Below are 72089 nucleotides of genomic sequence, written 5' to 3' on the forward strand. Positions count from 1 at the left end.
CCCTTGGATATACCTACGTGTGTATGTATGCATACTGCGTGTTTTGTGTATATGGATTATTGTGCATATGTATGTATTTGAAATATAATTTTTAATATTGTTCCTTTTTCATAGCAAAGCATAACCTACCGCAGAACTGAACTCTACACCAGCCTTGATTGACTGGTACATAATGCTTTTGGGATTATATTAGTATTGTGTATGAATTTGAATAAATAAATAAAACAAATACAAATATTATTAAAGTGTAACTATTGACTCAATAAAAGTACAAGTAAAATAATGAATATTTTTATTTACATCTCGAATTATTTACAATTTCCTCTCTGTCTATATACAACACATAATTTGTACACATTACATAACAATACATCGAGCGGCACACGTATTGAACGCTTAAACAAACAATAACGGATACCAAATCGTAACCGTGTCGTTTGTTTCACTGATGTTTTATTATATCGTATTTATTTATAGATATTGATATTATAGGCCTAAGATAAAACGAGCGATCCGTAAGAATCCGACCAATTTAAGTATGCTTAAGATAAGGTAGCGTTCCGTGAGAAGCGTAGCGATAAGCGGAGCGGCAGAACGCGGTACACGTTCGTCGGACATGACGCTCGACGCGACCACGATGCGACGGCCACTCGGATTGTCGATTCTCACGTCTTCCGCCGCAGAAACACTACTTACTTCGGGCGGAACGCATTTTGCTACTTTTTCCTGCAGAACGAATAGTTTATTTTAATAAAAACTATAATTAACATTTTACAAAGGTACTAATTATAAATTATTCATGGACTCGTCTGAATCATGTTCTGGTTTGAATAGTTTATAAAAGACCCAAAATTATTTATTGAATGTGCTAATTGCAGTATCAAGTATTTTTAGCTGTGTGAAATAAAAAAAACACTATTAAAATATTCTTGATGCTTACTTTAATTAAAGGTTGCGTAAAGTTGATTTTTTCTTGACAACGCTTTGCGTGATGCGCCAAACAAGCTGCATATGCTATGGCATGAGGTATGTAGCTTTGTTCTACAACTCCAGCAAATAAAATTGTAGCCATCGGACCTGTGGTGAATGTTTCAATCGTTTTACTTATACGAAATACATCGTTTACAAAATTTGATGCTGTATATATACCTAATGCGTATATTGGTACGTCCTCGCCACCATGCGTAGCCCATTGTCTTGGAACAGCTGCAGCGTGGACCGCATCAGCTTGATTTGTTGAGCTACTTGAATTGAACGGCAACGCTCTAGGCTCAGAATGACCAGGTCCAGTTCCGTACAACAAAGTCGTGTAGCGTAGTCCATCTATGTCCGATACCACTGTGTCAGCACCTTTAGGATTTCATCAAATTACATTTTCGATAAAACCACATCTATTATATCGGACAATACAAGCGGAAATATTTCTTGGGCAATATTATGTACCTTTGATACCCGGAAAACGATTTATTACATTTTGATGTTCATATTTTCGTGAAAGTTGATCTTACCCAAGACAGGATGTCCTCTTGGCGTTGCTTGACCGCCAAAGGTCATTACGTGACCGTGATCGGCGGTTACTACGATCAAAGTTTCCGCCGGATTTACCCTCTCTAGTGCAGCCAATAATGCGGTTTCTAACTCTAACGTTTCATCGAGAGCTCTGTACGGATTATTGTAGTGATGAGCGTGGTCTATACGTCCGCCTAAAACGAATAAGTTTTCATTAAACAGTACTACAATGTTTTCTCTTTTATAAAAAAAAACCTTTGACACATATTACTTGTATTCTTCTAAGTGAAACTGAACGGACCTTCAATAAGCAAGAAAAATCCTTTGTCATTTTTCAGTAATATTGAAAGGGCGGCTCGAGTCATGTCGGCTAGAGAAGGGTCGTCGGCTTTCACAGTTGTGCTCGTTCCGCTTCCCTCTTCTGCGTCAACAAGCGCCCCGCGCTCTGCGTTGAATTCCATATGAGAATATTCAAAGAGACCTGAAACGAACGCGTTGAACTATGTGCAACGTTCAAATTAAAAAAAAGACGTGCGGTATCGTGGGACACCGGATAGCAACGAAGTTCCTTATTATAAAAATATTAATTTTAAGTTCTATTCGAGGTATAAAGAAAATAATTATTCGGGTATACATTTTTTATTATGATTTTTTTATTGATAAAAGTAAATAATAAACTACTTTACTAAGTTATCAACTTTATTTTATTCAGAATGATTTATAAAAAATATATAATAATAATATACAAAGAAACTGCTATTTATATGAATAATAGTAATAATAACCGTCATCGCGTAGACGATACATTAGACACTGTATAGCCATCATACTAAGACTATACATAAATAATAAAAATCTTACGTTACGGACGTTTTTTCCCGGTTAGGGTACCCCTCCGCATCGTCCCATAAGGAACTTCGTTCCAATAAATAGCATTGGATTCGCTTGACTTTCTGACGTAATTTTACGCAATTATACACGGATAACTGTGTAATCCGAAATTTGAAATGCAAATACTTCTTTGCGTTGGACGGGGTCAGATTAAAAGGCTTTACGCAGATTACGAAGCTACGATGTGCTGTTCATAACGGTGAACGAGCAAAAGTCTCACTGAATTCATAAGCACTGCAGGTACGGTCAAGCGCTTAGCTTTCAATTACGAAACAATTTAACTTTAGTCGACGGATTTGCATTCTCTTATCGCACAATGAATATTTTATATGCGTCTATAATATTAAGATTGATTATTCAGTACAATTATACTGGTACTATTCTTAGAGATTCTAGAGCTGTGATTAATAATTAATTCTCACTGATGCTAGGACCTCTTGTGAGTCCGCACGGGTAGGTACCGCCACCCCGCGTATTTCTGCCGTAAAGCAGTAATGCGTTTCGGTTTGAAGGGTGGGGCAGCCGTTGTAACTATACTTGAGGCCTTAGAACTTATATTTCAAGTTGTGTGGCGCATTTACGTTGTAGATGTCTATGGGCTCCAGTAACCACTTAACACCAAGTGGACTGTGAGATCGTCTACACATCTAAACTAAAAAAATAATCTCATAGATTATATAAAAAAAGACACTAAACTTGTAGGTAATTTCCATAAAACTGACCAACTTATAATGTTGGTAGCATAGGACTAAAGGTCGCAACTTATCGCCTGTCTTGATCTTTATAGTCCCTTGAGGTTCGAGTAAAACGCAACCGGCCCAAAATGCCGACTTGATATTGCCATAAAATAGGTTATGGACGACTTACAATCTGCCAAGGGTCAAGTTAAGCTATCAGAACTCGTCGGTATCTGAAGTATTGAAGTATGAACGTAAGGAGATTCTGAGTTATGAATCGTTTTATTTAAACTCCGGTATTTTCGAACAAATAATAATATTTTTAAAAGAAAAATTCTCTTATTGAAGTAATTTTGGGAGAGGGGTTGTGATTGGTTCTTTATTGTATTATATTAGGCTAATAATTCAGTAAGAAAGTTTTCCACTCGACCTGATCTGAACAGAGATTTTAACGGGGTTTTGTATCTCTAGCCTAAAGAACGGAGTACTAATAACATTTAAAATTTGTAGTAAGGCGGGTATTAAATAAGAATAATGTTTATAATGTAAATGACTGCGAAAGTCTAAAACAATTAAGAAAACACTTCGAATTCCAAACAGTTTTTTTTTATGAATAAGTCATTACAAAATTGTCGTTAGTAAACAAAAAGTTAAGTCTTTTTTTTCTATTAAACAAAATATGCACCCACGGTATCAATGCACTTTACCGACCCAAGGTAATTTATCAATGAACTTCTTGAAGACGTCAAATGTACGGAAGCTAACAGGCTCTTCAAAGGCATTTTATATTGCCTCTTGGATATGGAATTTTTTCCCGCCAATAAGTGGTCCAAATAATGACCGTAACTTATTTAGGGGTAAGTTTTCGTTTGGTAATTGCCTAGATGATAAACCAAGATCTGTCTAACATAAAGACGACTTGCGATTATCAAAAGGTATCCATTTTTCATCGCAAGTAACAATATGGTTCAAAACCGCTTCGTCTCTGCACCCACTGAGTTTCTCATCGGGTCTTTTCAGCGGGTCACAATCCCAATCTGGTGGTTGATTTAGCGAAGCACTGCTCTTCCAAGAGTCAGTGTTAGTATCTCTCTCAGGTTGAGCTCGTGAGCTCATTTACCGATTCACGCGTAGTTGGAATAGCCCTAATAGAACAATTAGTTATAGAACACCTTAACGGGTTAGCATTTGGGCGAAAACGGGACTCATTTGTTAGATCAAAATTTCCATGTCGGAAGCGGTCAAAGTAATAACGAGTCCTGCATTGTTTGTGTGTTCTCTCCGCCCACGTCATTGCTACATTGCTACCGCGATGGAACTCGTGTTCCATATTTATTGTGTCCAAGTTGATGAAAAATATACAAATGAAAACAAAACACTAATCAATAAGCAAATGACAAAATTTGTATTTTACTTACTAGATCTTTTCATGAAACACAATATTACTATTCATAACATAATTTAAGTGGTAATAAATATCAAAAGCTTTTAGTGTCGCGGGATATAAGCATCGTATTCCTTTTACACGGTAATACAGAAAATATTTTTCTTTACGTTCGCGTTTATAATACTCAAATATCTATATATTAATACGTGAAGCAAAAACTTTGTATCCCTTTTTACGAAAATTGAGCGGAAGGAGGAGTATGAAATTTTCCACACTTATAGAGAATATAGAGAAGAAGTGCACAATGCTAATATTTTTTTAAATAATGCATAAAAGATATATTAAATCAATAAAGAAAACATTACAAACACTACATACCATGTATTTGACGCACACACGCATGCATACTATTTATTGTCAAACTTTTGTTCTTGACGTCTGTTGTCAAATTGAGAATAGATTAAATATTGTTTGTCTTTGTTAATATTTTTTATAGTGTAGTCTTGGCGAAATTTGTGATTATAGAAGTATAAAATACAATCATAATAGTGTACAAACTTACAATTCCAATTAATTATTATAGTCGAATTTCGACTACTGCGGGACCTAGTCTAGTATTTATTCTTTTACAAATAAAAGATGTATTCTTCTAAGCCACAACAATACTGATGATACGTATATGTAAAGTATTGACTAAAGCAGGACTATTTGTAGTGCAGAATCTCAACATACAGTAAATCGTACTTCAGATAATAACTTGGGATTAGGTGTTAGGGTGGAGTTAAGAAACAATTTAGCTGCGGGTAATGCTCAAAGAAGCTGTAAGTCTAGGAATTGGAATTCCCATACCCGTATTTTGCTTAATGGACACCGAAGATTGACTTATACTAGCATCAATGTCGAGAATTCGAATCACGGTAATCCTTTAAAAACGTTTTTTTATTCTTTTTTCCTGATAGTCACAATCTGATATTCACAAAGGTGATATCTGATATAATGTATAATATTATATTGAAATCTTTGAATTCTTTATATGGCTTGGGTGATATTTGTCAATACCTAATCCGCGTACTGATATTCCAGAGTCAATAAAAAATGAGATTCCTTTTAATATATTCCCATTGATGTACGTTATACCAAATTTGCTCTAATCGTCAATTTAAGAAGAGCAAAAATTTTCATGAAAATTATTCATTTTCATTTATCCTTCCACAAGCACATATGCAATGGAACATTAGGGCAGATGAATTAAGACAAAAAGAAAGCAAATCGTTGATTCAAGTGTAAGTGGTTTGAGAGAAGCATATGTCCAACAGTGGACGAATGTGGGCTGATCATGATGAAATATAAACACTTCTACAATAGATATTATAAACACGTTCTGCAACATTTGTTTTTTATCTGTTGGGATATTTATTTTTTATGCAGTGCGTTATAATTTTAATACAATTTCCTTATTAGTGGTATTTAATGTTGTTTACGTTTTGTTTAAGCTCACCTTTGTTTTTATATTTTTCTTTTTTGTAAGAAACTAATACATTTTTTATACTATAAATATGTCTATGTATACAATGAAACATAAATATTGATAGATAACATTAAAATTAATTTTAAGCTTTATTCTCGATCGTGGAGATGAAAGCGCAAGTAATAATAAACTCCTAGGATTCAAGAAACGTTAGATTTTTCTGTGTCAAAAAGAAACTATGAGCGCAAAAAATTTTTTTGTACAAAATTAGACAATAGTTAAAACAATATTTAAATGTTAACGTATAATGCTTTACGACCGTGCCGAAGAAAACTGTAAAGTATTCGAATTGAGGGAAATTATGAAATGAAAATAAAATGAGTTTTAATTATATCGTGCGACTCGCGAACACCTAAGGAAATAAAGTATACCAATAAGTTTTAAATAAAACGAGAAGACATGGGTGTTATGACGGATCTCAACTAAATATACCAACTACGGATCTTTGGAAATTCTACTTTTTCGCCAGTAATACGTCGCAATTTTTTTTTTATTGCTTAGATGGTCGGACGAGCTCACAGCCCCCCTGGTGTTATGTAGTTACCGGAGCCCATAGACATCTACAATGTAAATGCTCTACCCACCTTGAGATATAAGTTCTAAGGTCTCAATATAGTTACATCGAATATAAATATAATAAATATCGAAAGCTACGGCGTGAATGGCTAGTACATTACTTTCAATTTATTCAATCTGTTAAAATAAATAACGTTTTGTTTAATAATAATAAAAAAACAGTAAAAGTTTACTAGGTTGGTTTTTTTTCGGATTCGTGTAGGAAAAATTCGATGTATTTCAGATTGCTTCGAATTTAAACAAGGGTCAACAGGGTAGTAGGTATGAAAATTGCAGGGTAAGCTTAACCCTTAAACAAACCCAACGAAATCGCACAAAAGGGCTCCTTTAATATCCACAGCGGTCGACGGAACAATTTAAAAATTTGTACGGAAACCGTGCCTTATTAAGCGGATGGCATTACGCTTTATTATATGATTATTAAAACGGCTTTAGAACGCATTTTGAACATAAAAGATTATGGTTGTGTATATTTATGAAAGACGGTCTTGGTCCAAACATTCCTTGATGTCTTCATTATTTTGAAAGTATATACTGAGTACAGTGTATTAGAGGAAGTATTTTTTGTTTTATTTTTTTATTGCTTAGATGTGTGGACGAGCTCACAGTTCACCTGGTGTTAAGTGTTTACTGGAGCCCATAGACATCTACAACGTAAATGCGCCACACACCTTGAGATATAAGTTCTAAGGTCTCAGTATATGTAGTTACAACGGCTGCCCCACCCTTCAAACCGAAACGCATTACTGCTTCACGGCAGAAATAGGTGGAGTGGTGGTACCCACCCGTGCGGACTCACAAGTGGTCCTACCACCAGTAAATTATTATAATTACATGAACTATATATATTTATTACAAATAACAACGGTACCTATACACATTGAAGAAGTAAAATAAAAATCACGTTATTGTTGTATTGATTAACAACAATGTAGTAATAAAATAGTGTAAAACTAGTATATGAAATGCGAGAACTCATTTCAGGATTACAATCCGAAAAAAAAAACCATAGCTGATATACCTATATTCGTATATGACAGCTGCGATTTTAGCGCAAAATATAAAACAATTTTCATTCACTCTTCTATTACCATTGTAGTTCAGGAAAATGCGCCTTCTATTCCATTTTGCAGTATTGAAGCGTATTTGTTCGTTTAGTTAGAATATCGTCAAGCAGTAATAGCTCTGCAAGCAAAAGCACCAAGGAAACCTCTGGACAAATCCATTTTTTATTTATCGCGCAAACATTTCTCCCCTAACCATTAGCATTCGTTTCTTTCATTCTGATTTCAAAGTAAACAAACAAACATATTCCCATTATCTGGAACTACTAAATGGCAGCTGTTCCCACTCTCCGCTTTCTATGAACGATGTTTTCATTATTGATTCGAATGATTTATAGTGCTTTCATTTTTCGTAAACGCGAACACAGATTGAAGCACGACCTAAACAAATATTGAGGGTTGCAACATCGGTTTGATCGTAAGACCCAGAAGAGACAATATTTGAATTTGTTAAATTTTTTTCTGTTCCAATTTAACGTTCTGAACGGAAATTATATTGTGCAACTAAACGATCTTATCTAAGGGGCTGGGCAAATGATTGTCAGATACTTTGACCTTTAGGATAAATTACGTCAAAAAAAGGACGTAGGTACAAAACAAAGATTAACCCAATTGCTTGACTATCATTCAGAAATGAATAGAACAAAAATAAAAGGAAATGTTTTATTTAATCAAGTTGAATTACGAATCTGGTTTGAAACTTTTTTCTTTGTCATGAAATTATTGCTGGTGGTCACAGCATAGGCCTTTCAGATGACCTGCCGTTGGCATAGAGGTTTGCTAACAACTGCCCGAGCGCCTCCGAAAGAATAATAAATAGCGCAAAGGCATCTCCGCCACGAAAATACATAAATCTAGTATATCACTGGGAAAATATTATTCTTCCTATATATTTGGGGTTGGTTTTAATTTTCCGACTTCCACTCTCATTTACGTTTTCTACTGCGCACGGTTTTATAGTACAATTATATCAATCAAGCTTCTTTTAAGTCTAAATGCACTATAATCATTACATGTATTGTTATTTATTCACTAGGTGGCCCATATAAATTATTTCTAGGAAAGATAAATAACCTTGATACCGACTGCAACGCAATTTGCCCGGCTGATTTGTAAATCTAAGCCATTCTCGAATCGACCTGAAGGTACACAGAAAATTTCCTTAAAATCGGTCCAGCCATTTGAGTTTAGTGATAAACACGCACAGAAGAAATATATACTAGTATATTAAGATAAACATAATATATAGATACATATTATATAAGCATGCTATTTAGTATAACTTAAATATATTGATACTTCAAATTTACTACGTCTTACTCTAGTGCTGTTGAAATGTGATAACAGTCATTATTCATGTCAATTAGAGTAATATGCAGATTCAATAACTGATAATAATATTATAGAAGCATTAAAATTTATGCGCTTAAGTGAAAGATTAATTGATATTGCACTTGATCTTCAACTGTAAGTAAGACACAGGAAGAACGAAAGAGAGAGAAAGAGAGGGAAAGAATATTTTATTGAAATTAAAAAAAATGTATAAAACGTCAATTTTTGTTATGGGATTTTAAGGCATATTTTATGTAACTTGTCTTAGATTGTATTGTGAATCTTCAACGATAGTTATAGGCTAAGAACAAAATATACTACACCATTCCATAGAATTCAATAAAAACAGGTTGAATTCCGAAAAAAAAAAAAAAAACTTAGTGCTTCATTATATCTTGTCTATCACTAGATTGTGTATCTATAACTAAAACATAAAGCTTTTTTGTAATTTCTCTTACCGTTTCAACAGAAATTCTCAATCTTTCAGGGGGCAATGAAGAGTCCACTTCTATCGTTAGGAGGCAGAGCGCCCGTGGACCGTTTGCACAGTACTTAAATTTGAACGTTTAGTGCAAATGCTTTTAGTGTAGAATATTTTTGTCATGCAAATACCTTGTTTGGATCTGCCGTGAATGGATTTTTTTTTAACAGAATATTTTATTTTAATAGAACACTGTTATTCTTCATATAATGACGCGGATAAATTAAACAAAATTGCCTTTATTACTGAGAAAAAACTATATGCTAGAATATAATATATGTTAATTTTATTTAATGTTTTCTTACTTATCTTGTATTTTGTTTATTTTTTTACTTAAATATTTTACTAACGTCATTTTATATAGGTATAATTAGTGATGCTGTTTTGTATTTTAATGACATCACAAATATATTACGTAGGTAAGGAAATTTATTATTCTATCAAGCTTAAAAGATTATACTATTTTAAACGTAAAACAATTCTGGGACCCTTACAAAAATAAATCGCCTCGGCTTTCACTTCCTTAATCGTAGATTGGGCCAAATACCTTTAAGGACAGAGGATCTTACAAAAACCCAGATGATAAGAGATCGTTCCGACTATTTATGATGGTAAATTTGTTTTTAAGCAATTATTTTTATTAATATTAGTACGATGGGCAATCGTGGTTATAAAGAGAACCCGGAGAAGTAGATCATAAATTAAATAGAATTATGAAATTAATTAATTTAATTACTTTCGTATGCATGCGAAGCACATACGCCTAGAAATAATTCATATTTTTTTTATGGTTGAGGGATTACTGGTGGCCCGGAGGTCTTTTCAGTTTCACAAGGACAGGTGGGCGAGCAAGGGCTCAGCCAGGAGGTGTGGGATTTGCGAACAGCTTCCAAGGGAGACCTAATAACTCAAGAGTAGCTGCTTCGCGAATGAATCTACTATCGGATCTTAATCACGACCCGCTGAGAAGATCCAGCGAGAAACTCAACGGGCTGATGTTTAGGTTGCACGTCGAACCCTTTGCCGAGTTCGACGAGTACGGTTACCGGGGTGCCTAAGCCTGCTCCTAGTGTTATTTATTTATTTTATTAGGCTCACAATACACATCACAAGCTAAAGATACATAAAAACACAAATAAAGAGAAACAAAATCTGGCTTGCAACATAAGTTATGTGCGCACGACAAAACAAGACATATAGTGCTGAATTTATATAACAATGTTCCTTACAATTATGACAAAACAACACAATAACAAAAACTAATCTAACGAACAATGTAAGGAAAAAAATGTATTCACAATATAATACATTAAACAATTACATTAACCTACCTATTAATAAAGTGGAGGATGCCCTTGAACATTTTTCTAAACGTAACTAACCTACAAGTAAAAATATCTAACTCAGGTGACGACCTTGCCAGTTCGTTATAGGTGTTAGAGCTAAAGGCGTCAAAATTCATATAGCTTTGTTATTTCGATGATCAAAATAAAAAAATAGATTTTTCCAGAGATACAAATATGAAATACGTTGTAGTGTAGCAAATACGCCTCCAGACGTAATATTGAATAAGAAAAAATATAACTGGATATATTAAAATTCTGATATGTACTTTGAATAGATATTCAATTTCATTTCAATTATATTTCGATATGAGACGTTCTGTACGTTGACATTAGATTATTGTCAATATGTTTAATGTTTGTTCAGCTTTTTTTATTGCTTAGTTAGGTAGACGAGCTCATGGCCTACCTGATCGCCACCCACCTTGAGACATGAGTTCTAAAGTCTCACTTTTAACTACGGCTGCCTCGCTCTTCAAACTGAAACGCATTACTTCTACACGGCAGAAATAGGCAGGGACTCGCAAGGCGTCCTACCACCAGTAGCAAAGAAATGTACGGCTTGAATTAGAAGGAAACAAAATCGAATCCGAGATCATTGATATTTGTCCCAGCCTCCACCCTGCTACTTAATATCAACATCTATTTTCCTACTAATTCCCAAACCCCTTCTTATCAGCCCACAGACGTTCACTGCTGGACATAGGTAAATAAAATAAATATTTAAATCCCCAAACCCCATATAAAAATAATCATATCTTTAATGTGGATGGTAGGATATGTTCCCTAAACGAGTACCACCGTCTTGGGCAATTATGCCACGACTCAATAATGCACACCGGTTAAAAGAGTAGATTGCCTTAGTAAGGTAATTGCGATTCCATTTAATTTGCTCAAGATTCCCATTATTGTCCCGCTTTTGGGTTAGTCGTTGGCAATTTCAATATAATTGCTAGCATGCAGTCAACCATGAGTAGTTATACAGGCAGACTTACTCGCCTTTAGAGAGACAGAAACTTAAGAAAATTCGTAAACAGTAAATATGCCATCTTGCATCTGCTCGTTCTGGTAGGAAAAAGCGTTGACAAAAGCACAATGAATTACTAGCAAATATTAACCATGCTCAGAATTCCGAAAAATAACTTAATTATTCGATATCTTATTCTCCATAATATATCGATAACTGGTTTTACAAAGCCAATAAAAAATTGGCTCCAAACGGATATATTATTATAAAACTGGTAAAACTGAGAATGTTGATTGTTTCTATTCGGCTTAAAATTCAGTCTACCAATACAATACACGTTAATTAAAAATAATATCATATTATATCCATTGCCATTACAAATCACAGAAGCATTGCCAAAGTGAACTTTATGATCGTGGACAGAAAACACATTTTCGTTAAAAAATCATTGGAAAAAATATCAAAGGGACGTCGGAACAGATTAATTCGAATAAAGGGACTGATTTGTTTAGCCGTGTCACGTTAATCATACATAAATAAAAATTAAAGTGATAACGTTTTGTTTACACAATCATTCAAACGATTTGCTTATTTTTACATTTATTCCAAGTTTGTTTAAGGTAATTGGATTGAAATAAAATATTGAAGCTATATTTTTGCCCCACAAATTGAAAGCCTGTCTCTGCCAAGTGTCATGTTTGTGATGCGTTGTGACAATGTGTCGTGGTGGGCGATACTCGATTTCCGTGAGAGATTTTCCACCCTAATCCTGGCTCCTTAAATGTCTTTTTTTTTTAGGGTAAGGAGACGAACCATGTGCGTGCGTGCTCGGGTTATGTGGGTCTTTGCGATTGCATGTGTTGGGAGCAAAACAAAAAAAGTATTGGAAGAAGGCCGAAAAGCAGGCCAAAAGGTTAGAGGCTCCTTCCGTGTGCCAATTTAGAGACCAGCGAAGGATTTACAAGAATTCTTTAAGCTGCTCTACAAACGTCTTATGAAAGAGCAACCGGGTCGCGGATAACTGCACTCTCCAACCCACGCTTTTTTTTTCTTATTGCTTAGATGGGTGGACAAGCTCACAGCCCACCTGGTGTTAAGTGGTTACTGGAGCCCATAGACATCTACGACGTAAATGCGCCACCCACCTTGAGATATAAGTTCGAAGGTCTCAAGTATAGTTACAACGGCTGCTCTACTCTTCAAACCGAAACGCATTACTGCTTCACAGCAGAAATAGGGAGGGCGGTGGTACCTACCTGCGCGGACTCACCAGAGGTTCTACCACCAGTATTTCCTACGCCCAGCAGAGTATTTCAGGTATAACAAATACATTCATGAAAGCTTAAAATGTATTATAACGTGCTCGGAAAATATTTTTCGATTGAACAATTTATTGATATTGTCAGTCAAACATCGAGTAAAATTGTTTTAATAAACGCGAACGGGTCCTTTGTACTATTTACATAAAATAAAGATTCATAGTATTATATTATGCGTGTGTTCTAGACGAAGCAGCAATTGGCAAAGATTTTCGTGTTGGTTTATATGCGAGCTCAGATATTTATGATTCAATACATATCTTTCTTAATATTGTTCGTAGAGTATTCAGCAAATACATTTTTTTAAAGGGTGAATTGTTTATGAAATCATATTATTTTTAAAGGCGTTTTGAAACTTCACTCCTAACAATTTTGGGCATTTTGAACAAATGATTATCATCATTTTTTGATTAATTTGGCGGGACGTATCCTAAAATTTATTGATCACTTTATTTTAATTATTCATTGGAGGCCGTCATAACACAATGTAGATGTCGTCTTTCAGCTTAAGATGAGTGCCTGGATTTTCAATCTTGTTATAAGAAGGGCTATCCTAGTTTTGAGTTCGAACAAAATGAAATAAAGGCGTTGTGAAGAAAGCTATTCGAAAAGATATTAAAAATAAATATGGAACCTACAACCAGAATTCATTAGCTCTGGATTATTCGCAATCTCATCACATGATACAAGCATGTACTAGGTCATGTCCATTGCATTGTGAATTGTTGATTTTGCACTTATTTACTTTGAATTTATTCAAAGATCTGAAATGGTTTAAAAAACTTACCTAAAAGATAATCCACCGTGCGTGGATCCAGTTTTGCCAATTGCTCCTTTGAATGTATGTACTGAGCTCTCAACCGTCGTCTTTTCTTTTCTCTAGCCCAGTCTTCGGCGAGATTCCTGCCATCCAGTCTTCGACCTTCACGGTTCGGATGTTCAGGATCCGTTGTGATTGTTGGTAGAAAGTGTCTTCTACCACCACCCATAATTACCTAAATATTTAAAATATCATTGGTTAAATATTTAGACTAGTTCATAAATTAAAATTTGGTGGAATTAACTTTCAAAAATTAAGAAATTATTTAAGAAACTTAAAATTACAATATTTTAGTGTTGAGGAAATTTAAAATATATTTTTTTAAATAATGTTGCCGTCAATTTAATAAAATCGATGTTCTTAAAGCCTAAACTATAATGTTAATAATAGTAAAAATAGTTACAGTTGGTGCAACGAATCACGGGGAGTTTATGAGTTTTTTTTGGTGTTGTGCTTCAAATTGTGCACATTTGTTAAGATTTATTAAAGAAGATACCATTAAATAAAAATTATATAAACATTAATTTTATAGTAAATAGTAATATAATATAACATAATATATTAATATAGTAAGTTATTTCGGCAAACTATTTTTCTTGTATGTAGTCTCAAATTTAGGGTTGTCAACACGATTCGGTTTAATTGGTAGATGAGCGCGTTTTACCGCTAAAACGCGCTCGGGTAGTGTCTAAACTATTAATTAACCTCGCTGAGTAATTAATTATACTCGGTGTAATAGTTTCTCACCATATAACTTTGCTTACTAAACGACAATATTGTAATAGTCAGATAAACCGCGAACCGACTGCTTGCTATACACACTATGAACAATGATAGGGATAGAAACACAATCAGGTAGTCAGACACACGGCAAAGCAAACGGTCACGCAATAAATAAACATAAACACCATGAGACAGCTATACACATCAATTCAAGCAGTTCTAGGCAGAGATCAATTATTATTGATACCCAGGTACATAGAAACAGAAGATAAGGCAGAGATCAATTGATTGAGATGGAAACAAAACGAAGGCAACAGACTCACCATATGGGATATAAACACACACACACACACACAGCGAGAAAGAAACAAATAAGAGTCAACTGGGTAACTCACTTTTACGTTATTTAGAATTAAATTAAATTAGTATTATTCTACTAATCTACTAATAAATAAAAATCTCACGTTACGGACGTTTTTTCCCGGTTAGGGTACCCCTCCGCATCATCCCATAAAGAACTTCGGTACAAAAAATGCTCTAGTACTCACATTTATATTACGTCCTGGTTCATTTTCGACCAATTGCAGAGCAATATCCTTGCAGTCCTTCCTAACTGTCGGAGGGACTCGACTGTCATCCTCCCAGTAACGTGAGGGGGCATGAGCATATAACGCCGCCGGTGTCGCATGTGTTACTCTCGCTGTCGTCACTATCCCACTTGATTTTCCTAGACAGAAGACGGTATTATGATTATTTATAGATAGTGACAAAAAAACCCTTAAGTACATTTGTTTTAATTGCTCTAGATGGCACGAGGTCACGGTGTACTTGGTATGAAGTGGTTATTTTAGCTCATAAGCGTCACAGCCTGAACGCCACTATCAATAACGAAACACAACATTGACTGTATAATGACAACATAAAATACATAAATAATTACAAAATAGACCGAGAAACAGAAATAAAAATAAATTTATTCCACATTTTACCAAAGTTTTTGTCAACGTTAGTTTATTGTTAGAAAAAAAATAGCAGTTACGGTGTAAATTAAGTAAATGGAATTCATTCGAACCCTAATAATCAAAGGAGATCAAATATTATTACTAAACGTTTTTCATTCGAACTAAACTGCGCCGTACTTTTAGTCCCGGTTTATAAGCCGATTACAATCTTGAGCTTCCATGACTTTGCTGGCCATAGCGATCACTGGAACTTTGTCTTTAATTTCAAGAGCTTAAAACTGATATTCAATTACACTTTATAGTCTGCGCCCCACATAAAAAATGTTTTACTCTGGAAAAGCAGTATTTATGTTTCTTTAACACAATATCTAGCAATCTCTCTACCGAACATAATAAGACAATAAACGATCTAATAAACCCTTTAGTTTATTTCTGCATTAACTTTCACTAGGATTACCTAATCCATCTCAACGGGGTCAGTCAGTACCTACAGTTCGTACTAAAATTTATTGCTCATCTCACTCTAACGAATCTCATAAACAGAGAGTGTGAGCAAGAAGAGCTTTGAAACGTCTGCAAATCTCACGCTGAAAGGGGTCGGTGCCAAAACCATAAAATAAAGGCATCGATATGAAACCGTATGCCTTTTCATCCACAGAGCTATAAACAGAAAGCCAACATGATGCAGTAGTAAAAGGGAATGTTCTGGCAAAGCCATACTTTTGAGTTCCTATTATCATATTTTATTACTAAAGTTTATTTGTAACTTACAGTTTAAGTTCCATGTGTGGTGTCGACCCAGAAAGTTACCACACCGTCTCCTCCGATGAGTGTTGTAAAATGGGACTAAGTGCGTCACCGGAGCAATAGAGAGTATCATTCTATTTGTAGGTATACTAACAAACTACGGTCACCAATCGGCATTTACTAGTGGTAATATACACAATATAATGAGCCCGCACGTATAGATACCACAGCACCAGTGTTCTGATTTTAAGAATAGATTACTGGTTGTTGTATGTCTATGGTAGCTGTGTATTATAGTCTGATCTTTACTTATATCTCAAACTTAACGTTCACTTTGTGATGTCTGTTGGCTTCTGTTATTACTTTTGCCAAGGATTTCTGTGAATTCATCGGCCAATACCAATACCAAAACAAAAAAACACGTGTGGCACCCGGGGACTGCTGCAGTAAAGCTATTGCATAGCATTTTTTATCAACTTGTGCAATTATAATTCGACAATAATAATTTAATATTAAAACAATAATAAAATAAGACCATGCTATATTTCTAGGGTCAGCAGACTAAAGCACATAAGTCAAAAAACTCGACTTTACAGGAATTAAAAAAAACTATTTAGAATCTTATACATTAACAAACTTAATAATGTTTATTTGAATTATATAAGTCTATAACACTAACTTATTATTAAAATTTAATATTTTAATGTAAATGTGATTATTTAATAATTAGATGACTTAAGTTATAAGGAACACAATAATATTATGAGTTAAGTGAAAAAGATCAACAATTAAGATATATATTATAATAATATAAGTCATAAATATAAATAACAACTCAATGTTTAATTAAAATTCTTCTTCTTCATCGAGTTCTAAAATATCTGGATCAGTATTTCGTAAAGTTTCCAACGTGGGAAGACTTATGTAAAATTCATGGAAAATATCTAGTATTAAAGGGAGCAGCGAAATTAAATCATTTTTTTTCTCGATGGATATGGGTAATGGCTGTATAGATATTATATCATCAGTTTGAGAACCTCCTATGGATGATCTCCTTTTCATAGCAACTGTCTTTATAAAATTGACACTTTCATCTAACGGTTTCATTAAACGTCCTCGGCAGACAGGTTCACGTTTACCATGCACAGTAAAAAAGTATTTTTATGTCTTCATTCTAAGCTTTTGCTTTTCAGGTTCAATAGCTCGTATTCTTTGCTTAGATTTATCTTGAATTTCCATTAAAGACGCCAAGTATGCAGATTTTTTTACATATGACCCCATTTGCCAATATTCTGTAAATATGGCATGCCTATCAGTTAATGGTATACGTTCTTTACATTTCATTCTGCAAACAGGTAACTCTTTCAAATTCAAAATCATTTATTTCAACTTAGATGTCAGTATAACACACTTGTTGAATGTCAAAATATAAATAACAGTGTTAACTCTACCACCGGTTCCAAAAAAAACCACAGTCTTGAGAAGAACCGGCGAAACAAACTCAGCAGCCTTTTTTTTTGTTTTTTTTCTCAATTTTTTTTTTTTTCATAGTGCGATCTGATATACATTTTCCTTTTAAAGTTTTGTATGCCTGTCCTAAGTTACGTTTTATTTTTTCTCTTTTTATAGTACGCATACTCTTTTTTGGAGACACATTACGATTCATTGAAATTTCATCACAAGTAGGTACTTGAACTTGATGTGATTGGAAGTCTCGGTAATTCATAACATGGATCTCGTACAAAATCATCACTAGAGAAGTCAAGTACAGAATAGTATGTTAAACTACTGACTTGACTGGATGATGTTGACGGTATAGGATCGTCTACTACTAGGTTCTCTGTGTTCAAAATCGACTGTTGACTTACATTTTCTAAAAAAGGACAAGACAATTATCTATTTATAATGATATAATATTGATATAATTACGTAATTTGCAAATCATAATTTAGAAGATATGTGAAAATATACCTTCATTGCTTTCCAGATGAGTGGATAACGCCATTTCAACTAATTTCTTGCCTCTTTGAATATTCATCTTAAATAATTAAAATACTTAAGCACTCACACACAACTAACCAACAAACTGTGCACAATCGACAACATTAGTAAATTAAAACCACTTACCGAAGTATTGTTTACGTTATAAATATTTTTAAGTAACCACTTTCTCTAAAGAAATGTTACATTTTGATGTTCTTTATAACATAAGTCAAACTTCTTACGTTAATAACTTTGTACTTATGGTGTTCCTTAGAACATAAGTCCAGTTATGTTTTTTAGTTCGTTTGATTATATTAGGATTTGATAAGGTTGATACAGAACGCCGCTTGAATACGCCATGAAATACTTGAGTTTGATTTATGTGCTTTAGTCAGATTGTGTGTTGAGCAAAATGTAAACCGATGATGTAATAAAAAATAAATTGAAAATTTTGACTTATGTGCTTTAGTCTGCCGACCCTAGATTTATAAACATTAAAAAAGGCAAAACATTAACTGTCCCCTTCACACTCATAAGCTAGACCGCGCGAGAGAGAGATGGGCAGACTTTTCATGATGCGCATGCAATGCGACGTCACGCCGCGCGCTTATGCACAAACACTACACAAGCGTAACGTGTGAATGTGTTGAAAGCGAGCTATATGGTAGACGAAGTGGGGGGTGTTAGGTTTTATTTTCTTTACGGAATATCTTGATTCGGTCGCCGCGCCCAAAGCCCGCGATAAAAGCTATGCAATAGCTTAAAACTTTTGTTTTCTATTTAAATAAAATAATAATAATGCCATAGATAAATAGCATTAATTCGTAGAAAATCTAGCCCACAATAACCGGTAAAAAACATAGACATTTTGGCTGAATGTGCAAAGTGCCCGGGAAGTTAGCGAGCGTGTAAGTGATTACTTAAACCATAGAACCGTGAAGAGTGATGAGGCTTGAACGCGGCCCACATTCATTGCTTAAAAAACAAACTATTTTAGGAACAACGCCAAAGATAAACGCCTACTTTGACCTTATTTTTCGATACAGAAAATTGGCTTTCTGAGTGATTGTTGTTCTTAAGTGAAATACTTATTTTATACGTAACGTGCTTTCTTTGCTCTTTGTTTTGTCATCACTATCAACGCTTCATTCATGTCCGTCAAACTCATTCATAATTTTCAAGGAGATAATATGTATGTATTTAGATTTAAATGTTTAAATGAGAGAAATCGATACTGTAGAACAATAATACCGTCACTAACATTACGATAAAAAACAGAAATCTGAGCAAATATTTCCGAGTACAAAATATACTAAAAGATCCTCATGTCTTTGCAATCTTACCCTTATTCCATCTCCCCAGCGAAAACCGTCAGGAAACTTATTTATGTAACACAATAACCCTTACTCACGAACAAAAAGTATACGTATTTCATGAAACTACTCGAAAACAATAATATTTACCTCGATTTTGTTACAGCATGAATTTTATAAACAACGCACTCACAAATGTCAGTCACGATTTAGTGTGAGAGCGAACAGCAAAGAATTTGCATTCAACCGAAACAGCCGATATGGTTTTATGAACGTTTCGTCAGATGCAACATCGGTTTGAGACTATAAGCTGTGGGCTCATACAGTATCCGTATTTTTTAGTTCGTTTTTACGCAACTCAGACGTGTACGTTTTAATTTTTATTTATTTGTAAAGGAATTGGACTTATTTTTATTTATTTTTTATTGCTATAATGGGTGGTCGTGCTCACGACCTCATCATCATCATCATCACGGCCTGTCTGCTGTCCACTGCTGAACATAGGCCTCTCCAACTGATGTCCAGACGACCTACTTGCCGTTATATCAGCGGTCGGGGAACTTTTTTAATTATTACCCCAAAATATTTTTGTGTATGTTGATATTACCCCATGTCGAAGAACAAAAAAAAAACGAAATTGCTTCTTTTTAGCGTCTTTCATATTATAGACCCCATGATAATTTTGAAAAAAATATTGTTTTTTCGTTTCGTTTCATTTCGTTTCATCGAGTTTGAAATCACAACGATTCTAAAGAAGTTTCACTTCAATATATACTTTTTACTCTCAAAAGTTTCATTTTGGGTAATTTAACCCAGTTCCCCGACCGCTGCGTTATATGGTCAACGGAGCCCATAGACATTGACAACGTAAATGCCGTCACCAACCTTGAGACATGAGTTATAAGTCTCAGTAGTTCAGTTCAGTTCAACGGCCTTTCAAACCGAAACGTATTATTTATTAGCTTTATGGCCGCAATAGGCAAGATGATGGTACCGCCTTTGCGGGCGAAAATTATAATTTTGGCGGGTGTGATTTTTATTACACGGCGTTATTACTTCATCATGAAAGCTCATTTTTTTTTAGGTTTTGTCTTTCATGTGAAAAATTGGAACGTGCCTGCAGCATTCGAACACTAACACGCATCGTTAGATACGAATGCACCGGGCGTCTTATCTCGCAGGCCACGATGAGTTCCAATGTTGCCGCGCTTGCGGTGTTTGAAAAGTAGTTTGGATTAGTGTAGATTATTGTATGAAGTACAATTTAATTTCTATATACTCGTACTTTAGACTAATTTACTATAAAATAAAAACTTTACATGTCATTTATTTGTTTTTACAGTTGAGCGTAGTAGTAGCAATAGCAGTAGTCATGTATGAATTTGAAACAAATAAAGTAAAATTCTTTATTTTTACAGAGCAACATATTGAAGTAATAATTGAAATGATAACAGAATTTAGAAGTTTATGGTTCTTGTGTAACTTTATTCTAAATAGATGAATTATGTTTTACGTATGCAGTACATATTATTATAATTTCATGCTGAAAGCCCGAGTAACGTTAACATCGCATCTGAACCATATTCGCTGAAAGGTTTTACTGAAATGCCTCCCAATCGGTAGTAAAGTAATGAAGATATAAAAGTGAGAGTGAAATCCCCACTTGAAAAAAAATCCTTTAGTCAATTATCACTCTCTGACAGGGTATTTTTATTATGAATCCCAAAAAAAAGTATAGATATGTATCACATTTTATTTATTATTGTTAACGAGGCATTAAGTGACCCTGAGCTAGGATTTTCTCTCGTATTATAGGTACAAGTAACACAATTACGATATAAGAGCAAGTCAACTTAAGAAATCGAACAACATTTTTTAATAAATATACAGGATCCGTCTGAGATTCGAAACGGGGACCCGTGATGCAGTAAACTGGTGGTAGGACTTTTTGTAAGTCCGCATGAGTAGGTACCACCACCCTGCCTATTTCTGCCGTGACGCAATAATGCGTTTCAGTTTGAAATCCGGGGCAGCCGTTGTAACTATACTGAGACCTTAGAACATAATACTTGGGCGTGGTGGTGAAAATTACTACGAAACACTTCTCATCGAAGAGTGACTTCAATGTACAGTGTGTCAGTATTGAGTTCACGAACTATGTATATCTCAAGGTGGGTGGCCCATTTACATTGTAGATGTTTATGGGCTCCAGTAACCACTTGACACCAGGTGGGCTGTGAGCTCGTCCACCTATCTAAGCAATAAATAAATAAAAAACAGGATTACCACTAAATCAATTTTGAACCTATGTGTGACACTGCGAGCAACTGAATTGGTTTGAATTTTCTACAAAGCTTTTGCTATCACGTGCACCATGAATTCTATAAATCATTGCTATTAAAAAATAATTAAGATATTAAAAATTTGAGTCTTACCAGCCTCATGGGCCCAGTCAACGAGAGAAGGCACTTTTGAATGTATAGTTGAAGCGCAGTTGTTAAAACGACCGCCAGCATCTAATCCAAGTGTTTCATATCGCGCCTTCACACCGCACAGCAGCGCTGTCGCACAAGCCGACGACTCGCCCGTCTGTGCGTCTATGTTGTATGTCTGAACAAGAATAAATTATTGTATTACTAATTGAATATGCAATTTCGAAAAGGGCACATGTCGCATACTTTGTCAAATACGTTTTTTCATATACATGTCATTGTAGTTTTGAGGCTTACCTACACCCATTTTATAATAATTTCAGTAATTTTCAATTGCTAATTAACACTAAAATATATCTCAAAAGTTAATATTTTTAAGTTTACACTGCTTTAGAAAATAATCAGCTTTTTTCATTTCCTGAACATTTTACATTTTCAGAGATGTGCCCTTTTCGAAATTACATATTCAATTAAAACGTCATCGTGGCCTAAAGGATAAGAGGTCCGGTGTATTCGTATCTAGCTATGCAATAGCGTTCGAATCCCGCATGCGAGTACCAATTTTTCTAATGAAATACGTACATAACAAATGTTCACGATTGACTTCCACGGTGAAGGAATAGCATCGTGTATTAAAAATCAAAACCCGCAATATTATAATTTGCGTAATTACTGGTGGTAAGACCTCTTGTGAGTCCGCGCGGGTAGGTACCGCCACCCCGCCTATTTCTGCCGTGAAGCAGTAATGCGTTTCGGTTTGAAGGGTGGAGCAGCCGTTGTAACTATACTGAGACCTTAGAACTTATATCTCAAGATGGGTGGCGCATTTACGTTGTAGATATCTATGGGCTCCAGTAACCACTTAACACTAGGTGGGCTGTGAGCTCGTTCACCCATCTAAGCAATACACCATAACACCAGTCTAGTGGATCAGGTTTCCATAAAAAGCAAATGAAATATTTTAATATTAGCATAAATTGATTTTTGTTTATTTTCCATCGTCATGTTCACGAATTTTAAGACGTCCAATGAACTAGAAAATTTGCATACATTATTATGTCAAGAACCGATAACAAAAATCATCGAGATAAAAAAAAAACATTTTCATTTTAGATTGGTATGCAAGCGTATTTTTGTAATTCATATATTAAAGTAATTAATAATCTTCAAAAAATAAAGTCTAAAATCATTGACAACATAAAAGTCTCTTAATCTCAAATCAAACCTCACGAACGGTAACGAAAAACATAATTTTATAATTGTATTAGATACTTTTAAAATGTTAATTTGACAAGAAATATCGAACCCAATTATAACGTCGATTAACAAGCTTCTAATAAACTAAACAATAATATCGAAAATATATATCGATCGAATTTAAAAGTATATGGCTATATATTAATAATTCTGCTATATAAAAAAAAATTACTGGTGGCAGGACATGTTGTGAGTCCGCGCGGGTGGGTACCACCACCCTACCTATTTCTGCCGTGAAGCAGTAATGCGTTTCGGTTTGAAGAGTGGGGCAGCCGTCGTAACTATACTTGACACCTTAGAACTTGTATCTCAAGCTGGGTGGCGCATTTACGATGTGGATGTCTATGGGCTCCAGTAACCACTTAACACCAGGTGGGCTGTGAGCTCGTCCACCCACCCATTTAAGCAACAAAAAAAAAAAAGCGACACGTAATGTACAAAAAAAAAACAATCGGCACACGTTTGGCGGTTAATGACCTCGTGTTATGCAGATGAAGATGTCTGGTTAAAAATCACAAATTTAAATTTAATAAAACAGCTTACAAGTTAGTGTCATCTTTAATTTATTATATTTTTAAATATTGACTCCGATTAAAAAAGTTTTATTAAATACTTTCATGAATAGTTATGAACAGTAATTTGTTTACAAATAAAATTATTGTTCAAATGCAAAGGTTTAACTTTATTGTTTATTTTGCTAACGGATTATGTAATTTTGTGCAACAATAAATTTGTTTTAAAAATGTACCCGAAACTATAAGACTGAATGTTTTCTTTCATTTTTGTTCAGAAATTTATTATATAGGTACATATTTTTACCGTTTCGGAACAAATCCCCGGAAAAAATTAATATGTAGATTTAAAAAAAAAAAAACAATATGGTTCCGAGATTACTACACAAATATTCAAGGACTCGGTATTTTCAATATAAAATGGACTAATTTAAAGATGGCCTTACTTTAGCTAAAGCTACCGAGGGGAAAGTATCCCACACTAAATCAGTATCTTCGCCAGATTGCCCCCTCCGTTGCCCCCGAAGTATCCTCGCGGCAGTAGCTGTTGTAAGACTCATACCGTCGCCAACCACAAGGATCACGTTTCTGTTCCACAAAAATTTTAAATTATCATTTCTATTTACATAGGATCGCGAACCCGCCGAAAATTGAAGGTCTTTTGAATTGAGCATATTTAAATTGTTTCATCACCATACATTAGCTATGAAATATTTCAAAATCTGTAATTGTTGAACTCAATCCGACCAAACCAATTAAAAGCTTTAAGGTAAAGAATTTCAAAATTAAAACTACTATTACGCATTTTTACTGGTGGTAGGACCTCTTGTGAGTCCGCGCGGGTAGGTACCACCACCCTGCCTATTTCTGCCGTGAAGCAGTAATGCGTTTCGGCTTGAAGGCTAGGGCAGCCGTTATAACTATACTTGAGAGCTTAGAACTTATATCTCAAGGTGGGTGGCGCATTTACGTTGTAGATGTCTATGGGCTCCAGTAACCACTTAACACCAGGTGGACTGTGAGCTCGTCCACCCATCTAAGCAAAAAAAAAAAAAAAAAAAACATAGTCGTCCGTGACTATGAAAACTATAAAGTATTCGAATCGTTGGAAATAATACAATGACAATAAATACGCGAGATTAAATCGTAAACTTTAATTATGGCTACGACTCGCAAAAACTGAAGAAAATACTGAACTAGTTCAATTTAATTGATATTTTAGCTAGGTACTTATACGTATATTTGCAAATTTTAAAATAATTTTAACTTGAAGTATAGCTTACTTGGCTACCGGTTTTTTGTCAGTCGAGTATTGAAGGCGTTTCTGTAATGTTTCCTGTGCTTGGGTGTACCAATATTGGCGGTCTGAAACAAGAAGACCTATGAGTATAACTCCTAATACTAAAAAGTTCTTACTACGATGTTTGTTTTAAGGTGCTGTTGCAAACGCCATAAATATGAAGATCACAGATAGAGTTTGCATTGCACTAAAAATAAAAATCGTGGTAAAAAGCCTTGGAATATTATATTTGTTATCAACCACGAAACTATCTGTTGCAAGAGAATAATGATATTGAAATAATATATGTCCTTATCAGAAAAGTGCATGGAAGGAGAAATAAGTTGTGGTTTTCCAAACGCAAAACGATGGCCCCAATTTCCAAATTATAGAAGTAAAAAATTGAGTATTTAGTTCCCGGTAATTAAATAAATAATAGCTGCTATTTACTTTATCGGAAAATTTTGTAAAGAGTGATGAGAGACTGCTCGCGATGCTTTCATGCGTTGCGTTATGAAAGATAGGACAGCTTTTAATACAATAATTAATGTTTCAGAGCGACGCCGCTCATGATTTTATAAGCCACCCAATACTTTAACTCGTTTACGGTAATAATAAAATATACTACTACACCAATATCAAGGTAGTCAGCGAATAAAACTATGTATCCGAAAGACCATTTTCAATAGTAACTTATATTATATAATTTTAGGTGATGTCAATATACTTAATACTTATATATAAAATTATAATTTTAGGTGATGTCAATTGGAAACATACCGTAGGCCTCATGAACTTCGGTCTTCTGAGGTGCTGGTGAAAGGACGCCGGTACTGATAGTGGACATCATGATCGCGATGCAACACCAAGTACTCATGATTCACAAGCCTCATCGGTGCAGTGTGTCGTTTGACCTTCTTAACGAATTTTTGTACTCAGCTCTATTTTATAACTGAGATACCTCTTCGTATCTGAAACAATAGTTAATCATTAGTCACTTATATAATAAGCAAAAATAAAAAATCATCGATGGCCTAGTAGTGTTTTGTCTCTTAAAGTAAAACTAAATCAAGATTTCTAATATGATATCATTGAAGATTTGTTATTAATAACTTATCATTCAGAATTCCAAATTTAATTTCCGAATAGTTTTTTTTTATTGCTTATGTTGGCTGAAGACTGTACGACTCACCACAGGGTGTTCACCGAAGGTCATGAATGTCAGCAACACCAGGGAAAAACCAAGCTGGCGCCAACCGTTACTCAATTTTTTCTAATTTAAATTGGTTTAAGTGGGCTCATAGATCGACCAGTGGGTTCATAGATATCGTTAATAGCAACAATCGTTAGAGATGGGGTCCAAGTGTGAATTACATAGAATAGCAACTGCCCCACCCTATACACCGAACGTGTCATTGAACAACAGAAATAGGCAGCATGCCCATCCCTGCGGTATCACAAAACACCCCATAACCGACCGTAAGAGTTACGACGATATTCAGAATACGCTGCTGTCCGTTCTCCGGTAAATATCTGGGTCGCTTTTTACGACACCCACAGTACGAAGGTTGTGGTGATGGTGATATCTTAAACCAACAACAATAGCACAAATACTAATGTTTTTTTAGTATTATTAATAACAACTAAGTGTATAAAAATGATCGTTGTCACGAGAAATAACGTTCAAAACAATAACCTCTCATAGAAACAATGCTATTGAGAACAGAATTTTTCATTCAAAGAGAAAAAAAACAATGAGGAAATTCTTGGAACAAAAACCCCGAGAATTATTTGTCTTTGACAGAACAAACAACCTTTTTGCCTATTCCTTTACTTAATAATACGAAAAATATGTAAGAGGAAGTTTAATCTCACAGACATACATTCTGAGAGTAATTGAAAATGTTTTAGCGACGTTTCTTAATAGAAAACCCAAGAACGTAGCCCCTGAAGTATGATAATTCTTTTGCCAGGTACAAAATATAATAAGTGAATGTAAGGTGTTGGCCGCTCAAGGTTTGCAGTTGAAAGAATATCTAGTCAACAAATAAGATACTTATTGAGTAAACTTCATAACTTGTTGTAAATACTACAGATACATTTTGTTTAAGTGACATTTCCAGATCTCTCAGATATATTACCTACCAGATCTCCAAGATCTGTTCTGTCAGAAATATTAGAAGCATTTTTATGTTAAAAACTTATATCTCGCACCTTAAATTGTGCTAATCAATTACCGAAGCACTAAGTTGAGGTATCAATTAATTTTCATCTATATCCTTCAATCAAGCTATAATCGTAGTACATTTCATTGCTTCATGTCAAAATAGGTGAGATTTTGGTATAAATAATATGTCTGCGCGTATTTATAATGTAAATGTTTTTTTTTTGCTATATTATTGGTAGCCCGGAGGCCTCTCCAGTTTTACCAGGGCAGGTGGGCGAGCAAAGGCTCAGCCGGCAGGGGTAGAATTTGCTAAAAGCTGCCCGAGCGCCTCCAAAGGAGACCTAACAGCTCAAGGGCAGCTGATTCGCGAATGAATCTACTACCGGATCGGAATCGTGACCCGCTGAGAGGATCCGGCGAGAAACTCAGCGCGTTGATGCATGGGTTGGGTTGCACGTCGAACTCTTTGTCGAGTTCGGCGAGTACGGTTACCGAGATCCCTAAACCTGCTCTTAGTGTTAGAGCTGAAGGCGTCGATTGCAAAGGTTATTGGATCTGATGGATCCGTAAGGACGTGTCTAGGGCGACAACGGATTGGCTCCTTCCTGCGTGATCAGAATTCGTGGAGTAATCAGCGGCGGCAACGATGAGGCGATTATTATGACGCATAGCCTTATCGAAGTACCGTTCCGATGCTGACTTCATGTGTTTCCGCAATATGTCAACCATACCAAAATATGTGGCAAAACACTCAATTGTGAGAAGAGTACAACACCGTCCAAATTGAAATACACAAATTCTTTTCGGTAAAAATAGCTCAAAGTTAGATTAGTTAGTTTCCTTAAAATGTCCATATTGAGCTCCTAGCCAACGCTACAAGTTTTAAAGTCTTAGTGACAAAAGTCTCTTCGACTATTAATTAGAAAATACCTGCCCTACCGTCTGCTGTGGCAGTTTCCTATCCTATTTTGTAACTATACATCTTAATTAATATTTTATTAGAGCAACCCGTTTACACAAAGCTGTGACTCTCCCATATTGTAGGAACAACATTAACTTCTTTGAAGATGTAGCGCGGTAAATATCTTCATTATTTATACTATTACAAAACTTATATGCAATTCTGATATATAGGATATTAAGTGAAGTTTCATCAAAATCTATTCCATGATTTTTACGTAACAAACATTCATCGTTGTACACAAAGTTTGCCGTTTATAATATTAAGGAGAAAGAATATCGAAGTTGATCAGACCAGACCAGATCGTGCGAATAGATTCAATACCTAGGTTGTTTGTGTAACCAAACGTTTTGTTTCACAAAATTTAAACAGATCTATTATCGTAAGGTGATCGTGATGCTTTGTCTACGAACTCTAGTAATAAGATTATGTTCTTAACTGTCTGATGAATAGGTACGGCTTGTTCGGCGAATAGTACAATTTCCATCATGAAGAAATAATAAATAAATAATAATAATAATAAATATTTACTAAAAATCACGCCACGTTAACTGCTCTAAGTTCGTAAAGAACTTTTGTTAAAGGTACCAGATAACGGTAATAAATTTAATTTTTTTATTATACACATACATATATTTAATATACATCCATAACTCTGGAAAATACATTTTATATTTATCATACAAATATCCTCCCTTGGCGGGATTCGAACCCGCGACCCCTTGTGTAGTGACCATGTCACTTACCACTACGCCAGACGGCCGAAATAACATCATCACAGAGAAATACGACGAATAGTACAACTTTCATCATGAAGATATAAAATCATCATCGTCGTCAGCCTATAGCAGTCCGCTGCTGGACATAATACTTTATGTGGTAGAGTGGGGGCAGTATAATTCAAGTTGCGATGTCTATAGATTTAGTTCGTTAATCCATGGTATTTCAAAAAGAGGTTGATCGTAAGTCTACTTTTCAAAAATCACAGATAATCTATGAGTAGATGAAATTGATTAGATCTCGTAACCTTTATCCTCTGATATATTTGGATGTATTGTATCAAGTAAGATCTTCAAAACAGGTTCGTTTAATTTTCTCTAGAATAGTTTCAAAACTCCGTCTCGTCTGATACAACAAAGACATTAATTTTGAAACCGTACCGAATACAGAATGTCATTTCGTTAACAATACGAGTCTACAGTTGGCTTGACCGCAATCTGAACTGGAACTTCTAGCTTAAGAAACTTGAACAATTCTAACTATATATTCTGGCTTCCGCGACCTCAATCTTTGACTTTATACTCACTGTGTATATTCAAGGTCTTTATGAAAAACTTAGTTGAGTTTCGTTCGGTTTTTCCAAATCGTAGATAGATATAAGACCATTTGCACGGTTTATTGGTCCTGATAAGATAAATGTCAAGATATAGTTTTAATTAAATATGAGATAATAATGAAATGTTTTTAATAAAAAATAAATACAAAGTATATAAAATGAATATCACGTTTATAGCGAAATGTCAGGGTAAGTCCCAAAAGAATTCCAATCATGCCTATCACTGAATATTTGGAAAAGAAAATTAGTGTACTTTCAGTTACATGCTCAATCCTTTGACCTTTCGTAGGGGCTTACAGATTTTGATACTTTCGAGGGTACTTTTTGTTACAAACAACAAAAAACTCGCTTGCTATTTGTTAAAATTCTTTATCTCAAAGGAATATTTGAGAAGCACCTAACCTTAATTTTCTCTCATTAAACTATGTAACTTTGCTCCTAACGTGACTTTAATCCAGACGAAAAGCTTTAGACACCTCGAATGCTTCAAAGTTTAGCCTTTGAAGTGACTAAATCAAGTTCTAATTTATAAAGTACGTACCTTCAATTTTTTTTATGAGCTAACATGGATACGTGAGCTTACAGATTATTTTTACTGGCGGCATGGCGTCATGTTTGCCCACATAGGCAGATACCACCATCCTGCCTATTGCTGCTGTGAAGCAGTAATGCGTTCCCACTTAAAGGGGGAGGCAGCCGTTGCACTAGGGAACTGAGAGTTGGAACTCATGTCCCTAGATAGGCGGCGACATTTACGTTGTTGATGTCTATGGGCTCCTATAACCTCTTAATACCAGATAGGAAGTGTGCCCGTCTTAGCAAAAAAAGACGTGATAAAAAATACAAATAATTGTACCGAATTTTCTTTTGCAACGATCATCTCTAAACAAGAAACTTGCAAAACTCGGTTTAATGTAGAAATAATCACAGTGCGGTTAATAAAGTCGTAATGAGAACAAACATTTGAAGATTTAAATAATAAGATCTGATGTTCAGCGGTGACCGGAGCCTATATTAAAACGCAAAGTGAATACTGTTACCTAGCACAAGACACAAGATTGAACATCAAATTAAATTAATATTGATGCAAAGTTAGTCCTACACTGAAGTATACTTAGTCTGGCCATAAATACTGTTATAATTAAAAATAAACAAAATATTACATTTGAATTTGGAATCTTGTCATTTTTATATTATTGCTCATTGGGTTTTCTCATTATGCGCCAAAACATTGTACAATATTTTGCGATATTAAAATGGAGTGGGGTGATAAAGAGAACCGAATCGCTGTGATTGCATTACACAAAGTAGGTATGGAGCCAAATGCAATTTTTAAAACTCTCCATACGCTTGGTATTAGTAAAATGTTTGTGTACCGGGCTATTAATAGGTGCAATAAGACCTCTGTTTGTGACAAAAAAATATCTGGCCGTCCACGTAGTGTTCGAACCAAAAAGGTGGTCAAAGCAGTAAGGGAAAGAATTCGAAGAAATCCTGTCCGAAAGCAAAAGATTTTATCTCGGGAGATGAAGATAGCACCTAGAACCATGTCGCGTATTTTAAAAGATGACTTAGGACTTGCAGCCTATAAGAAGCGTACTGGTAATTTCTTAACTGATAATTCAAAACAGAATAGGGTGGTAAAATCGAAACAACTACTGAAGCGGTGCGCAAAGGGATAGGGATAGGGAAGGTCATAGAAATTGTTTGTTTACGGATGAGAATTTTTTTACAATTGAGCAACATTTTAGCAAACAAAATGACCATATTTATGCTCAAAGCGCTAAGGAAGCTTCCCAATTAGTCGACAGAGTGCAATGTGGGCACTATCCGACTTCAGTGATGGTTTGGTGGGGTATTAGCTATGAAGGAATGACTGAGCCATACTTTTGTGAAAAAGGTATCAAAACATCGGCACAAGTGTATTAAGATACCATTCTTGAGAAGGTAGTGAAGCCCCTTAACAACACCATGTTCAATAATCAAGATTGGTACTTCCAGCAATACTCGGCGCCAGGTCATAAAGCTCGGTTTACGCAGTCTTGGTTGGAAACGAACGTTTCGGACTTCATCAGAGCTGAAGACTGGTCGTCGTCTAGTCCCGATTTTAATCCGCTGGATTATAATTTATGGTCAGTTTTAGAGAGTACTGTCAGGTTTAGAGGGCTTGCTCTAAACGCCATGATAATTTGGAGTCCCTAAAACAATCCGTACGATTGGCAGTGAAAAATTTTCCCTTGGAAAGAGGGCGTGCTTCTATTGATAACTGGCCTCAACGTTTAAAGGACTGTATTGCAGCCAATGGAGACCACTTCGAATAAGCTTTTTATACTTTAAATTGTTTTATATTTATGTATGAAGCTAACACACTGTAAAAGTAATAAATGTTATTTACAATAGATTTTTTTAAATTTTTTATTGTAACAGTATTTATGGCCAGACTAAGTAGAGCGTTGATCGGACCTTTTTTATCGCTGAGTAATACCCGGTCGATGGGGGTAACAGGCCGAGCTATTTCGGACTCTGTTGCCTCCAGAGAAGAAGAGGGAAAGAGATAGACCGAAGTCCTCCTTTTTTTTTAATTTCTCTAATCCGAAAATACCTCCAACACAGGCACCGGAGTCTCGAGCGTGTACGAGTGAGTGGCTGAAGTTTGGACGAACCCCTCCACCGACCACTACCTCCACGTGGCGAACATTGCTTGGACCTCAGTCTTTGACATTATACTGATTAAGTATGTTCGAGATGTTTATGAAAAACTGAATTCTTTTTATTTATTTATAGTTTCGATGGGTGGACGAGCTCACAGCCCACCTGATGTTAAGTGGTTACTGGAGCCCATAGATATCTACAACGTAAATGCGCCACCCACCTTGAGATATAAGTTCTAAGGTCTCAGTATAGTTACAACGGCTGTCACGCCCTTCAAACCGAAAAGCATTACTGCTTCACGGTACAAAATAGGCAGGGTGGCGGTACCTACCCCTGCTGACTCACAAGAGGTCCTACCACCAGTAAAAAGTTCAAAAAGAGGCTTCAATAGCAGATAGCGAATTGATTGTGTACGCCAAGGGGGCGGTAAATATTTTATGTCCTTTGCCTAAGTGCAATCGTGCTGATAAAGCTGAATTGACTTGCTACAGAAATTATGACATGGAAAAAAATTGTTAAGCTTTAACATTGATCCGTTAAGATGTAAAGCTGTTTACATTTTTTACATTTAATTTGAAACATAGTGCAAAATGATTAATAATATTTTAAATTATTTAAACACTTTTGCAGTTGCACAATGTGTACTGTGTATGTTGACTCACGATGTGTAAAGTGTAAAGTTTCCTTTTTTTTTTAATTACTATTTCTTTTTTTTCGTACTATCTGAAACGCAAAAGGATAAAATGTAATTAAAAAGCTCTCGATACTGTTACAATATCGCAATTTACAATTAAGCTGAATTAGCCAGCATTACTCTTGTTACGTTTTATTGCCTTTATTGCCAATTTCTTGCTATCAAGATTTCCTTCACGAGCGTCCGGGAATAAATGCCTTTGTAATAGAAAAAAAATGTCTTCCATTATTACTTGTAGTCACGCTATGTCAAGGGAACAAAGAGAAAAAAAAACAGAATACCAATGACTTTTATTGTTACTGAGAACTTTCAAATATTTTATAACCAGAACGCTTGACATTGTGTGTATCTCTGTACTAATAATGTGCATACATACATCATCATACATCTACTACTTTGGATAACTTTTTGGCAGGGAAAAAATTCAATACCCGAGAGGCATATAATGACTTTTTCAAGAAAGTCTTTGCAGGATTACAACTACGCTGGCAGATATGCATTGATACCGTGGTTGCATATATGTATTGTTATTGCCCTTGTAGGAGCAGACGAACTTACGGCCCACTTGATGGTGAGTGGGCCGTATGCCAGGGGCAGAGTCCAGCTGCCGACCTACTTGCATATTGGTTTTTTTTTTACCTTTCTGTCTACTAAATGGAATTTTCGTAAGGTAAAGACCTAATATTTTGGAATCTAGCAACCGCTTAGTCTCAGATGGGTCTAGAGTAAATCTAGATCTTTGTTCTAAAGTAGAGAAACAAGATGAAACTGCAGAAAAACAGCTTCTGTTAAACAAATAAGTTACACAAACTCGCAGCTTTCATAAAAGTTGGTTGTTCGTCACAAGTTTTTGTAAAAAAAATTCGAGTGTTCTCCGAAGACGAAGGAAAGAAATTGTAAGAAATGAAAATATACATTTATTGATCCTATTTCATCCAAAAGCACATGAAGTTGTTTAACTTTGACTTTCTATTTTTAATAGCAATAATATCATAACCAAAATCTGCTGCCTGTATGAAAAATTAGTACCTATGTAAAGAAAAATCTTTATTATTGAAAACCTTTAAAACTCTTTAGTTTTAAAAAAAGATTTTTCTTAGACGGAATCACTGACCTGTCTCACATTCAGTGAAAAGAGAGTTCAGTTTTATATAGTACATAATATAATAATACTTTTTAAATTTTATATTAATTTTAAAAGAGATTAAGGGCTTAAAATGTTGTTTTCTTATTATATAACAGAAAGCTCAATTTAAGTATAATATTTTATTTTTTATTCATTCTGAAGTACTCCATATCATTATAAAATATATAAGTAAGTATAATTTTTATATATAAAGCCATTGATGACTCGATGGCTCGTCGAAGCCGAGGTTGCAAATCTGTGTTAATTAGTCGGGCAAACTATTATTGACAATACCATTTACTGAGAAAGTGAACGTGTGTTTTATTGTTATTGTTGGTACTGAGCTAAGTATCCATGGGCGTCAGTAGTGCCTGAGGTAGATCAAAGCCACTGCCTACTCCTGAGGACTCTCTGCACGTCTCATTTGAAGAATCTCATGCCATAGCGCTCGCAAAACACCGTAGAGTAGATTTCATCCCAGACCCGGATGGTAGGTATGTGCCAAAAAAGACCTCTGGAATCGCACTGTAGATAAACGCAGCGGTTCCAGATGGTATTAATGAGCTCTGCTCCGGTAGCGAGAGCTGCGTTGGTAAAAATGGCGGACTAAATACTTTAGGCATTAATTACGCCCGTGAACTCTTGTGGATAAAATTGAATTAATAAAAAAAAATGAAGGGACGATCTCGGTCAATATCTAAGAGCATTCCCCGAGAAACATACAGGACAGAACAGAACAGAGAATACAAGTGCCTCTCACAGCTGGAGTCCCGCAAGGCTCTGTCCTCTCACACCACCTATTTAGCTTATTCGTCAACGATATTCCCCGGTCGCCGCCGACCCATTTAGCTTTATTCGCCGACGACACGACTGTTTACTATTCCAGTAGAAACAAGTCCCTAATCGCGAAGAAGCTTCAGAGCGCAGCCCTAGACCTAGGACAGTGGTTCCGAAAATGGCGCATAGACATCAACCCAGCGAAAAGTACTGCGATGCTATTTCAGAGGGGAAGCTCCACACGGATTTCCTCCCGGATTAGGAGGAGGAATCTCACACCCCCGATTACTCTCTTTAGACAACCCATACCCTGGGCCAGGAAGGTCAAGTACCTGGGCGTTACCCTGGATGCATCGATGACATTCCGCCCGCATATAAAATCAGTCCGTGACCGTGCCGCGTTTATTCTCGGTAGACTTTACCCCATGATCTGTAAGCGGAGTAAAATGTCCCTTCGGAACAAGGTGACACTTTACAAAACTTGCATAAGGCCCGTCATGACTTACGCGAGTGTGGTGTTCGCTCACGCGGCCCGCACACACATAGACACCCTCCAATCTCTACAATCCCGCTTTTGCAGGTTAGCCGTCGGAGCTCCGTGGTTCGTGAGGAACGTTGACCTACACGACGACCTGGGCCTCGAATCTATACAGAAATACATGAAGTCAGCGTCGGAACGGTACTTCGATAAGGCTATGCGTCATGATAATCGCCTTATCGTTGCCGCCGCTGACTACTCCCCGAATCCTGATCACGCAGGAGCCAGTCACCGTCGACGCCCTAGACACGTCCTTACGGATCCATCAGATCCAATAGCCTTTGCATTACACGCCTTCAGCTCTAACACTAGGAGCAGGCTTAGGGACCCCGGTAACCGTACTCGTCGAACTCGACAAAGAGTTCGCCGTGTAACCTAACCCATGAATCAGCTCGCTGAGTTTCTCGCCGGATCTTCTCAGCGGGTCGCCATTCCGATCCGGTAGTAGATTCATTCGCGAAGCAGCTGTCTTGAGCTGTTAGGTCTCCTTCGGAGGCGCTCAGGTAGCTGTTAGCAAATCCCACCTCTCCTGGCTGAGCCTTCTTTGCTCGCCCACCTGTCCTGGTGAAACTGGAAAGGCCTCCGGGCCACCAGTAATCCTTCAATCATAAAAAAAAAATACAAGTGCCTCTAGTATACCCCGGGATTCCAAACGATCCATGAGAACGAGACTAGTGACAATCTGAACGACCGTCTCCTGTATGCAGTCACATGAAAGTCTCTGGTATTTGGGAACCTAGAGATGGGAGCGAGGCCGGACTTGTACTTTTGTAAAGCAGTTGTGTGCTACAGTTGCTATATCACAGTTATTATATCTGGACATAGTCTATATTCCGATTTATATTTCAGAGTTGTAAAGTTGAAATTTCAGTCTTAGGGGTATGGCATTTACGTTGTTATGCTTATGGACTCCGCAAATATTTAACCTAAGATCATGAATTCATTTTCCCAAACCTGGAACGATTTTAGAAGTAGAGAATTGTTAAAAAAGTGAAATACACATTTCCTATTAAAAACGTTAATAATGCAATTAATTGTTTAGGATAACAAATTTAAATAAGAACTTAAAAACTTTTTTCCTTACCAAAATTTATATTATAGTATTATAGAATATAATACTTTTTTTACATAAATTACATAATAAATATAGTGATATTTCAATTTTAATGATCAGTCAATTTACATATATTTTTCTGTTCAGCATTTTCGCTATTATCTCTGCGTGCCTAATTCTATTTTTATACAAAGACTCAAAAACTCCCGTTGAACTATCACGATAAATGAATGTCTTTGTGTTTTAAAAAAAAAGAGTCAGTGTATGATTTGATTGTTTTATTTGTAAAAATAATCGACTAACAACAATATGATATGTCAAATATTAAAATACTTTTAAAGATCTCTTACTAACAGTGCATTTAAATTTCTATGCTATTTCTTGCCATATGGATAAAGGTCGTCTTGAATTTGATGTGATGGTATTACTTTAACATTAGAGCCAAGATGATAAAATGTTCCTAAGTAGACCGACCACTGTGGATAGGCGTACTCATAATATTCAGCAGGCTCAATTTGAGCATGTGTATAAATATAATCAATGTAATATCTTAGATCAGTGAAAACCATAATTCTATCATCGTTATATCTTATTTCGAAACAACCTAGCCCTACCAAATATATATCAGAGAAAAATCCACCACCATTCTGTATACCTTTGTGGCCATGGACATTTCTAACACAAATAAATTTACCCCACCATTTCGGTAAATAATTTGAACAATCAACAACATTGTTTTTCTCTGTGTAAGCGTATACTATTTTGTAATTTTGTAAAAGGTGGATCATACTCTCGAAGCCTGATCCAACATACCAGATCACATTGACAAGTTTGTCGTGTTTCTTGGGCAGAAAGGTTCTATAGGCGTAATGATATCGAGTCGGTTGATAACTGTATATATACATTTGGTCCAATGTGTGAATTATGGCAATGTCGTGTCTTGTGATATGACGCCCACGGGGACCATGATAATGTTCGGGATTTAAACTTTTAGGGAATATCCTTTGAACGGTCCAAACTCGATATCTGTATGGCGTATAATTTAAACCAGTTCTTCCAAGAGCCCAAATTCGTATATCCCTTTGTCGCGTCAAATATGGCTCTATAAAATTTGCTGCTGTTATTAGTATTCTACGGTTCAATATTAGTGCTGTACTCAACGGGAGGAAATCTGAAATGTTAAGCGGTAGTTTTGATATTTTCCAAATGATTCGTTTTAAAGTTATATAGCAAACCACGCCAGAGTTTAGAAGCAGCAAAGCTGTCACATCTCTGGATTATTGATATCTACGAGTAAAAAAACCTGGGGCTGGGTGGGCTATAAGACCATCAAAGTGTGACACGAATGATTTGAAAACAATCAATAAAGAAAAATTGGATACCTATAGAAACTCCTGCTACAACATTCAGGCATCTTCTGAATGTGATATCCCGCCAATCCCAATATGGAAACCAAAATCGTAAATATTCAAATTCAGTCCTTTGCCATCGAAAAAAACTTTGTCTTGGAACTGTATCAGTATTTGTTGGTAATACTGTTGTTGTCCCAATATCCCAAAATGCCAGTCCGTTTTGTATCAGCAACGTTAGTAAAATAATTACAGTGATCCTAAAAATGAATTAATTGCACACTTCAAATTGAGAATACAATTTGTGTTCAGATTAAAAACCCTGAGGGATTCGATTCGAACAAATAATTTTCATGAAGTTGTCTCAAAAATGGTTAACATTAGGACAATGAATTGAGTTACCATTAAACATCTTGTCAGAAAAAAAAATAGTGGACTGTTTCTGATATTGAGTTGTTATCAAATTTAAAAATAAATTACACTTTTTATTTTATTAATCGTGTTATTATCGTTCTAAATGAGAACTGTTTGCTATAGTTACAGTTACAGTTTATATAATATATCACAAGGAGAATCAAATTGTACCTGAAATTGTATTGTAAAATCACCATTTTTCCTATTAAATTGCGGAACTTATTTTTTGAACATTACAAATTTTGTATTTTATCTATCACTCTCCGAAAATGTTTTGGTCAGTGACTGATCAGAGCTACATAGGTTTTTAGGTTTATTTTTATTCTCAAACAAATTTAATATTTGACTATGCCTCGACTTTGTACTGGTAAATAAAATAACGCCCACTGAAATTAATACGAAGCAGTTGACTTAAACCAAAATCATAATGCAAATAATCTCGATGCAATTTTACTCATTGTCTTTTATAGTCATCATAAAGCTATTCTGTTATTTATTATTGCATATTTGTTTGCAAAGAAAATGCTATATTCATAATTATTTAAAGTAAATATTTTTGTTTATTAATTACATAGTGTTTTAGTCATGCCACAGTCAAGTGTAATCCGTTATGGGGTGGATGCTCATTACCGCTCATTTTGTAGGCATAAATGAGGTTATTGTTTCAAACGATTTCAGAAAAAAATAATCCATTCTGTGAATTAATGTATTAATCAATATTTGGGATACTTTATAGGTACATGTATCCAAAACATGTTCTTCTTCATGATAGGTTTGACAACAGTTCTTAGTGGTAAGTGGCATCTTGTCCTTAGTTATTCCTTTGTCTTTTGTGGTCCTTTCTAGCGGTAACAAGAGCATGGTATCAGGATGAATTAAGTATTCCACACGTTCCAAACCAATACCACTGACCTATGAAGAGGCATTCACTTTTCATTACAGGTTTTTCGTTGGTGAAAACAATGTATTGACGTAGTTAATACAATTGGCGACCGCTGCCTTTACATCAATTGCACGCTTGTCATTATAAGTTATACCAAAAAAAGTGGGAATGAAACCCTAAATTCAAATAATTCTGTGACTGAAAGGGTAAAGTTTTCACTTTTTCAATCAATCTTTACTGCTGGTAACTGGTGGTACTCTTGTGAGTCCGCGGTATCACCACCACGCCTATTTCTGCTGTGAAGCAGTAATGCGTTTCAGTTTGAAGGGTGGGGCAGCCGTTGTAACTATAGTTGAGACTTTAGAACTTATATCTTAAGGTGGGTGGCGCATTTACGTTGTAGATGTCTATGGGCTCCAGTAACCACTTAACACCAGTGGGCTGTAGACTCGTCCAACCACCTAAGCAATAAAAAAATATACAAATTCTTTCGTAATGACCAAAATCCGACTCAAAGATTTGGTTAAGCCAATCATCATGATAAAAAAAGTTCTTCCCAGGGGGCTATTTCCTTTAAAATTTTAAAAGACAGATAAGCAACTCGAGTATCGTAAAGAAAAGTGCTGCAATAAACCACAATCTTGGGACAGATAAATATAATTGGTTTGTTGGACCTCACTGTTGTCAATCTAGTTTACGTGATCGCGGTTATTCCGTGAGTGGAATGAAAATTCGTGTCTCGTTACCCTTTGTCTAGACGTGGGTTTTGGTAATACAGTAACAACATCATAGACCCATATAATCATATGTGTTAATGCATCGATATTGTACAGAACTTAGCGGATACTAAAGTAATGGTAAAATATAAAGAGCGAGGCACCAGTGACCTGTTAGCTAGGAAGGCCAATGTGAATCATATGGTATCTCGATCCTTGGTTTTTCCACCGATTTTTCTTCGTAACCAATATTATGTCTTTACTTCAACTACCATTACCAATAGTATAATGTTGAATTATCACTTGGGTATGGAAAGTGCTGCCCCACTCGGCTAGTCCCAAAAGTCCTGAATTTTCTCAAAAAACTCAATCGCATAAGAGCCGCTGAGAATATACTGAACCGGGTTAATTCCGACCGAACATTCAGGAAAAGAATTGTTACTGTTGATGAAATGTGGATTTACGAAGTTGACATGGAAACTAGACATGGGGGCAGGCTTCGGAGTGGCGCCTTCGAACTGAACCGAAATCGAAAAAAACCATGTCAAAGTAGATCAAAATTCTATGTCATGTTGACCGTTTTCTTTGACCATCGCGGTGTTGGGCCCTCAGAATTCTTATCGGAAGGTCAAACCGTAAATAAATAATAATATTTTAGCGTTATGCGATACTCAAGAGAGCGAATTTGACGAAAAATGTTAGTTTTGTGCAAAGAAAATTCTCGGATTTAGCACTAAATAATTCGCCTTCACAGAAGGCCATCGTGGTGAACGATTTTTTTTACCAAAAATCCAGCCGACTTCCTTCTTTTTCTAAACTCAAATTACCACTTAATGGCACCCGTTTCTATTCGGTAGAAGACTTATCGGAGAATTCGCGGCAACAACTAAACACAATTCCGGAAAAAGCGTTTAAAAAATGTTTTGATAATTGGGTTATTAGTTGGCCTAAGTGTATCGTTTATCAAGGAGCATGGGAGCATACATTGAAAGTGAAAAAAAATTGGATGAATAAATAACGTTTTGTGTATATTGATCTCTTCCCGGTACTTACTTGACAGAGTAGTACTTAACGACTAATACGATGAAGGAGTAACATCGTGTAATAGAATCAAACCGGCAATATTATAAGTTGCGTTATTACTATTGATAGGGAGTCTTATGAGCCTGCACGGGTAGGTACTACCACTCTGCCTATTTCTGCAGCCTCTGTACTATACAATGGACTAGACTCACTCAACTCATGCTCCAAAATGGGTAGTGGTATTATCATTGTTGATTTTATTGAAATCTACGGAAAATAAATGGTGGTGGTGGTGTGGTGGTGATGGATACGCGATGACCACATCAAGTGCCCTTCTACTGATATTTGACCTATAAAAATGTCCTGTGAAATTCCTTACGTTGCCTATTTTTAAGGCACCGAACCCGTTTTTAGATAAATATTTTAGAAAGTAAATTATCGTATCTTAATCACTTACATACATGCGAAATAGTACTATAGCCGTTAGCACTCCATATAACATATTATTATATAAAAGAAGAACATAACCCTAGTATACAGTATAATTTTTATTTGAACGAAATTTCTAAAAAAAATCACAGCATCTAGTATTTGATCTGTCATATCAAACAAAAGGTCGGTCTTGTGATGACAGAGTAAAGCCACAACATTTAGCCTACGCCCTACTAAATCAGTGGCAGCACGTTAGCGCAATAATCTGTTCAGGACATCTAACAAAAAGTAGGCGAGCTAAAAGTTTTTGCTGGGTCGACAGAGAGAATTTCGCCCATTAATTTCGGGAACGGAAAATGTTTGACAAATCTCTAGATACATAGTCGTTAAATAGAATAATGTGTTCAGAATAGTAAGCTAACTAAAAGTGAATGATAAAAACACGTTATTCATACGATGCGGGTATTGTCAACAGAAAATAGGTTAACGTGTTTTTAGGAGCGCTGAGAAAACGTTTTGGAATATGTCCGGGAGACACTCGGTTTATTTCCTGAAGCATTCGCCGTCACTAGAATATGTGCTTAGTAAGCTCGGACGATAAAACTTCAAACACCAAGTATTATTTATAGACAGAACATTGTTCAAGGCACACAAATGCGTGATATAAAGTTTATGAAATAATAAAGTTCTATAATAATATTTGCGAAGTTGTCCAGAGTTACATCTACCTGGGATCCACAATCACAAATACTGGAAGTTGCGAAGAAGAGATTAAAAGACGTTGTGCCGTGACACGATCAGCCGTGGAAAAGCTCACAAAAATATGGAAAGATCGCCGTATAACTAAAAACACCAAAGTTCGCTTAATGAGGTGCTTAATATTTCCTATTTTCCTATATGGAGCAGAAACATGGACGATTCATTAAAAATGTCGTAAAAAGATTGACGCCCTTGAGATGTGGTGCTGGAGACGCTTGCTGAGGGTAAAATGGACTGCTCACCGCACTAATGTATCCATCCTCAAAGAGCTCCAAATCAAACAAAGGCTTTCGTCGATTGTGCAATTGCGAATCCTTAATATGTTTGGACATATCATTCGTAATGAAAGATCATTGGAACGTTTAGTGGTTCAAGGAAGAGTAGACGGTCAACACTCTCGCGGCCGATCACCCACAAGGTGGACAGACTTGGTTAAGTTTTCTACGAAGTGTTCCCTTACTGAGTGTACACGTACCGCCACAAATAGAGAGAGATGGAGAAGCCTCTCAAAAGCCGCAACCAAATATTAAGACTTACATAACCACGACCACTCCGCCAGGAGTGAACGACTGAGAAGAATAATAATATTATAAAGCTAAAGAGTTTGTTTGTTTGAACGCGCTAATCTCAGGAACACTGGGCCGATTTGAAAAATTATTTCAGTGTTAGATAGCAAATCTATTGAAGAAGGCTAAAGGTTATATAACATCACACTAAGACCTATACAAGCGGAGCACCAATAAACAATGTTTCAAAATCGGGGTATTTTTCCATTTTGAGAACTTTCGCTGCGTGCCCTGCAGAAACGGTTAAAGTTTCGCTAAAATAATGTATGACAGAATTGTTCCCATTCAAAAGATCAATATCTGTCTATATGTTGGCTCACTATAACGTTTTTGATGCTAACCAAATTTGTTCTAAAATAAAGCATTATTTGTGAACTATTCCACGCGGACGAAGTCGCGGGCAAAAGCTAGTTAATAATAAAGGCTATAATCATTTAATTATAGATTGTTTTCGTTCATTACAAATAAATGGTAGTGGAGCAAGTTATGAGCCCGCCCGATTGTTTATCATTTCTGTCGTTCAGAATTCAAGTTTATAGGTTTTAAGGACAGGACAGCCGTAATATCGTGATTACAAAGAGAAACATTGCTCTCAATGATACTTTTTTTTGGCTTAACCAAAGGAACGAGTTCACATCCAACCTGATGTTGATAGACTGCGAGAACCTATAAATACTATAACGTGAATTCCGTCACCTCCCCTCGCGACAGAAGGTCGATTTCACAGCAGAGCTATTGTTCCACATTTCAAACAAATGGCTGCTTTGTGATAGAAACAGGCAAGGTTTGAATACCTACCCGTGCTTACCATCAATAATTACGCAAACTTATAAAATTTAGAGGGTTTAATGCCTAGCTTATTATAATTGATGTAAAAAGCTCATTATTTATTTTGAGGAGGATTTTGAGGAGGAATATTGGGCCTCATTTGTATAAAGTACATACCAGTAGTCCTCTAATGCGTGTTAAAAACCAGAATAGTGCGGAGAACTGCCGATTATTCGATACTCACCATACAGTATCAGTAGTCATCAATAGAAGTAGTCATGGCCTAGAGGTTAAGACGCCCGGTGTACTCGTATCGAGCAATGCGACTATGTGTTCAAAACCCGCAGGCCGGTACTAATTTTTCCAAATATTTTTTTAATTTTTTATTGCCCTTGTAGGCAGACGAGCATACGGCCCACTTGATGGTGAGTGGTTACCGTCGCCCATGGACTTCAGCAATGCCAAGGGCAGAGCCAAGCCGCTGCCTACCGTACGTGAAATACGAACTTACCAAGTATTCACAAATAGCCCCCACAATTAAGAAGAAAAATCGTGTAATAATAATCAAAGCCAGCAAACATTATAATTCGCGTAATTTCTATACAATTGAGACATATCATTATACCTTAAGTCACAAAGTAACTTACGTTGTAGCAGCATTTAAAAAGACTCTTATTCAAACCTAAAAATAATCAATAAACTGATGCTGAAATCTATCTTTACTAAATTAGTCTTCTTTGGTATTAGGTGTTAATTATTATAAATTATGACGAAACCTAGATTGAAAATATGTATATATGTATTTTAATAAAAAAGTTGATTGATTAATAATGTGAATGAATCCAAAAAAATGTGAGTGTCTGCTCCAACGCGCCACGGTAGTTTACTGTTACAGATTGTCACAGAAAATACAATAGACGAAAGGGGCTAATAAACTTATCTGGAATAATACTGAACCCATTTAAAAATTTTTGTAATTATTGTATGTCTATGGGCTCCAGTAACCACTTAACACCAGGTGGGCTGTGAGCTCGTCTACCCATCTAAGTAATAAAATAATAAAAAAATAAAAATATTTATCTATTACAATATCTTCAAGCAATTAATGAGCTCTTTTTATATTTAGCAGATATTATGGTAATTTTTTGGAAAACTTATTTAAATTCGTAAATAAATTTTGCGAAACGTTATTTGCTGATTTCATTGGTAGTTGTCAAGAGCACTTGACCTCCCGCCAGAAGGTATCCTGTATTTCCTTCAACGTAAATATTACATTGTGTCGACACGGCATTGACGTGGTAATAATTGATGCCCATGTCCTACTTCCAAGCTCTGTTGAAACATACGAACTAATTAGTAGTTTTGTGGAACAAACTTTTAATTATCATTAAAAACTATTCAAGTTAGAACAATATTTTGCAGGCTTATTAAATTCGCATTTTCCCTTCTCATTCTCTCTTGGACTCGAGTTCAGGCACCAACAACAAAACGATTATTGCGTGAGCTTAATCTAAAATTGGTACTTATTAAATTTCATTTTAATACGGAATATCCCACATAAAATCCTTACGTATTCTGGCCTTAAGGTAAGAAATATATGTGTGTAGAATGATCGGTAACCGTGAAACGTATGCGCTTATCTACCGATCTAAACTAATAAAGAAGTTTGGTAGATAGGCAGTTTATTGAAATGATACATCTATTTAATGGTAAATCATCCCCGAAAATTGGTCTCGGGCAATTCATATAGTAATCATATTAATCCCCGATATTCAAAATATTAGAAATCTACACAAAATATAACAACAAGACCGTAGTGAGAATAAAAATTATAGAGACTACATTAAATCTTGTTCATGTTTCAATGCGAGTCATTTATACGCACGAATTTATACCAAGCAAGCACTTAATGTAACTTTTCAAAGTTCATCATCATAGTCGGTTACTCTTGGCAGAACAGTTGTGGCCATGTGGAATTCTTGTATATTAAAGCCTTGACAGATGTTTTCCATAGTTTGCGAACTGAGGCTTGGCGCACGCACTCGTTAAGTGGGGTTTAGTAAGGTCTTTCACCTGATCAGTCTAGCGCATGGGGCTTCGTCCACGAGGTCTTTTACCATTGACCCTACCCTAAACAACAAGTTTCTCGATAGACTCTGCTAGCCGTTGAGATACGTGTCCAAATATATTTATCGAAGAATCCTGGATTGCACTGTTGACGACAACGTTTGAGAGATATTAAATTCTTTTAGGATCGAGGCGTTACGGATATACGGAGCATCCTTTTCCAGCACCACATTTCTAATGCATTGATCCATCTTATTTCTCTTTGTTTGACAGTCCAGGTCTCATCCCCACGTAAAAGGATGGGGAACACTAGTGCCCTTACCAGTCGGACTTGGTAGTCTTGGTGATATTCCGGTCTTTCCATATTTTTGCGAGTTTATCTATGGCTGATTGCGTTATGATTATGCGCCGCTTAATATCGTCTTCCCAACCACCACTGTCAGTCACTAGCGAATCTAGGTAGACATAAGATGAAACGACTCAAAGTTACCGATAGTTAATTTCACTTTCTTTCAATGGAATTAAGAAAAGCACGGTTTAAAACATAATCAAGTCGGAGAAAATCTCACACTTTACCTAAACTACTTTTTAAGCCCCTCTAAATTTCGTTTTCCGTTCAATTGTAGAGAGCTTCGGATTAGAGTGAAATCTTTTTGATCGATTGCCAACCGAGGTGAGGTCTGCAAAGGGCACTTTAATTAAATAAAATAAATGACTGCCTTCACTCAAGTCCATTCCAATGTAAAATTTGCACCTGCCACAACAAATTTCGTGTAATTCAGAAACGCTAATTACTTCAGAAAAATAGTACTAACAACTAGCAGGAAACGTTAGAATTATTTCTACGTGTTTTATCCCCAAAGGATTTTACGGCGTATGTTCATTTTTTGGTAAAGCTAAACTCTCAGTCCACACAGGCAAGCACCGCCACCCTCCCTATTTTTGCCGTGAAGTAGTAATGCGTTTCGGTTTGAAGGGTGGGGCAGCCGTTGTAACTATACTTGAGACCTTAGAACTTATATCTCAAGGTGGGTGCCGCATTTACGTTATAGATGTCTATGGGCTCCAGTAACCATTTAACACCAGGTGGGCGCTGAGCTCGTTCACGCACCTAAGCAATAAAAAAAACTTATAGAGAGAAAACGTGATGTTTTGCGAGAAATCGAATTTGTGTCTCAATTTTGTGCTCCTAAGCTTTACTGTTTAAGCTTACGTTTATTCGATTACGGATATTTTACAGTTTTCATTTTACAGTTTACAGGCAGCGGCTTGGCTCTGCTCCTCGCATTGCTGAAGTCCATGGGCGACGGTAACCACTTACCATCAGGTGGGCCGTACGCTCGTCTGCCTACAAAGGCAATAAAAAAAAAATTAAAAAAAAATATAGTTATGCACTAGTACTATACTTATTACTCCTTGAATAATATATTTGTAAATGTTACTTAAAAATACATCAATTACCACCACGGCAGCGGTAAAAAATACGATCGTATTATTTATCGTATTTGTATTTATATAGTATATATTAAAATAATATATACATAAATATATACCGGTAACTTTATCACACATGCACAGGCTTTCTTTTGCTTAATCTTAAGAGTAGGTAAAAATTTAAGGTTGTTGAAAATTGACGCAATTGAACGCTACCAATTTTTTTTCCTACCTATTTGCTGGTAGTCTAAGGGGTTATTCTAGCTACGACAGGACGGGCCGCTACCGGTGATTAGATAAAGTTAAAATATATAAGTCACGTATTATTTAACCAATGTACTACTGTCAGCGCGAGTCAGGTTTTTGACAGATTTACCCTTGCCGCTATCTATATATTAATACGTGAAGCAAAAACTTTGTATCCCTTTTTACGAAAATTGTGCGGTCGGAGGAGTATCAAATTTTCCAGACTTATAGAGAATATAGAGAAGAAGTGCACAATTCTAATATTTTTTTTAAATAATGCATAAAAGATACATTAAATCAATAAAGAAAACATTACACACACTAGAGAATACATTAAATATTGTTTGTCTTTGTTAATATTTTTTATAGTGTAGTCTTGGCGAAATTTGTGATTATAGAAGTATAAAATACAGTCATAATGGTACACAAACTTACAATTCCAATAAATTATAGTCGAATTTCGACTACTGCGGGACCTCTAGTAATTACAAACGAAGGTGACGGTTGCTAATCACGTATCGAAAAAGCAAACTGAGTAACGTAATAAACGTTTGAAAGTTTAACTATCTGTCGCCTACTTCCCCATATCTCCTAGGTAATAAAATGTATTTGTGTTGCTGCTTGATTTGGCTTACACCTTTCCTATTCGTACACTCTTGACAGAGTGGTCGTGGTCATGCAGCAGCCGGATACGACCTGCTCATGACTCTCGTGGGTAATTAGTGCAGTGGTTTCCCGTTGCCTTCTGCACCAGCATTTTAGGGGGTATTTGATCCCCAAGGTTTCTGACGCCTCTTCCGTACAGGTTGTCCTGACGGGTGTGTATGGTTATACCGCCATTGCTCGGTCGGCTTACACCTTTACGACCGGTTATCTGTAGTAACGGAGACCTCTCGAGAAATACGGCCTTGAATTAGATAGTAAATCAGGATATAAATTAGCGTAGCGATTATTAAGTTGCATAATAAGAAGCTAGTGCTACGAACAAATCATTACTGAACTTCGTATGTTAGCGATGTATTAACCCTCGTGAGTAATTATATTACCTGTTAATTATTCGATAGCAATTTGCTTTATTGGTTGTTGGACATATTGCGGAGCCTATATGTGTAAGTTACCACGATCCTGCATATTTCTTCCGCGAAGCAGTCATGATAGACTTGAGAAAGCTAATTTTTTTTATTGCCCCTGTAGGCAGCTCAGCAGCCCACCTGTTGGTAAGTGGTTACCATCGCATATGGACTTCAGCAAGGTCAGGGACAGAGCCAAGCCGCTGCCTACCGTCAAGTACTCTCCACAAGCCTCGTTTGGAGAAGGACATGTCATGGCTCCAGATAGTATGGATGAACTCTACTCCGGTGGTGGACGGTGCGATGGTAAAAACGAGATGATGGAATCATCTCAAACAATTCTCAGAGCTCTCCCCATTGAAACTTTATGTTAAAGCTCATGTTTAAGATGGGTTGCTCAATTGAGACTATAACGAATACTTTCTAGTGTTGCTGTATATCGTAAACTAGCCTTCTAGTAGACACCAAAAGGTGAGTCCCATTGTGCACCTTCCAAAATTACGTTCTGTCACAGTTTGGGGTCTGAAATGCGTTGGTACAAATGCTCTGCTTCTCTCCAAATTGCAAACGAAAGTAAGTTATCGGCAGAAATACGCTGTATAGTTTTAGCCGCCTCTGCAACTTTGCCAAATTCCCTACCATCAGTATCCTGAGTTTGACAAGATATTTAAGGAGCGAAACAGTCATGCGTTCCGGCTTAAGCAGTGGGACAGTCACTATGCAATATAACTGTGAATTTGAGGTGAGCTGTTAGCTTGTTTATCCACAAAAAGGGCAGGGTAATAGTGTCGCTCGAAATATCCAGGATCGCATATACGGTCTACTAAATAATAGCTGAACCAGCCAAGCCATAAAAGCCATTAATGCTCTCAGCTCAGAAAGCTTGTATTAGACCATAGATGTCCCTTCAAAAGATTTACAATTATATTTAAAACTAGCTGACCCGGCAGATTTCGTAGTGCCTCAATCGATAAATAAAAGACCTAAACTTTATTTAATTCAAGACCAAAATTAGCCAAATCGGTACAGCCGTTCTCGAGTTTTAGCGAGACTAACGAACAGCAATTCATTTTTATATATACAGATAGATAGATAGGTGAATTTTTCGTAAACGTAACCCTTTGAATTGGGTTAAGCCGTTCATTTTAGATGAGTCAAAGCCAGTCCCTAAATAAAATAAATATCAATTTGTATCCGCTTATGAATGCTTGCTACTTAAAAGTTGGAAAATGTATGCTGTTTTGCGTACATTTTTAATTAATCCGAGGGCAGTCTCAACGTGATTCTGTGACGATTTTATTTTTAGACTTATTTTTAAATCTTCGAGGTTTTAAAATAAACTCTGCTCCTTTTTTACAAACATCTTAAGTCGCACAATGTAATCTATGTAAATACTGTTATAATAAAATGATGCCAAAGAATAAATTTCGACACGTAAATACTTCGTCATTCCTGCCGCATTATTTCACTTTGTTTGAAAGAAATTCGAAGGTATTTTTTTCTTGGTAGATTAGAAGTTAGTCGACCCCACTTTAATAGACTTTTACGTTAATGTTAATAGTTAATATTTTTGGGTAGAGGTTTAGTTTGAGGCTAAAGATGAAAGGCGCTTCCTTGTACTGTGCAAAAGTATTATTTAGTAGCTTAGAAATGGCAGGCTGGTGCAGTTGATGATTTACGTTAGAAAACGGAATAGCTTGTCTCCGTGAGTGGTAGCAACCATTTTTCATCAAAAAAAGATAACACATATATATATGTAGAATGTACTACTTATTGTAAAACTTTAGATCCGAGCTGATTTCAAATTGGGAAACTATGATTAATCCTGTTTTAAAAAGAAAGTTAGAACTAAGTATGTAATTCGAAATCGAGAATATCGCAAATATTATGTATTATTAAAATAGTAATTATTATATTTAACTACAATATGTTTTCGCTTTCATTTAACAAACATGTTAAAAACTAATATTATTCAAAATGATTTCACTACCAGTTTTGCTTCTTCAGATTTAAGAAGCGGAAAAAAAATTAAAAAAAATAAACTTATTCACTCACCGGTAAAACAAAAAGTAACTTTCATATTTTAAACAACTACACAAAAGTTACACTTTTCACGCACATAAAGCACACAAATCTACAAACTTAAGAGCATCTACAAAAGTTCTTCAAAGTTCGAACTTACAAAACTTTTATTCAGAATTTACTTCGGCAACATCGAATTTCAAAAAAATAAATGAATAAATGAAATATCTTTTCGTAATATTTTAGGACGATATGACAACCAGGACCGGTTCCAAGAGGCTGTCAGTGCACACTGGCGATTTCACTGGGAAAATGTTACGCGCATGCGTCCTCAATACAATGCCACTACTAAAATAAACATAGAAAAATTAATGTGGCAGGAATTAACATAAATAAATTTGCTTTAGCAAAATGAAATAATAAGAATTCTAAAATTAAATAGGACAGATTCTTAATAATTCCACCACCAATAAGAAATTATACTGCTGCTGCTACCCACTTTGAGATATGAGTCCTAAGGTCTCAATATAGTTACAACTGCTGCCCCACCCTTCAAACCGAAACGCATTACTGCTTGATGGCAGAAATAGGCAGGGTGGTGGTACCAACCCGTGCGGACTCACTAGAGGTCCTACCATCAGTAAAACTAAACTTTAAAAGTTTAAAAGTTACCACCAGTTTACAAAAACTTATAAAAATTATGTCATACATCTTTGAACTATGTGTTTGTTACTTACTATCTGATATTTCATGTCGGATCCAAATTTATGTCAAATAGTTTTAAGAAATAATAATTTTTTTTTTCTCTCTGAAAGGTATGGTACAACTCCAATTCATCGTTAAAATTTACCATAACTTTAGCCTTTGAGACAGCTGAAGTCTATATTAGATTCAGACTTGACAGATCCCTCTTTCCTAGGTTAGGTTTAGGCTAAGGTCAGGTTAGCTTGTTGGGCCCGCGGTCTGCTCTCAACACCTGCAGATCGTTGAGTCTCACATACCCCGCGCCCCCCTAGGCGCGGGGACCTCGTAGGAGGTTCGGCCTTCGGCCCGAAAAAAAAAAAAAAAGCTTGTGAGCAGATGTCACGAGCTAGTGTTGAGAGACCATTAGGTGCTGTTATTAAAGTGAGTGCACTATGTGTTACTGAGTGAGTGCGTGGGTGTGTGGGTGTATAGGTTTGGGCGATTACGCTCTTAAATCAAAATTGCATTGGGTTTTTATCGTGGGGCATGAATTCAACATCTTATTAGTTTTATTGTACATGAAACTATTTAGAAAGTCATAACACCGTTGCGCTAAAGATGTGGAAACAAGAATAGGGGAGCGAACAGTTTTGTTTCGATGAGACATCCTTCAGATCTTAATACAGATTCAGATTCTTTAGATTTTAAGTAAATTAATTAAGAACATTTATACTAAAAATTGACATATAGATATTTATAAAACACAATTCAAAATGTTAATTTTGAAAATTTGAAATCACGGATGTATCTTTAACCATAAATACATAGAGTTTAAAAGGATGACAATTGAAACATGCTTCAGCTGGTTTTATGACAAAACACGGGAGTTGAAACTATCCATTTTAAAACGCTATAGGTAGAGAAATGAGCCCACGACCTTTCTGACGTTAAGTGGTTCCCGGGGGCTATAAGCATCCCCACTTTGATATCCTCTGATCTGTCTTAGCTTAGAATAACAATATTTGGTTAAGTATTAAAGAAACTCCAAAGTAAATTAATTTTGAAGAACCCTTGATATTTTTTATAATACGAAGCAATTCTTGGTAACAACGGACAATAACTCGGTGAAATTGAATTTGGGAATTCGAAATGAAACCTCCATAGCCGTCGAATGGACACCTTTTTTTTTTGTTAACATTAACAATTCAAATTCTTCTTTTATACAAACTCATCGAAATACTAATTATTCTTATGAATAATACCGGGGACTCGCACATTAATTTCCTCTGCGGTTATTGTTCGAAGTTATTTTGTTTGAACGAGATTTAAATTGCTTTTTGTCGTGGATCCGCATGATTGGGTTTATCAAGATCTGCCTAAATCGCTGCTGGGGTGTTGGTGTAAATTGAAATAACGCATGGCGTACATCCATTCTTATCAGCTCTTTGTTACAGTTAATTGAAGAACTAAGTTCAGTATGCTTTCATTAATCGCAGTTACAGAAAATTTATTTTTCAATACTATATATAGGTTACGATTGTTCGACCAACACTTTCTAACAAATGTTCACCGTGATATTTTTATTAATTATAACATGTAAATATATATTTGATAGACACGGTTTTATTGCATCTTCATTCTCATAAAGAGGCTATAAAAAAATATTAATAGAGCTAGTATGCATTTTTTCCAAGTTTTAAAATGAAAATTATTCCTACTAGTTGGTTAATACTAAATTTATATTATTATGTATAAGTCACTTCTTAGCATATCGGCATTTTTTGAAAATATTTTTTTTTATTGCAGGCTTTTTAAAAATTTAGTTTTACACTAGCTATTAAACTGTTCCGGTATTGTTTATTAGGGTATTTATATGGGCATTTTGTAAAAGTGAACTGCGCTCTGCATCCTGTGTTGTGATCTGTTGCTTGAAAATGTTTAGACTATGACATCGTTTATGTATCGGAGAACGAAATTCTCTAAACTTGTCTCCTTTTAACACCTCACAACCATGTGATTGATACCATATGAGCATTCGATCGTAAGTAATTACGTTAATGGACACGGCAATTTCAGGACCTCAACAAAACACTATTGACTATTTTAGTCAGAGCCAGGACTCAGTGTCCATGGATATAATAATAAACAGAAAGAATTACAAAACTTGATAGATTTTCTCTCATTTTCACAGTGATCATTTTTAAAGGTCATTTCATAACATAAATTCATCTAACCAATTATTATGTATGATGTAACCTAATTTACTTATTCCAACCTCTAACTCGGTGCATCCCTAGATACGAATTCCCCGGACGTCTTATCCTTTAGGCCACGACGACTCCATACCATGTTAGACCAGTCTCAAATATTACTGGTGGTAGGACCTCTTGTGAGTCCGCGCTATTGGGTACCACCACCCTGCCTATTTCTGCCGTGAAGCAGTAATGCGTTTCGGTTTGTAGGGTGGGACGGCCGTTGTAACTATATTGAAACCTTAGAACTCTTATCTCAAGGTGGGTGGCGGCATTTATATTATAATGTCTATGGGCTCCGGTAACCATTTAACAACAGGTGGGCCGTGAGCTCGTCCACTCATCTAAGCAATAAAAAAAACTTGGGGTACAGATATATTAATTTTAAAATGTTCACGTAAAATTCACAGATGATCTGAAATTAGCAAGCCAAGTTGGAAGAGCTAGTATTTAACTGGAGTCAGAGATCAAGTCGAGGAATTTGTTCCAAGTATAAATTTCAAGCCGGATATCACCCTGAAGGCCATTCGTTCCTGACTATCGCTAAGGACGTAGATCGATTTGACGATAAAATTCTTCATGTTTTTAAATGATGACTTGGATAGCATATCAATTGATTTATCGATTGATTGTGCTTTTTTGTGGAACAAAATAACTAAATAAATTCAAAATAGAAAAGTACAGTGAGAGATCTAGTTAAGAGCGATCTCTTCCAGACAACCAATCGTAATGCAATGCAGTCGTAGAAATGTATTATCTGACTAATGGAACAATATACTTCTGTCTAGTAAGATCGTCTAGGCTATTAAATATCTAATAAAATTGTACTCATCTTAGAACAATATCTACGTTATGTAGAAGTTAAACTTTCCATTCTACAATGTTTGGTAACAAAATATTTAATATTCAAAATCAATTTCACTATCTACATGCTCACAAATTGCTTTATAATTTATAACAATATTTACTTCAATTCGACAATATTTGTATATGAAAGCAAACTAACTATGTACGTACGTCTATGTGATAAAAAGAAATTCTTTTCATTGGAATTTAATACTTGATAGTGAATAATTTTTGTCGCCTGTGCGAGTTTATAGGTATTTTTTGACGTTTTGGCTAAAGTAGGTAGGTAATCGAATATAGGGATGCTAATATTAATAAAAGTGTAAAAAAGTGTAAAAGTGTAAAAGTGTAATAAAAGTATTAATTAATTTTTTTAATTATTGTTATAGTTAACAGAAGATTTTGGAACAGTGTAACTTTTATTTTATGCGCTGTGATCCCTATTCTACATAAATATATAGTAAAAGACACCCAGACAAAGAATAAACAAACCTGTTCATCAGACGAATATTTGCCAGGTGGAGTTTGGGAATAGGACCCACGACTTTCGGCGTAACAGTCAGGGGCGCCAAGTACTGCACCACCGATTCATTCGAGATATAGAATGAAGACTTCAGAAAATATATAATGAAATGTACTGAATGAAACCTGCAGCCTGCATTTCCAATGAAGCGCGCATTTTCCAAGCGGCTCTCTAACTTTAGCGAATTTATTTTTTAAGCTATCATAGAATAAAATAAATTTAAGAAAAACCTGAATTGCGATAACGTCATTCTAACCCATAGACACAGCCCACTGAGTTTCTCGCCGTATCTTCTCAGTGGGTCGCGTTTCCGATCCGGTGGTAGATTCTGCGAAACAATGCTCTTGCTAGGGCCAGTGCTAGCAACACCCCCGGTTTGAGCCCCGTGAGCTGACTTACACGTCAAGGAGAAGCTGAAATAGCCTCTCAAGGCTATCAGCGTAGGTAGGAGAAAAAGAAAAAAAAATAACGTAATGTTCAAGATAAATTTGCAAATATACAGTTACGAACAACATTTTTTTTTTTTTTTTTTTTTTTTTTTTTTTTATGATTGATACTTTACTGGTGGCCCGAAGGCCTTTCCAGTTTCACCAGGACAGGTGGGCGAGCAAAGGCTCAGCCAAGAGGGGCGGGATTAGCTAACAACTGCCCGAGCGCCTCCGAAGGAGACCTAACAACTCAAGAGCAATTGCTTCGCGAATGAATCTACTACCGGATCGGAATCGCGACCCGCTGAGAAGATCCGGCGAGAAACTCAGCGAGCTGATTCATGGGTTAGGTTGCACGGCGAACTCTTTGTCGAGTTCGACGAGTACGGTTACCGAGGTCCCTAAGCCTGCTCCTAGTGTTAGAGCTGAAGGCGTCTAATGCAAAGGTTATTGGATCTGATGGATCCGTAAGAACGTGTCTAGGGCGTCGACGGTGACTGGCTCCTGCGTGATCAGGATTCGGGGAGTAGTCAGCGGCGGCAACGATAAGGCGATTATCATGACGCATAGCCTTATCGAAGTACCGTTCCGACGCTGACTTCATGTATTTCTGAATAGATTCGAGGCCCAGGTCATCGTGTAGGTCAACGTTCCTCACGAACCACGGAGCTCCGACGGCTAACCTGCAAAAGCGGGATTGTAGAGATTGGAGGGTGTCTATGTGTGTGCGGGCCGCGTGAGCGAACACCACACTCGCGTAAGTCATGACGGGCCTTATGCAAGTTTTGTAAACTGTCACCTTGTTCCGAAGGGACATTTTACTCCGCTTACAGATCATGGGGTAGAGTCTACCGAGAATAAACGCGGCACGGTCACGGACTGATTTTATATGCGGGCGGAATGTCATCGATGCATCCAGGGTAACGCCCAGGTACTTGACCTTCCTGGCCCAGGGTATGGATTGACTAAAGAGAGTAATCGGGGGTGTGAGATTCCTCCTCCTAATACGGGAGGAAATCCATGTGGAGCTTCCCCTCTGAAATAGCACCGCAGTACTTTTCGCTGGGTTGATGTCTATGCGCCATTTTCGGAACCACTGTCCTAGGGCTAGGGCTGCGCTCTGAAGCTTCTTCGCGATTAGGGACTTGTTTCTACTGGAATAGTAAACAGTCGTGTCGTCGGCGAATAAAGCTAAATGGGTCGGCGGCGACCGGGGAATATCGTTAACGAATAAGCTAAATAGGAGGGGTGAGAGGACAGAGCCTTGCGGGACTCCTGCTGTGAGAGGTCGTGGGGAGGAGCGGGTTCCCTCGACTCGATATCGAAAAGAGCGGTTCGACAAGAAGTCCCGTAAGATGAGCACGAGACTATCCGGCACGCCCATGTTGAATAGTTTGAAAATCAAACCGTTGTGCCAGACTTTGTCGAACGCTTTTGCGACGTCGAAGAAGAGAGCTCCCGTGTATAACGGTTTTGGTCGATTAAGCCCCACAAGAATGTGCTCCGTGAGGCGGTGCACCTGTTGAACGCATGAGTGATTTGTACGGAATCCGAATTGTTCATCGATGAGAATGCCCTTGGATGAGACGAAGTCTCTGAGGCGTTTGTAGAGCAGACGCTCATACAGTTTGCCTAGAGACATGAGGAGGCTAATCGGGCGGTAGCTCGTCGGATGATTTTTTTGGTTTACCGGGTTTATGTATGCCGATAACGTCTGCTTCTTTCCACACCGCGGGAAAGATACAGTTCGCCATAGCGGCATTGAAAATAGATGCCAACATCACGATGAGTTGGACGGGTAGAAGTTTAATAACGCGGTTGGATATACCGTCGGAACCGGGAGCCTTGCGAGGACGTAGGTCTTTGATCAAGTCTTTAACTTCCATCGGGGTGACGGGTGGCAACGCATCCGAGGGTGGCAAGGAGACTCTGCGTCCCACCTCACTGTCTACCAACTCCACATGAACAGGGTCCACGGATTGAGTGCTGGGCGTGCACTGGGTTTGCAATGCATCGGCCAGCAGCTCTACTTTTTCGTCATCATCGAACGCCGCGAGTCGGCCTGAGGGGCCTACGAGGGGGGGCATAGTTACTACCGTATCCGATTTGAGAGTACGAGCTAAGCGGTAGTAAGACCTTTGGGAGGGCGCGAGTCCTTCTAAGAAATCAGACCATCTGGCATCTCGGACTTCGGCGATGCGAGACTTTACGTCGCGTTGTAAGGCACGCATTCGAATACGATTTTCCGCGGTAGGATACCTGTCGTAGGCGCGTATCGAGGCGTTCTTAGCTCTAAGGAGCTCCCTAATATCGTCGGGCAACCCGAAGCGGTAAAGGAAGTCCTCCGCTACAACTTGTTTCGATGACCTATCTAATGTCGAGGTGATGTGTGACGTTAAGATGTCTATGGCTTCAGCGGTATCCTGAGGAGACGGGGTAGAGTCCGGGCTAAACGGGAGCGATGGTGGATCAGATTCAGCCAGGCTGATGCCCAGCGTGTGCCAATCCACCACAGTCCTCGTGACGGGAACGGAATCGGGAGCGCGACCGAGCTTCATAACGACGGGACGGTGGTCTGAATCTAACTCTGAAACTACTTCGATCGAGTGTAAGCTCAGAGTTACGTTTTTTAATAACGCTATATCGAGTATATCCGGGCGATGTGCGATATTTAGCGGGTAGTGAGTCGGGGTTAGCGGAGCGACGATATCGAAGGCGAGATCATCGACTAACGCGTCAAGCCGCCTGCCATTCGGAGTTGTGGTGTGTGAGTTCCACCTGATGTGTTTACAATTTAGGTCGCCCGCCAGAATGACAGAGCTCCCCATGCCGAGCAGCGCCTCGATATCACTGCTTAGAACGATCTTATCCGGTGGAAGATAAACGGACGCGATAACGATCGGCGCGTGTCCCGTCAGTGAGATTCGGCACACTGATGCTTCGATATTAGCGAGCGCGGGAGGATCGAGCGGGACGCAATGCAGGGCTCTTCTATAGTAAATGACGGTACCACCACCACGAGCAGAGAGCCTGTCGTTCCTGACCATGTTATAGTTCGCGATTTTAGGGTCACGGCGCGCGGGCTTAAGTAGGGTCTCCTGCACTAAAAATATATCAATTTGATGGTCACGCAAAAAGTCAGAAACCTGATCACGTTGATTTGCGAGACCGTAAGCGTTAAAAAATCCTATCGTTACGGATAGGGGCTTTACTCTACTTATATACGCCATTGATTACCGGCGGAGTGAGGGGAGGACGTACGTATTTAATGACGCGTATACGTCGGCGTATTCTTGCACAACGGCGATAAAGTGTTGTGCAGTGGAGGCAGCGCGAATGGCGTCGCCCAAAGCGTTAACGCGCTCAAAGTTGGTCGACTGAAAGAAGTCGATCGCTAAAGCGAGATTGTCGGACGCGGTCGGAGGGCAAGTCGCGGGAGAGGGACGAGTCGCGGGGGCGGGACGAGTCGCGGGGGCGGGACGAGTCGCGGGGGCGGGACGAGTCGCGGGGGCGGGACGAATCGCGGAGGAGGGAATTGTAGCCGTGTTCATATACGGCAGCGGTTTCGCCCAGGCCGAGACACTGGGCACCGGCGCCGGAATGAACGCTGGCTTAGCCTGCGACACAGAGGGTGCCGAGGCTTTGATGTCTGGGCCGGAAGCTCGGAGGCGGTTTTGGCGGGCGACGCGGCGATTTATTTTCGGGGCTCGGGGGCATCCGCGGTAATTTGCGGGGTGACCCTGTGTTTGACACAGGACGCAGCTAGGCGGTTCCGTCGCGGTTTTTTGGTCGCGAGCGCAGAGGGCCGTGGCGTGATCGCCCAAACACTTAACACATCGGGGGCGCGCGTGACAGTTACGGGAAGAGTGCCCGTACAGTTGGCAGTTATGGCACTGGCTAGGAGTGCCTTTTTTATGGGGGGCTTCGACGGCGATACCGGAGAGCCTACAGACGGCCTGTGTGTTGAAGATTTTCTTACCCTCGGGGGTAGGCTGGAGGGTGACTAGAACCATATTATATGGCTCGCTACCGCGACCGGTGTGCATACGGTGCACAGAATTCACTGGAAAGCCCTGTTCTAACAGATCGGCCTTGACGAGCTCTACATCTAACTCTTTAGGGATTCCCCGTATTACAACGCGGAGTTCGCGCTCCTCCTGGAGCGTATAAGTATGGAAACTTATACGTTCCTTGCGGAGGTAAGAAGAGAGGGCCCTATGGTCGTCGGGTGTTTGAACCTTAATTTGAATGCCGTTCGCGAGGTTACGAGCATTCGTGAAATTTATATTTTTGGCCTTAAGGGCCAGGCAAACTCGATCCCAAGCTGCCTTCTCCTGAAGGATAACCGGGGGAGGGGTCTGGGTTTTATTTTGTGCCATCGGACGCGGCGACGGAGTGGCACGGACTGGGGGCGCAACGGGAGTCTGAGGGCGGGGGCGCGACGCGTTCGCGGCTTTGCTAATTTTAGCGGCCGCGGGAGCTCGGGACTCCGCGGCACGCTTCTTACCCTTCTGTACCAGGGTGAATCCATCCGTCGATGAGGCGGGGGCGAGGTCAACCTCCATGTCCGAGTCAGAGTCGGAGGACGAGGAGGCGGGCGCAGGTGACCTACGAGTAGGTGTTTTGGAAGGCGCGACGGAGGCCGCGGATGATCGCGCTGCTGGAACGGTGACCACGGCGGACGACGCAGCAGTTTTACTCGCCAGTATAGGCGACGCGGGAACGGCAGGCACGACGGAGGCTGCGGTGCTCGATGCAGAAGCTTTGCACGCAGGTACAGGCGACGCAGGAGCAGCGAGCTCGGCGGAGTCTACGAGAGGGCTCGCGGTGTGATCGGCCTTGAAGGCCTGAAACTCGGAAGTGAGCTTTGGGTAGCGAAGCCGGAGAAATTCCGCAAATACAGCGTCCATGATGTCTACGTGCCCAGGTGGGGCTACCCTGGGTCTTAGAAAACACTCGAGGCCCCAACTTCTCGGACCTGAGCGGTTCTATTGAACACAGGTGGCAATGCGGCGCGATTACTACAGGACAAAGAAAAAGCAAAACAAATCAAAAATAACAAAAAGAAACAAAACAAATAAATACTTGCAGGAAACCACTTTGTCGGCAAATGTACCACGAACACAAAAATAACTAAAACGAAACAAATAAAAGCTTCCAGGAAAAACACTTGGTCGGCAGATGTATCACGATCACAGGCCGCGCGAACAATGGCCGGGCTAACAAAAGCCGGGCGAACAAAGACCGGGCGAACGAGTGGTCGATGAGCACGTCCGCACGTGACGGGTGCCTCTATCGGAATCGCAACAACATTCGGGCGATGTCGGTCTCCTGAGTAAAGATCTTCGCCCCGCCAAAGACCTTCGCTTTGTCGTTTCCTCTTAAACTTTATAATAATATGTAGAAAAATTGCTTTTAAATCCCAGCTCTTAAACTAAATTCGAATTATTCAATAAAACACAATCGTATCTGCAGATAAGGTCTTGAACTCACAGCTTCCAATGTACGAGACGCAATCGACACAGATTACGGGTTAACGCACATTATCAGTTCCGTTTGATAGCGTTATTAATATTGTAGGAACAGTATCCAACCATATTAATTACTTTCGTATGAGTTTGCGCATTCATTTTTCCTGCTCGAAACACAATACTCCGCGCCACACAGTAATTTTGATCGGATAACTTTTAATAGACTTTGCCGTTCAATCTCAAGTGTTTATTTATTCATTGTGTAGATAAATTATTATTATGTATTATAAATACAACATTCTATTAACTATAAAGAGAATACACACAATTATATACACATGCATCGTAATTGTGGCTTGAAGAATAAGACGCCTGGATGAATTCGTATGAAGCGTTGATATTTTATTGCTTAGGTCGGTGGACGAACTCACGACACGCCTGGTGTTAAGTGCTGAGCCCAGAAACATTAATAACGTAAACGCCGCCACCCACCTTGAAATATGAGTTCTAAATTTCTGTTTTTTAGGTATATGTGCCGATACTCAAAACCGAAGTTAGAAAATTTTTTTAAGGATTTTTTTTTATTGCTTATAGGTTAACGAGCTCACAGCCCACCTAGTGTTAAGTGGTTACTGTAGACATCTACAACGTAAATGCCGCCACCCACCCTGAGACATGAGTTCTAAGGTCTCAGTATAGTTACAACGGCTGCCCCACCCTTCAAACCGAAACATATTACTGCTTCACGGCAGAAATAGGCGGGGCGGTGGTACCTACCCGTGCGGACTTACAAGAGGTCCATAAAGGTATCGTGGTATAAAAATGAAATCCCCACAAATAGAATAAGCGTTATTACTGATGCCTTACCATCACACTGCGAGGTCCCACTCTTGATACCTCCTTCCTGTCTATTTATGACGCAAAGCAGTCATGCGCTCGTGGTTGAGAATTGACTGTACCTATTTAAAATTGAGACATCGTTCTCTTGTCTTAATGTGGTATTCACATTATGTCTACGGGCTACTGTAGATACTCAACATCAGCTGGCCAGTGAGCTCATCCGCCTATATACATAAATATTTTTTATATATTTTTAAGTTTGTATATGTACTTTCTATATTATTATTTGAAAACCACAGAATGTTGGATAGACGCAAAATTTCCGTATCTTGAAGGGGGAAGCGGCTATTAGTGGTTAGCTGGAATCCACTTGAGGGATGTAAGTTACGATTAGGGATGTTTTAGAAATGTAGCCAATTTTGTGCGAAACAAGATTTTAGCAAGCTTACGTAGTTAATTAATAACATTAATGATAAACAAACATTGTTAAATATTTGCTTGGCGACTTTTACGATGCTTAATTAGTACGTTATTAAGGAACATCTTACTGTTTAATCAAAGGGGAAAAAGTTCGCTGCTGCCTACCTGATCATAAGTTATTAATATCTATTCTCGGTGAATATAAAAAATACTGTTAGTATAAATATGCCACTATGCCACACACACAGAAAATTAAAAATATGGTTTTTATAAAAACAATAAGGAGCACTTGTGTGTTTACATCGCCGCCGAGCCGGGGGCTGGATGAGAGCGTTCGTCCAGCTTTAGCCCTTGTGAAGAGGCAGCTTCCCGGTGATGGTCACGGGGCTACTTGAGGTTGTTGAGGCTGCGCCGCACGCTACCTTTATACCCGATCCTGTAGACCGAATGGTAAACAGTCGACGTCGTCCAAAACACGTCATTACGGATTCTCCTGATCCATTAACAGTGCTTTTAGGTACCATGAGCACCGGTCACTGTCCTCGTCGAACCCGTCGCTTGCGACGAAGGGCTCGACGCACGAATTAACCCACAGACACAGCTCATTGAGTTTCTCGCCGGATCTTTTCAGTGGGTCGCGTTTCCGATCCAGTGGTAGATTCTACGAAGCACTGCTCTTGCTAGAGCCAGTGTTAGCACCGCTCCGGTTTGAGCCCCGTGAGCTAACCTACACGTTAGGGCGAAGCTGATATAGCCTTTCAAGGCTATCAGCATAGGTAGGAAAAAAAAACGCTACCTATCACGCTACTCTAGCGTGCCGGCACCAGGAGGATGAGACAATGCGTTACCGACGTCGCCAGACGTACTTTGAAAGAGCAACGCGTTCAGTGGTGTACCGCATTTCATCCGGCAGGCTGGTTCTGATCCAGTAGGGTATCCTAGAATACCAGCGGCACTACTCGGACGACCTAACGGACCACCGTATTACGAAAACTGGCATCATTGGTCGTCGACATTCGCCTCGGAGACTTGTCGGTTGTAGTTTTGACCGCTAGAACCCATCCTTGCTACTCTGCCCGGGCTCGGACCCCAGGCGCAGATCAGACGTCAGCTGAGAGAGTGAAGGGGAGTCGTATGGTTGGTAGAGTCCTAAAAAAAGCCTCTGGTCCTCGGTCTGCTCCCAATATCTACGTATCGTTAAGACGAACACACACTCTGCGTGCTCCCTGGGTACCTCGCAAGAGTTTTGAACCCTGAACCGATATGAGATTATAAATAAAATAAAAGACTTGTGCACTTTAGGTTCTGGTTTAAAATTAATAAATTAATTTATATAGACATTTACTTTAATATAAATTCTAATTTAAGAATTCCTACTTCAAAGATCAGCGGCTTAAAGACTAAAGATTATGCCAGTATTCAAATTACGCACGTCGATACCAATTTTTAAATACGTACTTAAGATATATTCATGAATAATTTCCACGGTGAAGGAATAACATCTGCATTTGGAATGGATATTCTGTTAATGTCTCAAAACGCAACCAGCATTCTACGATATGTTCAATATAGCTTTAATCAAGTCTTAAAGAAGCTCGAACGAATTAAGCTTAGCTTACACTGTACATAAGACACCTACTATTACTATTATTCTATACGACTATTCAAGATAATAATATTTCGCTCTTATCGTCACTTTTACGGTTTAAACTCAGTTTTCATAGTTTTAAATAAACCACAATATTTGTACTTATTTATCGTAGACAATTAGGCATTGTGGTGTGATTTGGGAGAGACCTATATCCAGCAGTGGACGACTGTGGGCTGATGAAGATGATGATCATTATTATTTGGCTAAATCTCGACCCATTCAATCTTAAGTGGTAACCACAGCCTGAACGAAATCGTGGTGGCCGGATAAAACGCCTGGTGTACTAGTATTAAACGTTGCACATAGCCGATATTTAAATCTCGTAGACAGGTATAAATTTTTATAATGTACCTATTAAAAAAAAAAAACAGCCGCTATCATCAATCTGCCTATTTTTACTGCAAAGCAATTATCCGTTTCAATTTGAGGTACGGAATCCTCGTTAGTTAATACTGTTGAAACTTGGACCTCATGTTTCAAGATATATGATGCGACTGGTGTTATGATGTCGGTAAGTTCGAGAAACCGCCACCGACCACCAATCACGAGGTTGACCGCGAGCTCGTTCAGTCAACTCCGCATATAAGTTAGGAATGGCAAGCGTACCATCCCCTCATATTTGGAATTGCGGATAGTGTGCGCGAGTGCTTACGAGAGCACTGACAGATTCTGATTAAATTTGCATGATTAAATATGCTGCTTCTAAATTTGAAATACGCGAACTGCATACAAAACATGGACGTGTTTTGTATTTCAGAATGTTTGTAGTTACATTGATTTTTTGTTACCCTAGCATATAATTCGAGAATTTCAAAACTCGTTAGAAAATATGTCGATAATAAATATTCAATGACTACGATTATTTCGAATTTCGAAACTCAGAGCTCTGCCAAAAAATTACGAACACAACAGTGAGTTGTTACAGTCAAGAACAGTTAAAATAACTTTTGAATTAACCCAATTAATTCGGAGAATATTTACGCAACTCTTCACATCGAAGTCACGTAAAAAAAGCATCTAAGCGCTTGAATAGTTCAATCCCAATTTACAGACACACGAGTTAAAATTTACGGATGTATCCTAAGATACTAATATCAGATAATCATATAACTGCCTATTCACGGAGAGGAAAGGTAATTTCGTGGTACAGTGGTTTTTCGTTAAGTGCGTGACGTGCAGTTTCAAACAGCCCTACGTTGAACAAAGGATATTAATTGAATAAATTAGTTATTTCCTACTTTGGTACGTAGCTCGTCTTTTTACGTAATATAAGGTATTTTAGAGAACTGTTTTTATTGTATTTACTTCAAAGTGAAGAACTCACAGTGCTATGCTTGGAAGGTTGATTTTTTTATTTAATAACTTACATAATATTTGGTAATCTTGAAATTGCCGTTCGGAGTTATTTTATTTGAAGTAAACTTATTAACTTATTAATGAAATCAAGAATTAAAATACGAAATAATATGATAAGTAAGTAACAATATAAATATAGTAATAATTTAATTCTTACAGAACTCTTCTTACAGATCGTGACTCACGAATTTAATGAAAAAAATACTGGGGTTCTTAGTATCTGTCGATCTAAGAGATATATGATTCCTTCAGGTCTAAGTTATTTACACTTCTTGAGGACACTTAGTGTTGGGTGATTACTAAAAGTAGTAGACATCAAAACGTTAATACTGCTCTATATTGATTGTATAATCGAGATACCATTTCGATGTTTTTATTAAATTGTGACTGTCTCACATTTCAAGGCTGAATTTCTGCAGAAATACTTAGTCTGGCCATAAAGACTGTTACAATTAAAAATAAACAAAATATTACATTTGAATTTGGAATCTGTCATTTTTATATAATTGCTCATTGAGTTTTCTCATTTTGGCGCCAATACATTGTACAATATTTTGCGATATTAAAACGGAGTGTGGTGATAAAGAGAACCGAATCGCTGTGATTGCATTACACAAAGTAGGTATGGAGCCAAATGCAATTTTAAAATGTTTGTGTACCGGGCTATTAATAGGTGCAATGAGACATCCTCTATTTGTGACAGAAAAAAGATCTGGACGTCCACGTATTGTTCGTACGAAAAAGGTAGTCAAACCAGTAAGGGAAAGAATTCGAAGAAATCCTGTCCGAAAGCATAATATTTTATCTCGGGAGATGAAGATAGCACCTAGAACCATGTCGCGTATTTTAAAAGATGACTTAGGACTTGCAGCCTATAAGAGACGTACTGATCATTTCTTAACTGATCATTTAAAAGAGAATAGGGTGATAAAATCGAAACAACTACTGAAGCGGTACGCAAAGGGAGGTCATAGAAAATTATTGTCTACGGATGAGAAAATTTTTACAATTGAGCAACATTTTAACAAACAAAATGACCGTATTTATGCTCAAAGCTCTAAGGAAGCTTCCCGATTAGTCGACAGTGTGCAACGTGGGCACTATCCGACTTCAGTGATGGTTTGGTGGGGTATTAGCTAATATGATGGTATGATAATTTGGAGTCCCTAAAACAATCCGTACGATTGGCAGTGAAAATTTTTCCCATGGAAAGAGTGCGTGCTTCTATTGATAACTGGCCTCAACGTTAAAGGAGTGTATTGCAGCCAATGGAGACCACTTCAAATAAGCTTTTTATACTTTAAATTGTTTTATATTTATGTATTAAAGTAACACACTGTAAAAGCAATAAATGTTATTTGCCATAGAAATTTTTCTTTTTTCCTTTGTCTCAGTATTTATGGCAAGACTAGGTACATAGGACCGTGATATTTCTCAGTGTATGCTTAAAATGTGGCCTGAAAGTGATTATGCAAAAGCTTTTATTACATATTAGTTAGTTATAATTACTTCATCATGAAACATGAAAATCTGATAAGTAGCCACTGGAAGTAGCGTAAATAATTACATTTATAGATTTTCACAATTCGACCAAACATATCCAAGTAATCTTCAATTGAATTGAACAAATTTCAAAACATTAAATATTATCATATTCAGTACCGGGGGAATCCAAAGAAAATACTCTATAAGCCCGATCATCCTTTTTATTGAAAGCCACATCGTATATAAAAGCTATACAAGAAATTTGGAGCCGACAATTACTTTGTGAGAGTCTTGATATTTATATTTGTGATCCTTTACTGAATGATTCTTAGTTCTAATGTATTCTTCTATTATCGTAGCTTTTTTATTTTTATGGTTAACAAGTTAAGTATCCATATACGTACTCAAGTGATCACAAACCACCCGATAAAACTTAATGTCCACATTAGGAAAACGATAGCATTGAAGAAATATCATGTATGTATCGATGTACATATACCAGGCATCACTGAATTTTATCATGTTATTCAAAACCACGTCTTAACCACGTCCGTCCACCCAAAAAATAAATCATCTCTAATTGAATCATCAAAATTAAAAAAATACTTAACTACCTATATTGGCTTAGAAATAGGTACTCAATTTCAACTAATTCAAGAATACAGATGTGTTGAAAGAATTGTGTACATTCGCAGACACGTAGGAGAAAAGTACTATATGACAACAAAAATGAACAATTCTTGGTAACTTGGATAAGCTTCGCTCTATTGAAAGGATTAAGTGTGATCGTTCAAGTCTGTAATATTACTTTCTATTTTTATTCGCTGCTACCTTTTTGTATTGTACAATATTTATTAAATATATTTACGAAATTGCGTAAAATAGATTTTCAGAATAAATAGTCGCAATTTGTTAACCTAATTAAAGTCAAATGTGAATATATGGGAATACATTGAAATAGTTTCAATATCTTTTAAATTACTGATACTTTGTTAGTAGGTGCAGTTTTCTCTTGTATTAAATATCGATTTCTATGAAGCGAAAATAATTAAATCGATAGAGGGATTTCTTGTAGTCCATAGGTCTTTCCAGCTACACTATGATAACAGGCAAGGATGAGCTCTCTGCCACGAGGGCTGGGATTTGCTAACAGCGGCCCAAGCGCCTCCGAAGGAATAACTCAAAAGCAATTGCTTCGCAAATGAATTTACACGATTTTATTACTTACACTCACCAAAATGCTATAAGTTAGTTAATTATATTATTAATATGTATATAACATGATTTACAATACCTGCACTAGACGATGGAAAAAAATCGCAATCGATTTCCAAACACTACGTCATCAATTCGATTTCTAGGTTTCATCGTGGATATACTCCATCATTGATATCCAGATTCAAGTCAAAATACGCCGCAAACCTAACAGGCTAGCGACGCCATTTGTCACCCCAGCTACAAAAGACATAAACAATGCACGAACACCTCACAACGGTATATATTTCGGAGGCGAGTCTGTGAAGAATGATGCACGTTAACGTCTCAAAACGCGTACCGTATATACGTTGTGAATTGAGAAAATTTCTCACGCCGCGCTCGTTGATGGAGGCGAAGAGATACAGATAGAACACGATTCACTAATTTCAGTTGATGAGCTTTCGCTGTTCTCACTTATACTCCTCACAATTTCTACGAATACAATTATGTATAAACTTTTGTAGAAATATCTTTAGTTTTGTTGCATTGATCAATTTATCAATTACAGTTTTTAATAAATTTCTAGTCTAAAAACTTACAAAAAAACACCTACACAGCAAACCAAACTAACACTTAAATTCATCTTTTTTCATCCCGTTGGTACTGATCAAGATATTAGAGCGAAGTTATAAAAATATTGTATTGCCATCGGTTCTTGATGCGTTTGTAAATTTCAAAGTTAAACGGAAGTCTGGAAGTCGGTGAAAATTACCTTCAAGGATTCCGTTACATTGTATATAACATAAACACATACAAATATATCAAGCTAATAAAATCGTGTCAAAAATAATTTAACATGGATTAATAATAATAATTATTATTAATAACGTCATCATCGTCAGTGATATACTAGTTCATGCCATGCCATGAATAACTGTTTAGCCCAAACTGCATATATTTGTAAACAAGTTAAAAAAAAACGATGATGCCATAGCCTTTGTTATCAAAAGTATACATTCCGAATGCTGATTACCAATAATTTAATAAAAATTTAAATCTATCCATAACTAACGTAGTTGAAAGAGTTTTAATTTCATGGAAGACCGAAAGTGGAGTACATTAAATAATGACAACAATGTTTGAGAGCGTCATGCTAATCATATCTTGCTAGAAAGGGACAGAGCACCTGTTTGCCATCCTTCCGAAGAAAATAACTTTAAAAGTTTATATCTTAGGACTCTATTAATTTATTCTAAAATTCAAGTATGTATAATATACATATTTTCAGTAATTGGATATTTATATATAAATTCGTTCTTGAATATGTAATATTAGGTCCATTCCTATGAGAAATCAATCTATAATGAAGAATAAAACCACGGCACATTCGTGTAACTTCCGACTTTGTATGACACTGAGCTTTTCACCTACTAATACGCTGCGGACTGTTACAAAGCAATGCGCTTTTTCTTTTCTTATGATCACGTCAACACTTGGTACTACAGGATAAATTAATTTTGATGAAGGCTATGCTGCAAGAATGATGATATTGCATTACTGCAGGTAGAAGGGAACATTTCTTAATATAATTGCATAATGCCGATTAGAGTACAAAGCATAGATGTAGAGAGTAAGCATTCGCAATGAATTAAACATTAATAATACTCTGGTGTACACCCAAAAAGATATGCGACGTCTTGTCTCATCAGCAGACTTCCACAAAAAAGTATTTTGCTACTGAAAACGTAGCCTACTTTTAACGAGAGCAAGCTCTTTTAAGTTCGAGGATTCCCTGGGAATTCTTGCCAACGGCGCCCACAATAAGGGCACGCCGTTTTTCACTTGGTTCATTTGTGTTTTAGCACCATATTTCTGTTTTAGACGCACACTGAAAATGCAGAAAGTTGACGTATGAAAATCAACAAAACACATTTTTGTCATTTGAGTTCAAATCAAACTTAGCTCAATGGATGTTTATTGTAATTATCATTTGAATACAATGCTTCGGTAACAACTCAGCGGAATGTGTTCTTTTAACCATTATATTTCAATACAATAACATTGTTTGCGTGTTAAAATTGTTTTTGATTCATTAGTGATTGAAAAACAGTTTATGACCTATTCGAAACAAAACAACTTCAAAAAATTTAAAACGTAACTAAATCAAAATCGTAACACTAAATCAAAATTAAATGAAACAGCAAGTATGATAAAATGATTACGACTAGAAAAATGCTGAAAGATACTAGGTAATGTCAACACAGTATTATGGTACAATTTGGACCCCACAAAATCTTGAAATTAGAGCTATAATATCGAATGGTCATAGTTCTATCTACTAGAATTGAATGTTTCTTCTTTTCGTCGACCCTATTTAGTTGCATATTATTGCATATATTTTGATGCTAGATATTTATGGAATAATTCTTAGAATGAACTATATTATTTTATACAATTGATTTAGAAATTTGAAGCGAGACCAAGAAGAAAAAGGTCAGATAGACCACGCTGCATTGACACCGTCTACGCAACAAATAAAAAATCGTTGACCATATAAATATAATGTTGTTTGGCTACAACTGGATCCCATATTTTCGGTCAAGAAATTTTACTTTAACTCTACTAAAAGTTTCATCTAATTAATTTGAACATAAAGTAAACGGCTTTGTGTTGCAGCTGAGTTTTCGCGACAACATCAATTATCAAGTTTGAGAAATGTGTTGGATGCTTCTGTATCTCCGTGAAAGAATAACTGTTGATACTCTTTTGCATTCCGTTTTCTTGTTCATGTATCAAATCCCCTATGTGGGACAGAGGACTTCTACATAGCTTTCCGATTCTATTACCAAGTTACGAGTAGCAGATATACCTAGTCAGGTCCTAAATTATGTCACATGTTTAATGTAAAATAATTGAAACAAGTTTATTCATTATGTAACCATTCATATACCAAAATGAACTTAACAAAACATAGATTCTTATGACACTAAAGTTTATTCAAAATGACCTCCGTGATTTTGAATACAGTCTGCGCGGCCAGTCGTCTATCGCAGCACGAACGAGGTCCATGTCAATATCGGCGGCTGCCTTAATCAAGGATGTCTTGAGTGACTCCAAATTGGGATGAGGCTTTGAGCACGCCTTTTCCTCCAAGTGTTGCCATATCTTGTAATCTAACGGATTCAAATCTGGACTGGAGGAGGGCCAGTCTTCGTGCCGGATGAAGTCGATTTCACGCGTCGCCAGCCAGTCTTGTGTGCTCTTCGCTCTATGAGCTGGCGCCGAATCTTGTTGGAATACCCAGTGCCTGTTATTGAACATGGTAAGAGAAACAAGTTCCACAAGGTTCGTCAGGACTGTATTTTGATACAAAACTGCATTCGTTTTTACACCTTTCTCACAAAAATGTACCTCTGTTAAGCCCCAATAAGAAACTCCCAACCATATCATGAGCGAGGATGGAAAATGACCTCGTTGGACACGCGGAATACGGTTGCTCGCTTCTTCACTACTGTGTGCGTACACCTTATCATTTTGTTTGTTGTAGCTCTCTTCTATGGTAAAAATTTTTTCATCCGAAAAAAGAATTTCCCGATATTTTTTTCCCGCGTACCGCTTCAACAAAGCGCGGCATCTCTTCAGTCTCAGGTCCATTAGACGAGCATTCAAACGATGTCCTGTTTTTCTTCGATATGCCCGAAGCCCTAAGTCTTCATTTAACACCCTTTTCACCGTGGTTCTGCTTAACCCCATCTGAAGGGCCAACAGTTTCTGCTTACGTTTGGGATTTCTTTGAATTCGCGCCTTCACAGCTTTTATCACTGCTGGAGTCCTAACAGACCGAGGGCGACCACTTCTTGACCTGTCATCTACACTATAGTCTTCATTGTATCGTTTGATGGTACGATAAACGAATCTTTTGGTTATATTCAAAATTTTCAGTATGTTAAAAATTTGAATTGGCGCGTAACCGCAACGATGCAACGCAATAACTGCAACACGGTCTTCTTTAAGCGTCCACTCCATATTTAAAAAATGAGTAAAATTCCAAAAGTATACATTCTTATATTCATGAACAATTCGAAATTCGAATTCAATAAACTTTTTTGTGGCCAGCATTGTAAAAGAAAAGTTTTTACTGTGTGACAATACTTATGACCTGACTAGTTATTTACTCTGTATTATTAAGTATTATATTCGATGGTATAACAGTAACAGGCAAGGTTTGCGAAGAAGGCCCAGAGGCAAAAGTCCAATGCGCTGGTCTTACCAGATACGCTCCACTCTCAATGCTTCACGTCTACGTTGCTATCCACACAGCCGAGGGTAGGCAGGAATGGCGCAGGATAATACAGGAGAAATTGTTAGAGGAGGCCACGACCCTCAGCATGAGGGCTATCTAAGCAAGGAGGAGGATGTTCAATGGTAAGACACAATCTCGGGGAGGTTAAACGTATAGACGGGAACGTGCGGGTGCCGAGCCTGTATGATGCCTATAAGATACCTAGATTTTGGTGATGGAAAATTCAAGAATGCACGCTAGCCAGTCTGATGTATCCATGTCCCCGTATACCCTCTCCCCCATTAATTCATTTTTCCTGATTGATATACACGTGATGATAAAATTCCCGTTAATATGAGTTTAAAACTAGTTCTCAATCTATATATTAATACGTGAAGCAAAAACTTTGTATCCCTTTTTACGAAAATTGCGCCGACGGAGGATTATGAAATTTTCCACGCTTATAGAGAATACAGAGAAGAAGTGCACAATGCTAAT

At 37.2% G+C, this 72089-nt stretch overlaps 1 protein-coding gene across 1 annotated transcript; it reads right to left on the reverse strand.

Moving 5' to 3' along the window:
* Positions 1-275: 275 nt before the first annotated feature.
* Positions 276-50450, reverse strand: LOC101735490 (alkaline phosphatase). Its single transcript, XM_012695886.4, has 12 exons — positions 50190-50450; positions 25883-26073; positions 25107-25188; positions 24270-24411; positions 22058-22232; positions 15166-15344; positions 13862-14069; positions 1811-1990; positions 1509-1703; positions 1150-1350; positions 941-1077; positions 276-726 (listed from the first exon to the last, which is right to left on the reverse strand). Exons 2-12 carry the CDS (start codon positions 25977-25979, stop codon positions 487-489), a joined length of 1836 nt encoding a protein of 611 aa, XP_012551340.1. The 5' UTR covers positions 25980-26073; positions 50190-50450; the 3' UTR covers positions 276-486.
* Positions 50451-72089: the final 21639 nt, after the last annotated feature.

The sequence above is a fragment of the Bombyx mori genome, chromosome 23 (assembly GCF_030269925.1).
Source record: "Bombyx mori chromosome 23, ASM3026992v2".
In the NCBI taxonomy this organism is placed as follows: Eukaryota; Metazoa; Arthropoda; class Insecta; order Lepidoptera; family Bombycidae; genus Bombyx; species Bombyx mori.

Coding starts and splice junctions, on each gene's coding strand:
- LOC101735490 (XM_012695886.4), bottom strand. CDS start 25,979: ATGAGTACTTGGTGTTGCATCGCGATCATGATGTCCACTATCAGTACC. Junction 22,233..24,269: donor CCTCGGTAGCTTTAGCTAAA/GTAAGGCCATCT, acceptor ATTCTTGTTCAG/ACATACAACATAGACGCACA. Junction 15,345..22,057: donor TGACTGGGCCCATGAGGCTG/GTAAGACTCAAA, acceptor TCTTCTGTCTAG/GAAAATCAAGTGGGATAGTG.